The following is a 72,089-nucleotide window of genomic DNA, read 5'->3' as shown; positions in this document are numbered from 1 at the left end:
TACTATGGGCCGCGGAGCCGCCCCCGGCTTCGGTTGACCTCCCGGCACGCAGTGGGCCCTTCCACAGAGAAAAAGGTGGACAAGCCTTTCGGTTTAAGTTCGTCCGTGATTAAGCTCTCCACAAACAAGTCCATGGCTCTTGTGCCTTCCGACTCCGGCACTCCAATAATACGGATGTTGTTCCGTCTAGAACGCCCTTCCTGCTCATCAAGCTTCTCACGCAGCAGTTTATTGTCCTGCGCCATCTTCTCCATTGCCTGTTGAAGTTCGGAGACATCCTCCACTAGGGATTTTGTGACCACCTCCATGTCTTTGACCTTCTCCGACATTTTGTGAAGGTCGGCTCTAAGCAAAGTGACATCCGTGGAGATCGAGCCCCGCGTCGTCTGTAGCTGAGCCAATGCCTGCATCACATCTTCCAACGTTGCCTTCTTTCCTCCCGGGGTATCTGCAGTCTTGCCCCCCGTATCCTTCCCCATCACTGGGGAGGTAGCTGGTTTGTCGGACGTATATCGTTCAATGCGGGTCTGTGTGGCGCCGCCCTTAGGTCCTTTCCCTGCCATGCCTTTAGGTTTTGTGCTTTTCGGGCCTCTCCGCTCCAGTTTGTCCGGAGTGGCGCACCCACTTCGGCCACAGAATGTTAGTGGCCTCGTCCACGCGTGAGCCCGGCCAGGGCACCCAACAAGTGTCCGCCGATATCAACTAGCTGTCTCTCCCCGGGCCTCCGGGGGATCGTATTGGGCTCCTGAACCGGGTATATTCTTTTGCAGTGCTCAGGCCCATCAGTCGGGCACTTGTAGGGTGTTCCGCAGGGCGAAGTATGCCAACAGTCAATAAGTGCTCAGTGACTTCCTCGGCCTAGAAAATGGCGGCTGCCCTTCACCTTCCTAGGCTCCCCCTCGCTTGTGGCCGCCGGTCTGTCTTCGAGCAAGGCTGGGGGTACCGGTCACAGTGCAATATTGCAGTCACACTTCCTTGGACCATAGGCGGCGCCCAGTCTGGCTGCGTAACTTTCTGGTTTTCGGCCGTCTTATGCGGCTTGCGGGCACTTCCGGTCCTGGTCCCCCGGATCAACTGCACTTCCTGCCGGTCCACTCGATCAGGGAAGGTCCCGGTTCAAGCGATTGAAGTAGGCCAAGCCGCAGCCGCGATGTAACTCGGTCCCCAGGCGTCGGATTTGAGAGCTGCTTCTCGCTACTTGCTCCGCCCGGTCCTGGGCTCCGATACCCTCCTGTAGGGCTTGAAAATTGTGGCGGATAGTGAGTCGGATAGTTGAAGAGGCCGCTTCAGCTGCGGAGCTCGTCCCTTATGCTGCCGCCATGATTGGCTGCTAGCCACGCCCCTCTGCTATGCGTGATTTTAATTGTCACTCCATTTAAATTTTTTCCTTCCTTTTATCTTTGGAAGTCACATACTCGATCACACACATGATGAAATCATTATTCGTGACAGGTTAGACTTGAGCATTTGCCTGTTATAAGCTAGAGTACAACTATTGATTGCTTTGCGGCTACATACAATGATTAGGATATGGCTGTTTTTGTACATAATGAATACAGAGTGGGCTATTTTCTTGTGAAGATATAACATTGTCAACATTTGATTTGAGATATAATAAACTACCTTTTTTGTCCACTTTGGTCCCATATTGAATGGTATGATCAAGTAGTCAATGGAAGGGAATTTGCCTATAAGGTTAAAAAATGCTTTAAAAATTCTCAAATTATCAAACAAAATATTCTTTATTCTTATCCTTATCATATGTAATCCCATTATGCCAGAATTGATGTTTTTTGCTGCCATTATTGTTAGAAGAATGTGTTTTTACACACCTCAGATTGTCTGCACTGTTATATGTGGGTGATAAAATTCCACTGAATGGTATGGGTCTGGTCACTGCCAAACTCACATCATGGTAGAATGCAGTACAGTTGTAGGATGTGCAATGTGAGATCAAGAATAGATGGATGCAAGATTTTCATGGTGATATATTATTTGCTTGCTTCGAAAATTTGATGCTTGGAACTAGTTAAAAAATCCTACAGCAATTGCTGTGCAAATAATAAACTGAACATGCTGAAAACACGATAATTCAAATGAAGTATTCCTCTGCAACCTTCTCCTACACGTACACATGTTTAAAGTGGCAAAAACATGTTCCACGTATGAAGAACCAATTGTGGTTGAGAAAGGGTAATTAAACTGCTTCTGCTCTTCAAGTCTTGCTCAGCCTTGTTGATCATCACCACATACCAGGCTCCAGATACTTGTCGGTGATGGCCCCTGCTTGAGTTCTTCTTCTCAGCTTCATCCTTCTCTGGTGGCTCTCGCTTCCAGCTGTGTCCTCTCCGGCGTCCCTCTTCATCTGTTTCTCGCCGTCTCATCCACGATCCTGTAAAATGAAACAAAACAAAGAACAAAATGAATAAAACAGCAACATAATCAAAGTAAGGTAAAACAGAAAGCTTGGTCACATTCCGGTGAGTCTAAATAAGAGACAGTATTGAAAAGCAGGGGAAAACAAGACTAACATTGCGGTGAGGATTAACCTTAATTAGGGAGAAACTTCATCTACTGTGTAGAGACATTGGCACAATAATCGTCACGTAAAAGATACACTTATTGACCTTTTGTGCTCTGTGCAACTTTTCATTTTATGTAAGTTTCTTTAAGTATATTCTTTTGCAAATAAGCAGGTAAACTGGAAATCGGCTGCAAGATCAGCCAATAGTAAGTTGGAGTTATATATGTAATTATTAGAGGAAATATAAAACTGAGAATGTAGTCCGATTTATATGTTTTTATTCTTTGTATAGGATGGCCGCTCTTCATTTTTCTGCCAGAAAAAGTTCATTAAAAGTATCAATGCTTAGCAATATTAGGTATGATATATAGAGTGCATTTTAAATATTATATATAACACACTTAGAGTAATTCATTTTATCGCTCATATGTATGTTCTTTTCTTTTAATGCTTAGTACAATATGAAGAACATTTTCTCTGAACAAGAGTTAAATTCAATTTGAATTGCTGACCCCGAGATTCAAGATATCTCAGACATTCTGAGGGAGAACTTTCCAGTCCAACGAGATATTCCGGTATCTTTTGTTTGTCCCAATCTCCTTTCTCCATGGGGGATCCCTGATTGGTGGTGTGTATTTCTACCTATTGCCTTTCCATTAGTTCCCAGAGGACTGTAGGACTTGTCATCGCCAAAGCAGAACAATCTTGAGTGCAGGTGAGTGGCTTGTCATAACAGAAGACAAGCAACACACCACTTGTTCTATTAGGCCAAGATACAGCCATGGACGTTTCACATGATTCTACTCACTTAACAGCTCTAATTCAAGATTTACATGTAGAAATGCAGCGTTTGACACAAGAAAACCACAATCTTAGAGAAGAACTTTCAAAAAGTAGATCAGAGTTTACCCAATGGAGAGACCCAAACATGCCTGAATCATGTCCCATTCTGGCACCATCAAAACTTGTCTCTCCAACCTTTCTTCCCCAAGCCTCAGCCTCCCAACGTCCAGATCAGAACTTACAAGTCACTGTGGTAACCCTGAATCCAGTTCCCTTGGCCAATCAAGAATGCTTTACTGGGGATAGTTCTTGTTTTCCATCAATTATCAGTCAATGTCAATTACACTTTCCTACTGAGTCTGCTAAAGCAGCTTTCATGATGTCTTACTTAGGTGGTGTAGACGCAAATCGGTCAATACCTTTGATTGAAAACAATGACCCTCTGTTACAAAATTTCACGTCTTTCAAGGATATCATGAGACATTGTTTTGCACATCATGTTTTCATCCAATCTAGTGATAACAAGCTTTTAAACTTGCACCAAGGGATCTTCTTACCTCTATAACCACTTTTAATTGCTTATTATCTGTAATGAATTGGCCTTATATATGTCTTAGAGACAAATTTAAAGTTTCTTTGACTCACATAGTAGATTTATAGGTTAGGAGAAAGAAAATATGAAAGACCAAGGGGAGAACCTAGAATTATTGTAAAAAAAACAAATAAATCAGGAATAGAAGACAAGCAAAATGGTTCTGAACAAATGCAAATTCGTGGTATAAAAGATCCATTATCTCTAGAAGAGAAAGTACAATGTTACAAGGGAAATCTATGTTTGAATGGTGGCAAAGGAGCACACTTTGCTAGAGAATGTCCAGTAAAATCAAAAAAGAAAAAGGTAGTAGCTAATATTAACACAACCCAATTTGAGTCGTTTCTTGAAGGGTGATGAGATCTTCGATTTGAGAGTAACACAGGCACAGGTCTCACAATATTTCACCAATGTGATCAATGATATTCCGTGACACATGACTGTTAGAGTAACTTTCATTATTTCAGCTCAACAAAGACACAGTATTTCAGTTATTTTAGACTCAGGGGCAACAGGTAATTTCATTGATTTAAGCTTGGCAAAAGAATTAGGAATTTCACCGTTAGCAAAAACGGCACCTGAACCTGTAAGGGATGTTGATGGTTCAGCTCTTTCCTCAGAACTCATTCACTTTCACACTGCACCTTTAACCTGTGTGTGTGAAAATGGTCATACTGAACAGACTACTTTTGACCTCATTGACACCCCTACCTTTGGAGTGATACTTGGTGTGCCATGGTGGGAGAACATAATCCTAAAATTCACTGAGTAAAGTGGACAGTAACCTTGGATTCCTCTTGTCGTAGCATGCACTGTTACCAAGAAGCATAATATCCTGTCATTCCACTGCATTGTGCTAGTATTCATTTAACAACTCCACCACAGTTGCCTCTAGAATACCGGGACTTCACTGATGTTTTCATTCAAGCTACTAAACTACTACCTCATAGAGTGTATGATTTTTTTATTTTTTTTGTCCTCATTAGCCTTTTCACCACCCAACTTCAAAAACGACACGGTACCGCCCATGGGCTTTGTATCTCATTAGCCAACTTTACAGACCTAGGCATTGCGCGATACGACAGCGGACGATAATCCTCTCATTTCGTACTATCCGGGGACTACGAGGCCAAAACCCCCTGCCGGCCACTACCTTATCTGTACATCCCCTATTAAAAGAAGGAAAAACAATCGGTGAGATAGGCCAAGACCTTAATCATTGGACTATTATTTTTAACAGACCTAACTCCCAGCCCCATTATCCCCCCTTAACCAAAATACTATAAGAAAGATAACCAAAATCTGTGCTTTTTCCTTTTCTGATCCATAGAGTCTTTTTTAGCAAAATATCTCATAGCTTTCACCCAATCCAGTAGAGTCGGGGGTATGGCCGAAACCCATAGTTTACAGATCTCCCTTCGAGCAAGCAGGACACCATAAAACACCAATTTAGCTTTATCATTAATGATCTTACTCTGCAGGTCATATCTTCCAGTAATAATAAATTCAGCGCTTAACCTCAATCTTCAGGTCTACAGACAGGCAATTACTTACGGCCTCCCAGAACTCCCTGATGTTTGGGCACTCCACAAACATGTGCAAGTCGTCCACATTGGCAATTCTACATTTGGGACATTCCACCAAACCGCCGCCCTTGAATTTAAAGAGTCTACGGGGAGACCAATATGCTCTGTGGATAGTGAACAAAAGATTTTGCCTTAAATTTGCAGACTTGACTATTTTATATAGCATAGTCATCGTTACTTGCCATTCATTCTCCGTAGCGATGTCCGGCAAGCGTTCTCCCCACAGGACCAGTGGAAGTAGAAACGGACCATCCTCCATATCCAACATTGACCACATAGCCACTTCCTTTTTATAAACTTGATTTGAAAAAAGTTTATCTTCCAGATCATTCTGAAGTCCAATAACAATGTCCGTTTTGCTCGCCCAACTTTGTAACTGTAGATACTTAGATTTTGAAAACCCCCTCCCCCAAGTGGCTTCCCCTTGCCCCCAATCTATCAATTTTCAATCCGGAAATAGATCTCCCCAACATTCTAGATCCGCTGCTCTCAGCGGCGTAGCTAGCGCATCTTGGGACCAAAGAGGTGAACCTGGGGCATCCCATATTGAAGCCCTATATCCATAATAGGGAATTTTTATAACTCCCCTGATTTTGTACCAGAGTTCTGCTGCTTCACGCAAAATTTTTAGCCTTACTTTCTTGAAATACTTTGGATCCGAAAATTTGCACAAAAAACCGTCCTCGTTATAGTTACTCTTCTTAAGCATAGCCAAAAACATGCGCCCAATAACTGTGGCCATCGGAACGCCCAATAATACCCTAAAGTTCTTTAACTGAAAAGCCCATAAATACAACAAAAAGTCTGGGCCGCCAATCCACGTTTAGACCATCTTCTCCTAAGTTTCCTCCAGGACAAACAAGTGTCAGGGGCTTAGTTTTTTAAGTCCTCTCGAGTTCCTCAGGAGCAGTACCCAAAAGCCCACCTTCCAGCAGCTCCGACTCTGCACTTAGAAAGTTCCGCAGAGGACCGAAGTGGCTAGACGAGGGGAGGTAAGGGAGGGTACTGCGGGGACGGAGATCTGGAACGAGAAGAAAACACAGGAATGCTAGGACTTCTCTGCTTCCTTATCTAGAAACTAAAATGAACCATGTTCCTGAACCTAGGAAGAAAAGTTAGTTTTGACCATACATGGTGAGTCTCAATAATAGATATACCTTAGAACTAAATATATCACCTTACTATAGAAACAATAAAAGAATGGTTGACATTCCAATATGTAATGTTTGTAATCAGATAAGCAAGATGGCAAAAATACAAAATAATAACATGGGCTATAGCTCTAGACTCGCTAGGAGATCAAAGGTTTAAATATAAATAATCTTTGTTATTCAATTCACACGAAATGTCCTTGAAAGGCTAAGCACTGTTAATCTCACAGTAAAGCAAATATATAGTTCGAATCAAGATTGACTTAAAGATTCAATGCAATATAGTAGCCGTTCTGTTATTTTCACAGCACAGTCAAAAGAACCCCAAAAGAAGCCTTAGTCTGAATCAAGGTCCTTCGCCGTCTAAATACTGTTTATGGCGTTAAAATGAAACGGGGAGCGAGAGACAATCAGGCAAAGTCCGAATCAAGCAGCAGGGGTCAAACGATAACCTTCGGCAAGCAAATGTACTTAAAGCTGTCAAGAAATGCCACTCGCGTGTAGCCTGACGAGCGCCTTGAAGAAATCACCAGCCGGCAACTCTTGGACTCGACATGAAGAACAGAAAAGGATAAATCCTACCTGCGTTTTCAGCAAGCGGATATTCGTGGTAGATTACTACCATTCAACAGGAATCTGGAATCAGGAACAGCGGTGAAGTCCTCTGAGCACAGGAACGAAGACCGGACAGGAAACAGAAGACCTCCGAACTCGGGAACCGGCAAGGAATAATCCGCACGGCGTCCAGGGCGTGGCATCCTTTATAGTCCCGGTTGAAGATACAGGAGCTGCAAAGGGAAAAAAGACCTCGGCAGCAAACCCAAAACGAAACCTCTAGAAGCCTATGGGCCAACAAGCACTGGCAAGCGGTAACACGCAAAGACATTTACCAAGCGAACGAAACAAGCATTGGCAAGAGTCAGAGACTCAAATAAGCATTGACACTGCACAGAGTTATGAACTATGATCCTACAACTAACACACATTGCTACAGTCAGTGCTACAGTACAGGCAAGAATAATGCTACAGTAACTAACACACATTGCTACAGTCAGTGCTACAGTACAGGCAAGAATAATGCTACAGTAAGGATCCTGACAGCGCCCCCCGACAAAAATGGAGACACTCCCCTGAGGCTTAAAACCGGGCGACTGGGTGCTTGGCATGAAACAATCGTACCAAACGAGGAGCATGAACGTTCACTTCAGATACCCAAGAATCCTCCTCAGGTCCGTAGCCTTTCCAGGAAAGCAGATACCACAGTTTCCCCTTTACGCGTTAACAGTCTTTTATACAACGCACCTCAAACTCGTCCTGGCCTTTCACATGTAATGCTGGAGGACGAGTTCTCCTCTTGGCGGTTGATTTTTTCAACAGGGAAATGTGGAACACTGGGTAAATTCTCATGTTCTTTGGAAGAAGCAGTTTGTAAGTTACAGAATTTACACACTGAACAATTTTATATGGACCAATAAACTTTGGATGGAATTTATAACGTCTTCTGAACTGAAAGTTCTTTGTAGAAAGCCAAACCATGTCCCCTATATGAAGATCAGTACCCTTTTGTCGTTTCCTGTCTGCAAACTTTTTGTATGTGGCCTTGGCTTTCAAAACATTAGTTCGTAAGACATTAGTCATTCGTTCCATTTCTCGGAAATGTGAATCCAAGGATAGTATATTGGTTTTTTGATGAGCTAGCAGCAATGGTGAGAAATGGGGATGTCGGCCATAGACAGCAAAAAATGGTGACAGACCTGTAGAAGCATTCTGCAAATTATTGTAAGCGAACTCAGCTTCCCATAACAGAGCTAACCAGGAACCTTGCTTTTTGAACAGAAAACATCTCAAATATTGTTTCAGGACCTGGTTAACTCGTTCTGTCTGCCCATCCGACTCAGGATGGAAACTAGTGGAAGTGTTACTTTTAATGTGGAGAGCTTTACACCAGGCCTTCCAAAACTGTGAGATGAACTGTGAACCACGGTCCGAGGTAATGGACCTGGGAAGACCGTGCAGACGTACCACATGTTCCAACAGTAATTGGACTAGTTGAGGAGAGGTTGGAAGTCTAGTGCAAGCAATAAAGTGGGCCATCTTAGATAAACGATCCACTACTACAAGAATGGCAGTCATACCCTTCTCCTCTGGTAAATCAGTTATGAAATCCATCGCAATGTCCTCCCAGACTTGTGTTGGGGTGGGAAGTGGAAGCAGAAGACCTTTTTTTCGACCATGTTCCCCTTTAGCTTGAGCACAAACATCACAGGCTTGTATGAAAGAGACTACATCTTTATTCCAAGTTGGCCACCAGAAATTTCTTTGTAGTAGTTCTTTGGTTTTTGCGATTCCAGGATGACATGCTAATTGACTAACATGACACCACTGTAAAACCTGTGCTTGTAACTTCTTAGTTGGAACAAATAAGAGATTGGAGTAAAAGGGCAGATTTTGATGAATAGTTCTATCAGACCCTTCTCGAACCCAGGTTAAAAGTTTTAGTATTGGCATTGCTTGTCTTATTTGCTGGAAGAAAACATCGGACATTGTGGCACCTATAATTTGATTATCGGAAAGCATGCTTGTAGGTTTGGGAGTTTGAAGAACATCATCTGGTTTGTGATCGTATCGCGACAAGGAATCTGCTTTGTTATTTTTAGTGCCGGGTCTAAAAGTTATGATAAAATCAAACTCCGCAAAGAACAATGTCCAACGGAGTTGCCTGGGAGTCAAAGCCTTTGCACATCACAGGAATTGTAGGTTCCGATGGTCCGTGTATACAGTTACAGTATGTTTTGCCCCTAATAGGTAGTGATGCCATTCCTTGAAGGCATAACGAATGGCCAGGAGTTCTTTCTCTGCGATGGTATAGTTAGTTTCTGCAGGCAAATATTTTCTAGATAGGAAGGCAATGGGATGTAGTTCATTGGTCTTTTGATCCTTTTGTGATAAAATAGCCCCAATCGCGAAGTCAGAAGCATCAGCTTCCACGATAAAAGGCATGTCTGAGTCTGGATGTCGCAGAACAGGTGCTTGAGTAAAGGTTCTCTTAAGAGTTTGAAAAGAAGAGTCAGTGTCAGTGGTCCAAATGAATTTAACATTCTTCCTTAGTAACTGAGTTAAAGGTGTGGCCAAGGTTGAAAAATCCTTGATAAAACGTCGGTAAAAGTTAGCAAAGCCTAAAAAGCGTTGGATATCCTTTACCGAAGTTGGAGTTGGCCAATCAAGAATTGCTTGGATTTTCCTTGGAGCCATAGTGATGCCAGATGGAGAGAGAATAAACCCAAGGAATTCAACCTTTGTAGTATGGAACTCACATTTAGAGAGTTTACAGAACAAACCATGGGTTCTTAAGGTGTTTAATATAATCTTAACTTGTCGTATGTGTTCCTCTGTTGAAGATGAAAAAATTAAAAGGTCGTCAATGTAAGCTATGACGAACCTATCTAAGAAGTCTCGTAGGACATCATTAATGAAAAATTGAAAGGCAGCCGGAGCGAGTTTGGAAAGCTGTCTTCCACTCATCGCCAGGTCTAATGCGTACCAAATGGTAGGCGCCTCGCAAGTCGAGCTTCGTAAAAATTGTGGCTGAGCGCACTTGATCAAGAAGTACTGGGATCAAAGGTAGAGGATATCGGTTCTTGATAGTGATGTTATTGAGAGCTCTATAATCAATACAGGTGCGCAATTCTCCATTACTTTTAGGCACAAAAAAGAGCGGAGAGGCTGCCGGGGACTTGGAGGGCCGAATGAAACCATTTTTCAAAAATTTATCTAGGTATTCACGAAGATGAGTGTTCTCCAGTTCGGTCAAAGCGTAAATTCTACTACAGGGTATTTTGGCTCCTGGTACTAGTTCAATGGCACAATCATAGTCCCTGTGTAGTGGTAGAGTTTCGGCCTTTTGCTCACAGAAAACATCTGTGTACTCTTCATATATGGGCGGAAAGTCTATGACTTGTTCAGCAGCTGTGGAGATATAAAGGGCGGAAGCAGTATGCAGGAAGGAACTTGGAGAGTCTTTTAAGTCCTTTTCAGGGCCGCCACAACATTCTTGTTTACACCAAGAGGCAGTAAATTCGACCGAACGTTCTACCCAGTTGATAATTGGATTATGCAGAGTTAGCCAGGGGATGCCCAAGATAACTCCGAATTGGGGTACATCAATTACATCAAAAGATATGGTCTCTTGGTGCCTTCTGGAGCCTACATTACAAACCATAGTAATGGGAGTGGTACAATGAGTGATCGTTCCAGAAGTTAGTTGAGTTCTGTCGACTGCGTAGACGATTTCGGGTTTTTCTTTTGTGATTATAGGTATGTTTGTCTTTGCAATAAACTTGGAATCAATGAAATTTCCGGTGGCACCTGAGTCAATCATTACTGCTACCATAATTTGTTTCAGATTGGGTAAGCTAAAATAAACATTCAAAGTCAAATGAGGCACTGTTAACTGTAAGGTGTTTGCAATAGATTGTTCAGGAGGAGATTGCCAACTCGAAAAAGTCTCCTGGTCCAGATTCGAGTTCTCTAGTTTTCCGACTTATTTTCCTTTTTGTCTCGAGACCATGAGTTCTTAGGTTTAAGCGAACACTCTCTAACGAAATGCCCCTTTTTCCCACAGTAGAGACAAAGACCATTTTTTCGCCGAGTTTCTTTTTCCTCTGAAGTCAAGGGTTTTCTTAGACTTCCGATTTCCATGGGCTCAGTAGTTTCCTGAGTATTTGGATGTGATCTGCCCTTTGCTCTAGTAAAGATTCGGACGTCTGTTCTTTTTTTATCACCTTTGCGATCAGCTACTCGATGGTCCAAACGAAGACTAAGTGCTATAAGATCTGCACATGTTTGAGGTTGAGGATCAATTGGTGCTATAAGGTCTTTCAACTCATCTTTTAGCCCTTGATAATAAAGAGCAGCCCTCTTTGCCTCAGGCCAATCAGTCTCGGCTACAAGACGATTGAATTGAGTAAGATAGTGTACTAGCTCCTTGTTTCCCTGTCTTAATTCTAACAGTTCTCTATCTGCTGATCCAGTTATAGTACGTCTATCAAATATTCTTTCAAATTCACGTTTGAACTGCACCCAATTGTACAACAAAGGATCATCCGATTGATCCAAAGGAACCGCCCACATAGCTGCGTCACCACTCAAAAAGGAAATCAAAAAGGCGATTCGTGATTGAGCATTTGGAAATGAAGCTGGCTTTACCATAAAATGCAACTGAACCTGAGTTAAAAAGGTCTGAAATTTGTTTGGTTCCCCAGCAAACCTCTCAGGCTGGGCCAACGGAACAGTAGTAGGAACAGTAACAGACACAGATGGAGACGAACTAGATGTATTTGCTTGGAGTTGACCCAATGACGGCACTGAGTCCAAACGTGACTGTAAGTGAGTCACCTTATTGGCTAAAGCTGCTGTTTCATGTCTACTAGCTGTTAATTCCGTCTGTAAATTCCCTATCATAGCACACAGATCATTCATTGTGGCCATCATTTGGATACTGCTCGGGAGGAACTAAATTCGTGGGCGGATTATTCTGTCAGGGGCTTAGTTTTTTAAGTCCTCTCGAGTTCCTCAGGAGCAGTACCCAAAAGCCCACCTTCCAGCAGCTCCGACTCTGCACTTAGAAATTTCCGCAGAGGGTCGAAGTGGCTAGACGAGGGGAGGTAAGGGGGGGTACTGCGGGGAGGGAGATCTGGAACGAGAAGAAAACACAGGAACGCTAGGACTTCTCTGCTTCCTTATCTAGAAACTAAAATGGACCATGTTCCTGAACCTAGGAAGAAAAGTTAGTTTTGACCAAACATGGTGAGTCTCAATAATAGATATAACCTAGAACTAAATATATCACCTTACTATAGAAACAATAAAAGAATGGTTGACATTCCAATATGTAATGTTTGTAATCAGATAAACAAGATGGCAAAAATACAAAATAATAACATGGGCTATAGCTCTAGACTCGCTAGGAGATCAAAGGTTTAAATATAAATAATCTTTGTTATTCAATTCACACGAAATGTCCTTGAAAGGCTAAGCACTGTTAATCTCACAGTATAGCAAATATATAGTTCGAATCAAGATTGACTTAAAGATTCAATGCAATATAGTAGCCGTTCTGTTATTTTCACAGCACAGTCAAAAGAACCCCAAAAGAAGCCTTAGTCTGAATCAAGGTCCTTCACCGTCTAAATACTGTTTATGGCGTTAAAATGAAACGGGGAGCGAGAGACAATCAGGCAAAGTCGGAATCAAGCAGCAGGGGTCAAACGATAACCTTCGGCAAGCAAATGTACTTAAAGCTGTCAAGAAATGCCACTCGCGTGTAGCCTGATGAGCGCCTTGAAGAAATCACCAGCCGTCAACTCTTGGACTCGACATGAAGAACAGAAAAGGATAAATCCTACCTGCGTTTTCAGCAAGCGGATATTTGTGGTAGATTACAACCATTCAACAGGAATCTGGAATCAGGAACAGCGGTGAAGTCCTCTGAGCACAGGAACGAAGACCGGACAGGAAACAGAAGACCTCCGAACTCGAGGAACCGGCAAGGAATAATCCGCACGGCGTCCAGGGCGTGGCATCCTTTATAGACCCTGTTGAAGATACAGGAGCTGCAGAGGGAAAAAAGACCTCGGCAGCAAACCCAAAACGAAACCTCTAGAAGCCTAAGGGCCAACAAGCACTGGCAAAGCGGTAACACGCAAAGACATTTACCAAGCGAACGAAACAAGCATTGGCAAGAGTCAGAGACTCAAATAAGCATTGGCACAGCACAGAGTTATGAACTATGATCCTACAACTAACACACATTGCTACAGTCAGTGCTACAGTACAGGCAAGAATAATGCTACAGTAAGGATCCTTACAGTGCCCCTCAACAAAAATGGAGACACTCCCCTGAGGCTTAAAACCGGGCGACTGGGTGCTTGGCATGAAACAATCGTACCAAACGAGGAGCATGAACGTTCACTTCAGATACCCAAGAATCCTCCTCAGGTCCGTAGCCTTTCCAGGAAAGTAGATACCACAGTTTCCCCTTTACGCGTTTACAGTCTTTTATACAACGCACCTCAAACTCGTCCTGGCCTTTCCCATGTAATGCTGGAGGACGAGTTCTCCTCTTGGCGGTTGCTTTTTTCAACAGGGAAATGTGGAACACTGGGTAAATTCTCATGTTCTTTGGAAGAAGCAGTTTGTAAGTTACAGAATTTACACACTGAACAATTTTATATGGACCAATAAACTTTGGATGGAATTTATAACGTCTTCTGAACTGAAAGTTCTTTGTAGAAAACCAAACCATGTCCCCTATATGAAGATCAGTACCCTTTTGTCGTTTCCTGTCTGCAAACTTTTTGTATGTGGCCTTGGCTTTCAAAACATTAGTTCGTAAGACCTTAGTAATTCGTTCCATTTCTCGGAAATGTGAATCCAAGGATGGTATATTGGTTTTTTGATGAGCTAGCAGCAATGGTGAGAAATGGGGATGTCGGCCATAGACAGCAAAAAATGGTGACAGACCTGTAGAAGCATTCTGCAAATTATTGTAAGCGAACTCAGCTTCCCATAACAGAGCTAACCAGGAACCTTGCTTTTTGAACAGAAAACATCTCAAATATTGTTTCAGGACCTGGTTAACTCGTTCTGTCTGCCCATCCGACTCAGGATGGAAACTAGTGGAAGTGTTACTTTTAATGAGGAGAGCTTTACACCAGGCCTTCCAAAACTGTGAGATGAACTGTGAACCACGGTCCGAGGTAATGGACCTGGGAAGACCGTGCAGACGTACCACATGTTCCAACAGTAATTGGACTAGTTGAGGAGAGGTTGGAAGTCTAGTGCAAGCAATAAAGTGGGCCATCTTAGATAAACGATCCACTACTACAAGAATGGCAGTCATACCCTTCTCCTCTGGTAAATCAGTTATGAAATCCATCGCAATGTCCTCCCAGACTTGTGTTGGGGTGGGAAGTGGAAGCAGAACACCTTTTTTTCGACCATGTTCCCCTTTAGCTTGAGCACAAACATCACAGGCTTGTATGAAAGAGACTACATCTTTATTACAAGTTGGCCACCAGAAATTTCTTTGTAGTAGTTCTTTGGTTTTTGCGATTCCAGGATGAACTGCTAATTGACTAACATGACACCACTGTAAAACCTGTGCTTGTAACTTCTTAGTTGGAACAAATAAGAGATTGGAGTAAAAGGGCAGATTTTGATGAATAGTTCTATCAGACCCTTCTCGAACCCAGGATAAAAGTTTTGGTATTGGCATTGCTTGTCTTATTTGCTGGAAGAAAACATCGGACATTGTGGCACCTATAATTTGATTATCGGAAAGCATGCTTGTAGGTTTGGGAGTTTGAAGAACATCATCTGGTTTGTGATCGTATCGCGACAAGGAATCTGCTTTGTTATTTTTAGTGCCGGGTCTAAAAGTTATGATAAAATCAAACTCCGCAAAGAACAATGTCCAACGGAGTTTCCTGGGAGTCAAAGCCTTTGCACATCTCAGGAATTGTAGGTTCCGATGGTCCGTGTATACAGTTACAGTATGTTTTGCCCCTAATAGGTAGTGACACCATTCCTTGAAGGCATAACAAATGGCCAGGAGTTCTTTCTCTGCGATGGTATAGTTAGTTTCTGCAGGCAAATATTTTCTAGATAGGAAGGCAATGGGATGTAGTTCATTGGTCTTTTGATCCTTTTGTGATAAAATAGCCCCAATCGCGAAGTCAGAAGCATCAGCTTCCACGATAAAAGGCATGTCTGAGTCTGGATGTCGCAGAACAGGTGCTTGAGTAAAGGTTCTCTTAAGAGTTTGGAAAGAAGAGTCAGTGTCAGTGGTCCAAATGAATTTAACATTCTTCCTTAGTAACTGAGTTAAAGGTGTGGCCAAGGTTGAAAAATCCTTGATAAAACGTCGGTAAAAGTTAGCAAAGCCTAAAAAGCGTTGGATATCCTTTACCGAAGTTGGAGTTGGCCAATCAAGAATTGCTTGGATTTTCCTTGGAGCCATAGTGATGCCAGATGGAGAGAGAATAAACCCAAGGAATTCAACCTTTGTAGTATGGAACTCACATTTAGAGAGTTTACAGAACAAACCATGGGTTCTTAAGGTGTTTAATATAATCTTAACTTGTCGTATGTGTTCCTCTGTTGAAGATGAAAAAATTAAAAGGTCGTCAATGTAAGCTATGACGAACCTATCTAAGAAGTCTCGTAGGACATCATTAATGAAAAATTGAAAGGCAGCCGGAGCATTGCATAAGCCAAAAGGCATTACACAATACTCAAACAAGCCAAAGCGAGTTTGGAAAGCTGTCTTCCACTCATCGCCAGGTCTAATGCGTACCAAATGGTAGGCGCCTCGCAAGTCGAGCTTCGTAAAAATTGTGGCTGAGCACACTTGATCAAGAAGTACTGGGATCAAAGGTAGAGGATATCGGTTCTTGATAGTGATGTTATTGAGAGCTCTATAATCAATACAGGTGCGCAATTCTCCATTACTTTTAGGCACAAAAAAGAGCGGAGAGGCTGCCGGGGACTTGGAGGGCCGAATGAAACCATTTTTCAAACATTTATCTAGGTATTCACGAAGATGAGTGTTCTCCCGTTCGATCAAAGCGTAAATTCTACTACAGGGTATTTTGGCTCCTGGTACTTATGGCTGAGATACCCGCCACCCCCTCTCAACACAAACCCCAAAGGAGGGAAACCGGAAACAGTTCTTGAAGTTTTTGGAAGAGGGAGGGAGTGACCCTCCCCGGCCGTATTTATTAAAACAAAAATTAAACGTTAAACAGTTTCATATTAATGTACAATTTCATAACCACATTGCGATGTTTGGCTAACCTTAACAGATTCTCTAATACAGAGGTTCTCCTAGCCGAACTAACAACCTACAAAACATTTTCTTGAAATAATGAAATTGTACATCCTAACGTTTAAGGGCCAACGGCAAGGTCGTAACCGGTGTCAAGATCCCTAACCAGAAATACCCCCCCCACTTGGGAGGGGCGACAGCACTGAGGCGTACCCCAAGTGCAACTACCAATTTCCCTTGACTTGACGGGGGCCCCAATAAACTCGACGCCACTTAAAGGTCGTTCGAGGACTCGTGTGAGTATCTAGAAGGTAGCGTAGACCTCCCCCCAAACCCCACACAACTTACCACATCTGCCGTCGCAGACGTCACTGGCCCCGGGAAATTCCCCAGGAGGGGGCTGTAACCCCTCCTACACAGGAAGGGGCCTTGACCGCCTTTCCTTTCCTTCCGGCGGCCTCTCCTTAGACAGAACCGCCTCCCCGTTGAGGGGCCAAAGGCCACCTCTCCCGAGCGCTCCCATCCGTGTTGGGTGACGCCCACTCATAGGGATCTTCCAATTACTGCTCACCGATCATGACCTTACCGCCCGACCAAAATAAATACGACAATGCTAACTAAACCAACAATACATTGGCCACTATGACCAGAATAAGCATGCTTATAAACGGACACTAAAACCGAATATCTTTAATCACAAAACATACATAAAATCGACCAACTAACCAACAATACATTGGCCACTATGACCAGAATAAGCATGCTTATAAACGGACACTAAAAACCGAATATCTTTAATCACAAAACCTACATAAAATCGACCAACTTTATTACACACTCGATATCAACATGATAATACCACAACCTGTAAACGAAAATACAATTATCGATTTATTTTAAAACAACTGGCTGTCCTCAGGGGCTGGTGGGTGGGTCAAAATGGCTCTTCGTTCCGTCTCGAGCTCACGTGCAGCGAGGAGGTGCAGCTTCAGAGCACAGGAACAAGAGGATGTCTTCCGGTCTTGCGTCCCTTTTATCCGTCTTCAGGGCGGGCGTAAACCCGCCCCTGCCTGCCCCGAGGGCGTGGCCAGCCGCGTCAGTGTCTAGGCCAGCCCACTCTAGGACGGGAAAGAGCGCGCCCCGGCTACGCCGCTTCGGGCATACCAGCCGAGACGCGCCTCCCGCCCAAAATGGCTTCCCGGGGGGATCGTGGTACTCTGCCATACGTTCGGGGGGACCGAGTGGTCGCCCCTTTCCATATGGCTGAGATACCCGCCACCCCCTCTCAACACAAACCCCAAAGGAGGGAAACCGGAAACAGTTCTTGAAGTTTTTGGAAGAGGGAGGGAGTGACCCTCCCCGGCCGTATTTATTAAAACAAAAATTAAACGTTAAACAGTTTCATATTAATGTACAATTTCATAACCACATTGCGATGTTTGGCTAACCTTAACAGATTCTCTAATACAGAGGTTCTCCTAGCCGAACTAACAACCTACAAAACATTTTCTTGAAATAATGAAATTGTACATCCTAACGTTTAAGGGCCAACGGCAAGGTCGTAACCGGTGTCAAGATCCCTAACCAGAAATACCCCCCCCACTTGGGAGGGGCGACAGCACTGAGGCGTACCCCAAGTGCAACTACCAATTTCCCTTGACTTGACGGGGGCCCCAATAAACTCGACGCCACTTAAAGGTCGTTCGAGGACTCGTGTGAGTATCTAGAAGGTAGCGTAGACCTCCCCCCAAACCCCACACAACTTACCACATCTGCCGTCGCAGACGTCACTGGCCCCGGGAAATTCCCCAGGAGGGGGCTGTAACCCCTCCTACACAGGAAGGGGCCTTGACCGCCTTTCCTTTCCTTCCGGCGGCCTCTCCTTAGACAGAACCGCCTCCCCGTTGAGGGGCCAAAGGCCACCTCTCCCGAGCGCTCCCATCCGTGTTGGGTGACGCCCACTCATAGGGATCTTCCAATTACTGCTCACCGATCATGACCTTACCGCCACAGGCCGGATAGTTGACCGGCTATCCGGACCCCCCACAAAGCTCCTACCTAAAGGTCATGCTTTAACGTGTTTAACCATGCTAAGAAGTCTCCTATGAGTAACTCATTCCCCACCCGAGACAAATGCACACCATCCCCCGAATACATACTGTCATCATTAATACAGCCATGCGAAATAGAATGCAATGTCCCGGAACGGAACAACCTACTCACTTTGTTATTAAGCTTTCTAACAGACTGATTCAAAGCAGGAATAGAAATAGCCCCCCGCCACACCTTTCGTGGGATCATATGGGACCACGCAATTGTGCACCCCGAAACTCTCCTCGCCAACCAACTTACTGTGGAAAGCATTGCCTCGAGGAGAAGTCGTCTACCGGTGGTGACCAAATCATTGCCCCCTAAATGCACTATGACTATAGACGGCGGTGACCTCGTCCGCCCTAACAAATCCTCAAAATATGCTTGAAACTGGTCAATACAGAGACCGCCTCTTCCGTAGAAGGACACCCTGTACCCGTATTCCCCAGCTACGTGAATCATGTCACCTGCTTTGAATACGTCCGCGGCACGCCTCACGTATGAGTGGCCCACGACCCACACCTCCTTTTCCACAGCCGGTGATGCCTGACCGCTGGCCCGGTGTTGGGTCGACTGCATAGTCCGCCCCGCCTCGTAGGCTTGCGCAACTGAAAACCAAACAAAAACAAGAGGCGTGAGTACATCATTACAGCTTTACAACATGTGCAACCGCACATACCTCTTATAACAATTGGAGGACCAACGCCCCACACGTTTCACTTGTTCAACGTTAAGACCCCTGGCTGTAGCTTCCGTAGCAGCCCCTATCCGAAAGGAATGGGTCCCAAACTCGCCCGGGTTCAAGCCCGCAGCGGCAATTGACATCGCAAGCACCCGCTGAAACTGAAACCTCGTCAGTGGGGTGGCGTCCGCGTGTCTCAACAAGGTCCCCCCCCATAATGCCACCCTTCGTGCTAGGTAATCTTCTAAACACTTCACCGGGCATATGGAGGACCCGGGAATCCTGCGTATGATTATGCAGTCACCCATCCCGTCTTGATCGGTCTTGGACCTGACAAAAGAGACCGTCATTGCCTCTCCTCTGATCTGAACGTGTTCTTGGCACAAACCCCCTGCCACATCCTGTTTGTTCCTTGCCACCAGTTCGCTTACTCGCATCGCCCCGTGAAATGCCAGCGTAAAAGCGGCTCGGAACAACACCGCCTCAAACTGAGATGAACATGTGGCAGGGAGTGTGGCCAACAACTGGGCCAACCTATCCAAACCTATCGGGCGCCTCTCATCTACTCCGCGACCCTCAAGGCGTTGCCACCCACGCAGCGCTTTCTGTACAACGAAAGACGCTGTCGGGTCCTGGATACTATGAGCCCTGGCAACAAAGGAAATAGCAGCACGATGCCTCTGGGCCGTAGCCACAGATTTCCCAGCCCGACGTAAGGACATCAGAAAATTCACTACCCATTCCTCGTGGCCCCAAAGGCTCTCTCTATCAGTCCCCAAAAAGGCTAAATAGGACCTAAACGCCCCTTCATAGGCTTTCCTCGTCCGTGGTGCTAGACTCTCTCCCACGAGGTGACGAAGTTCGGGGCACCGAGAGTCCAGAGAGCTTCGGGAAAGGGTGCCGGCTCTGGGTCCGCTGAGGGAAGGAAACCCGAGAAAGCCTGCATATGAAAACGAGACAGTGCATCAGCCGCCTGATTCAGTACCCCTGGGACATGTTTTGCTCTGAACAGCACATTCAGTTGCATACACAGTAAAACAATTTCTTTGAGCAGTCTTAAAATCAGTTTACATCGTGCTGCCTGACTATTGATGCACTCGACCACGGTCATATTGTCAGACCAAAATATCACAGAGTGATCTTTGAACCCTTCTGGCCAGGTTCTAAGGGCCACCAAAATGGGAAAAAGTTCCAGGAAAGCAATATTACTTGTCAGACCATTGTCATGCCACCATGTCGGCCACCTTTGTGCCGACCATTTTGTGCCGAAGATGGCACCAAAACCTATGCTACCTGCAGAATCTGTCCATAGCCCCAGCTCTTCAGAGGATACGGCTGGTTTGTTCCAGATGACTCGACCATTAAAGTCCGCCAGAAATGCTAACCAAATACGCACGTCCTGGCGGACCTCAGCCGATAGTCTCGTGCGATGATGGCCCTCCTTTAGGCCGACCATAGCTTGGGCAATTGAACGAGAAAAGGGGCGGGCCATCGGTATAACTCTCAGGGCAAAATTCAACTGTCCCACCAACTGCTGTAACTGATGCAGCGTAACTTTAGATCCATTTAGACACACTTGCAGGGCTGCCCTGAACTTCCACACTTTGTCAGTTGGCAAACGAAAACAACCTTCTCTGGAGTCTAACTCGATCCCCAGAAACTCGAGGCAAGTCGCAGGACCCACCGTCTTACCTGGTGCCAATGGCACACCAAACTGCTTCATTAATACACAAAATTCGGCCAAGGCCCGGCCACATTCGAGATCCCCAGCTGCCCCAAGGAACAGAAAATCATCAAGGTAATGCATTACATGTTGGAAACCCGTCTTCTTTGTGAAGACCCATTGTAGAAAACTACTGAATTTCTCGAAATAAGCACAAGATATAGAGCACCCCATCGGCATGCACTTATCCATGTAATAATAACCCTGAAACATAAAACCTAGGAGACGCTGATCGTCCGGGTGTACCGGGAGCAACCGGAACGCTGACTCGATATCTGACTTCGCCATCAGCGCCCCGGGCCCCAGGCGATTCAAAATGGCTACGGCCTCATCGAAGGATGCGTACCGCACCGAACACACTTCTGGGTCTATTGCATCGTTTACAGAAAGACCACGTGGAGCTGACAAATTATGAATCAGTCGAAACTCACCCGGGTCCTTCTTGGGGACCACCCCTAAAGGAGAACAAACAAAATTCTGTACCGGGGGTACACAAAATGGGCCGGCGACCCGACCTCGAGTAACCTCTTTCCGGATCTTTTCCTGAACCACGGTCGTATGTTGCAGGACGGACAGTTGATTTTTACACTTCTCCACGCCCTGAAAGTCCCCTACCGGGATGCGGAAACCATTCGAAAATCCGTTCCGCAGCACCCCAGCAGAAGTACGATCCGGGTATTCACTGAGCCAGGGAATCATCGCCAAGGTATCAATCGGGGTAGGTAAAGGCGCCCCTCGGACTACGTTAGACCTGTTTGGCGCCACTTCTCCCCCCGTTATCACCTGTTTTGGCTCTGCACGTGGACTCAGGATGGGACGACCCGCACCCACTACATTCATGTTTAAATTTACACGATCCCTGGGGCCTGGTACATTTACCTTTGTTGAAATTGAAGCAGAACCCCCTTTTTCCTGTATTGCCGGCAGGTCTCGAGTAATCGTCGGTACTCGTACCTGACCGAAAGGGCGTCCCCCCATAATGGCGGGAGGATTCGCCAACATTACTTCCTACCAATGGCATTTTCAACATACCTGTCTCCTTCATTTTATCCCATGTCAAAGAATCATAACAATCCCAGGTTAAGCTTTTATTATGCTCTTTTGCCTTTCTAAAAAGATTATCGTAACAGAACCAATGGTTACCCTGGTGCGATGTCGAGTACCCCATGATTCTTGACTGATAGGTCGGTAACTCGGAAAGCAACTCGGGCCTACGTTCCCCCAAGATTGACGTAAAAATACCCCATGCATTGCCCCAATTGCCGATAGTCTCATTTACTTTAAAGGCGGCCATTTTTGCGCGCCAAACACTCGGATGCATAAGATCTTTCTGACCCTTAACATGCTCCACCTCATAATGATCAACAAGCAACGAGAAGATGTTCACGTACTCCCCCGCCCAAATCTTCTCCTTAACTGCCAAAGGCACATGTTGACCCAACCTTTCTCTACGAGAGGGTGCTGACTCATCCCTCGCGATCGGCAATGGCCGCTTACCTGCACCGGACGCTGCATCTGCGGTCGCAATCGTCCCTTGCGGTTTGTCAACAACTCTAACTGGCGCGGACGCCTTGGCTGCATCCCGTTTCTCGCGTAATTGCTTCATCAGCGCCTGGGCCTCGGCAGCCGTGGCGCCCTCACTACTGTCGCCCAACCACGCTGCAAGCTGTGCTGCCAGCTCAGGCGGCATATCCTCTTTGGACACCGGGGTGACTACCACAGGAATCGGATTCCCCTCCACCGGTACTGGGGTTGGCGCTTCGAGCGGGGTACAGGGAACCGGGGCGTCTCCCCCAGCTGGTCCTCTCCTTGGCCTCTTGGCTCTTCCTCCCGGAGCTGCTCCAGCCGAAAGGACGCTCCGGCCCCCCTTCCCCGTCTCTCTCGGCTACCCGCTTCTTCAGCTCAGTCATCTCCTTCATGAGGACCCGAACCATCTGTTCGGTCGTCATTCTCTTTCCGCCTTTCTTGGGCATTTCTCTGACAGAGTATCTGTAAGACAAAAAGAAAGATTACAACGCTCAAAATGGCTCTTCGTTCCGTCTCGAGCTCACGTGCAGCGAGGAGGTGCAGCTTCAGAGCACAGGAACAAGAGGATGTCTTCCGGTCTTGCGTCCCTTTTATCCGTCTTCAGGGCGGGCGTAAACCCACCCCTGCCTGCCCCGAGGGCGTGGCCAGCCGCGTCAGTGTCTAGGCCAGCCCACTCTAGGGCGGGAAAGAGCACGCCCCGGCTACGCCGCTTCGGGCATACCAGCCGAGACGCGCCTCCCGCCCAAAATGGCTTCCCGGGGGGATCGTGGTACTCTGCCATACGTTCGGGGGGACCGAGTGGTCGCCCCTTTCCAAGATCAATGGCACAATCATAGTCCCTGTGTGGTGGTAGAGTTTCGGCCTTTTGCTCACAGAAAACATCTGTGTACTCTTCATATATGGGCGGTAAGTCTATGACTTGTTCAGCAGCTGTGGAGATATAAACGGCGGAAGCAGTATGCAGGAAGGAACTTGGAGAGTCTTTTAAGTCCTTTTCAGGGCCGCCACAACATTCTTGTTTATACCAAGAGGCAGTAAATTCGACCGAACGTTCTACCCAGTTGATAATTGGATTATGCAGAGTTAGCCAGGGGATTCCCAAGATAACTCCGAATTGGGGTGCATCAATTACATCAAAATATATGGTCTCTTGGTGCCTTCTGGAGCCTACATTACAAACCATAGTAATGGGAGTGGTACAATGAGTGATCATTCCAGAAGTTAGTTGAGTTCCGTCGACTGCGTAGACGATTTCGGGTTTTTCTTTTGTGATTATAGGTATGTTTGTCTTTGCAATAAACTTGGAATCGATGAAATTTCCGGTGGCACCTGAGTCAATCATTACTGCTACCATAATTTGTTTCAGATTGGGTAAGCTAAAATAAACATTCAAAGTCAAATGAGGCACTGTTAACTGTAAGGTGTTTGCAATAGATTGTTCAGGAGGAGATTGCCAACTCGAAAAAGTCTCCTGGTCCAGATTCGAGTTCTCTAGTTTTCCGACTTATTTTCCTTTTTGTCTCGAGACCATGAGTTCTTAGGTTTAAGCGAACACTCTCTAACGAAATGCCCCTTTTTCCCACAGTAGAGACAAAGACCATTTTTTCGCCGAGTTTCTTTTTCCTCTGAAGTCAAGGGTTTTCTTAGACTTCCGATTTCCATGGGCTCAGTAGTTTCCTGAGTATTTGGATGTGATCTGTCCTTTGCTCTAGTAAAGATTCGGACGTCTGTTCTTTTTTTATCACCTTTGCGATCAGCTACTCGATGGTCCAAACGAAGACTAAGTGCTATAAGATCTGCACATGTTCGAGGTTGAGGATCAATTGGTGCTATAAGGTCTTTCAACTCATCTTTTAGCCCTTGATAATAAAGAGCAGCCCTCTTTGCCTCAGGCCAATCAGTCTCGGCTACAAGACGATTGAATTGAGTAAGATAGTGTACTAGCTCCTTGTTTCCCTGTCTTAATTCTAACAGTTCTCTATCTGCTGATCCAGTTATAGTACGTCTTTCAAATATTCTTTCAAATTCACGTTTGAACTGCACCCAATTGTACAACAAAGGATCATCCGATTGAACCAAAGGAACCGCCCACATAGCTGCGTCACCACTCAAAAAGGAAATCAAAAAGGCGATTTGTGATTGAGCATTTGGAAATGAAGCTGGCTTTACCATAAAATGCAACTGAACCTGAGTTAAAAAGGTCTGAAATTTGTTTGGTTCCCCAGCAAACCTCTCAGGCTGGGCCAACGGAACAGTAGTAGGAACAGTAACAGACACAGATGGAGACGAACTAGATGCATTTGCTTGGAGTTGACCCAATGACGGCACTGAGTCCAAACGTGACTGTAAGTGAGTCACCTTATTGGCTAAAGCTGCTGTTTCATTTCTACTAGCTGTTAATTCCGTCTGTAAATTCCCTATCATAGCACACAGATCATTCATGGTGGCCATCATTTGGATACTGCTCGGGAGGAACTAAATTCGTGGGCGGATTATTCTGTCAGGGGCTTAGTTTTTTAAGTCCTCTCGAGTTCCTCAGGAGCAGTACCCGAAAGCCCACCTTCCAGCAGCTCCGACTCTGCACTTAGATATTTCCACAGAGGATCGAAGTGGCTAGACGAGGGGAGGTAAGGGAGGGTACTGCGGGGAGGGAGATCTGGAACGACAAGAAAACACAGGAAAGCTAGGACTTCTCTGCTTCCTTATCTAGAAACTAAAATGGACCATGTTCCTGAACCTAGGAAGAAAAGTTAGTTTTGACCAAACATGGTTAGTCTCAATAATAGATATAACTTAGATCTAAATATATCACCTTACCATAGAAACAATAAAAGAATGGTTGACATTCCAATATGTAATGTTTGTAATCAGATAAGCAAGATGGCAAAAATACAAAATAATAACATGGGCTATAGCTCTAGACTCGCTAGGAGATCAAAGGTTTAAATATAAATAATCTTTGTTATTCAATTCACACGAAATGTCCTTGAAAGGCTAAGCACTGTTAATCTCACAGTATAGCAAATATATAGTTCGAATCAAGATTGACTTAAAGATTCAATGCAATATAGTAGCCGTTCTGTTATTTTCACAGCACAGTCAAAAGAACCCCAAAAGAAGCCTTAGTCTGAATCAAGGTCCTTCGCCGTCTAAATACTGTTTATGTCGTTAAAATGAAACGGGGAGCGAGAGACAATCAGGCAAAGTCGGAACCAAGCAGCAGGGGTCAAACGATAACCTTCGGCAAGCAAATGTACTTAAAGCTGTCAAGAAATGCCACTCGCGTGTAGCCTGACGAGCGCCTTGAAGAAATCACCAGCTGGCAACTCTTGGACTCGACATGAAGAACAGAAAAGGATAAATCCTACCTGCGTTTTCAGCAAGCGGATATTCGTGGTAGATTACTACCATTCAACAGGAATCTGGAATCAGGAACAGCGGTGAAGTCCTCTGAGCACAGGAACGAAGACCGGACAGGAAACAGAAGACCTCCGAACTCGGGAACCGGCAAGGAATAATCCGCACGGCGTCCAGGGCGTGGCAGCCTTTATAGTCCCGGTTGAAGATACAGGAGCTGCAGAGGGAAAAAAGACCTCGGCAGCAAGCCCAAAACGAAACCTCTAGAAGCCTATGGGCCAACAAGCACTGGCAAAGCGGTGACACGCAAAGACATTTACCAAGCGAACTAAACAAGCATTGGCAAGAGTCAGAGACTCAAACAAGCATTGGCACAGCACAGAGTTATGAACTATGATCCTACAACTAACACACATTGCTACAGTCAGTGCTACAGTACAGGCAAGAATAATGCTACAGTAACTAACACACATTGCTACAGTCAGTGCTACAGTACAGGCAAGAATAATGCTACAGTAAGGATCCTGAAAAACGGGACCCTTTCGAGGCCCATATAAAAGAACTAATCTCGCTCTGTAACTTCTTAAGCCAGTCGTTGTTAAATGCCAGAGGAATTGTTTCTAACAGAAAGGTCATTTTTGGCAGGATCACCATCTTAACCAGATTTGTGCGGCCATACAGAGTGAGTGGTAGATGCCCCCAGCCTCGCAGTATAGAACCTATTTCTTTTTTAATCTTCTAAAAGTTGATTTTAGTTAGTTCACTGATGTTGTGCGTGATCCTTATCCCCAAGTATCTCATCTCCAAATTCCACGACATGATTTTGGTCTTGTCCTCATTAATTTCATAGCCAGAAACCCGGCCAAACTCTTTGGTGAGCTCCAACAAACTACGCATTGATTGATGCAAATTGGGGGTGTAGATGATAATATCATCTGCGTAAAGACATTTTAACCCATCCTTCTACGACAAAAGGTGATATATTTTCTGCATTCCTGATCCTGCAGGCAAGTGATTCTATATACAAATTAAATAATAATGGTTACAGGGGGCATCCCTGCCTTGTGCCGCACATCACCTTTATGGATTGTGTTAGCATACCATTAATCAGTACCTTTAGAGGTGGGAGAGCAATATAAAGATAACAGTGTATTGGTGAAACACGTCCCTAACTCGAGATGACCTATTAGGGACTTTAAAAAGGACCAGATAACTCGATCAAAAGCCTTGGCGGCATCAAGTGCAATTACTGCCAATGGGAGTTTATAAGCTGTGGCCAAATCTATAGCACCTATCAGTGAGAAAGTGAGCTCCTTTAAAAATCTACCCCTAATGAATCCTTTTTGGTCCTCCTGTACTAATTTTTAAACAACCAAGCTTAATCTGTCAGCCATGATCTTTGCAAAAAGTTTATAGTCACAATTTAGAGTGTATGATTGTACAATGTATTTGATTCCAGGTGCTGTATTACTGTTTAGAAGGATTTACGCACTCACTGAACCTGAGATGCAATACCTAAAAAAGTACTTGGCTGAACTGCTAGAACTTGGTTTCATTAGACATCTCCTGTCTTTTCTCCTCTTTTTTTTGTAGCCAAGAAATCAGGCGGTCTCAGGGCTTGCATAGACTATTGTGCAGTGAATACGGCCACGATTCAGAATCGTTATCCATTACCACTGATCCCTGTCTTAAGAGATCAGGTAAGGGGTCCACTACTAACACTAAATTGGATCTTTGTGGTGCTTATCACCTAATTTTCTTTAGGGAAGGTGATGAGTAGAAAACTGCCTACCACACCAAATTTGGTCTTTTCGAGTATACGGTGATGCCATTCGGATTGTGCAATGCTCTGGCAACATTTTAGTACTTCATAAATTAAGTACTTCATGACTTCTTAGATGTCTGCATGATAGTATATATCAATGACATCTTGATCTTCTCAAAACAGAATAGGAGTACATTCATCATGTACAATCCATCTTGCAGAGACTCAGAGAACATTCCCTATATGCTAAATAATAAAAATGTGTTTTTCATGTAAGGTCAGTAGAGTTTCTTGGATAATTTTTATCCCCTGAAGGTATCAGAATGGATCCAAAAAAGGTTGAAGGGATCCTTAATTGCCCCTCTCCAAAGTTATAAAAGAATTTCAGTGAGTTCTAGGATTCGCTAATTTCTACAGAAATTTAATTGCGAATTTCTCTGAAATAGTGACACCCATTACGCAGGTATTGAGAAAAGGTCAAACCTTTCATGGGACAAAAAAAGCAGAAAAGGCTTTCCAAACTCTAAAAACAGTTTCACCACAGCACTTATTCTCTCTTATCCTGACCCACCCAAAACTACGTTTATTTTATTTTTGTTTTGCATGTACAGCTATATTATATCAGTGTTACCTTTAATATGCCAGCAGCTATAGCAATTATGGGTGTTAGTATTCTCCCTAAGAAGCTGTTATTTGGGGCCCCATTAGGATGGCAGGCTGACTTTAGTCCGCCTGGTAGCGGTGCTGGAACCAGATGCCAGGGGTGAGGTGGTCCCACATCGCCAATTAGAATGTGACCACCACCCTGGCGGTCACATCCCGCTTCTTTGACATTGCAGCGGGCTGGGCTGTGAGCAGCACCCATTGCAATCCCAAAGAGGCATGTTGCCATGCACAACGGTGCTTGCCACCTTGTGCACGGCAATGAAGAGGGGAGTGTAGCCCCCCTTCCCCTAGCCCCCGTCGGCCCGCAACGGGCCCCATAGTAATTTCCTGCTTGCCTTTTTCATGGCGGAACACACAAGATGATGGACGGAAACATTGGAACAGCCTTCCTTTAGACCTCAGATTTGCCCCATCTGAAGCACTGTTTCGTAGCCGCTTGAAAACATGGCTATTTTCTTCTATTTAGAAAGGTCCTCCTTTACTTCTGCTGACATTTTTAGCGCCGGGACACCCCCGACGGGGGTAGCTGTGCGCTCTACAAGATTCATAAATAAATAAATAAATAAAATGTTGCACAATGGCAAAACATTCACCCCAAGTCACAGATCCGGGTTTAATCCATCGTTATTTTGCTCACCAAGCCACCCCAGTTTAGACATGGCCATATGCAAATCATTATTGACCCTGTGCCTCATGGGAACAGTCCAGCCTGAACTGCCAAGCCATTTTCCCTGGACTGGAATCAAGCATCCTAGGACCGGTTTCTGGCTATCAGCTGTCTTCAGCCAGGATAGCTTGACTCCAGTGGCGTAGTGAGCACAGGACCCACGTCTGGGCATACCCTTCCCACCAAGGGTGAACAGCAAAACACACAAGATGATGGACGGAATGTTGCACAATGGCAAAACATTCACCCCTAGTCCTAGATCTGGGTTTAATCCATCGTTATTTTGCTCACCATGCCACCCCAGTTCATACATGGCCATATGCAAATCAGTTTTGATCCTGTGCCTCATGGGAACAGTCCAGCCTGAACTGCCAAGCCATGTCTTCCCTGGACTGGAATCAAGCATCCTAGGACCGGTTTCTGGCTATCAGCCGTCTTCAGCCAGAATAGCTTGACTCCAGTGGCGTAGTGAGCATGGGACCCACGTCTGGGCATAACCTTCCCACATAGGGTGAACAGAAAAACACACAAGATGATGGACGGAATGTTGCACAATGGCAAAACATTCACCCCCAGTCACAGATCTGGGTTTAATCCATCGTTATTTTGCTCACCAAGCCACCCCAGTTCAGACATGGCCATATGCAAATCAGTCTTGACCCTGTGCCTCATGGGAACAGTCCAGCTTGAACTGCCAAGCCATGTCTTCCCTGGACCGGAATCAAGTATACTAGGACCGGTTTCTGGCTATCAGCCGTCTTCAGCCAGTATAGCTTGACTCCAGTGGCGTAGTGAACACGGGACCCACGTCTGGGCATACCATTCCCACATAGGGTGAACAGCAAAACACACAAGATGATGGACGGAATGTTGCACAATGGCAAAACATTCACCCCCAGTCACAGATCTTTGTTTAATCCATCGTTATTTTGCACGGCGGAGGCTCTGTCATGGAAAGGCAAATCCATCCCAGCCATCATAATATGGATGGCGGTGCCTGCAAGGCACCACGACCATATTGTGGGCTTTTTCTGTGACGATTGCTGTCTGGCGGAAAAGCGGCGGACAGACTTTCCGTCTGCCGCGGTATCCCCCGCCATGGTAATGTGGCAGGGTTAATGTAGTTGTGATGGTGTGCGGATTGCCACCGCCGGCCGGTGGCGATTGGCCCACCATTTTAATAGGCCCCTTCATGTAAAAAACAGATTACCTACAAAGGAAAAAAACATATCACGTTTCTCCCATGCACCATCACCATCAACCTTCAGTTCAGTTATATCATTTTACAAATGTGTACTGTTAATGATATATTCCTTGAAGTCTTTACTTTTGTCAGGGATATAAGTGGAACATTGTTGAATCTTCAGCATTCTACACACACCTCCCTCTTTTGCCAATACTAAATCTTGCTGTTTATGTGGGTCAGTATTATACTTCTGTAATGTCAACTATGCATTTTGTGACCACACTGAATCTTTGAAACCATCCACTTAACCCCAATCCTCACAAAAACCACTTACCTACCCCACTTCATTCCCTTTTTTCTTCGGGCACATTGTATATACTCAGTGTGTAATTGTTTTCACTCTGAATAAGTAAAAATAATTATTTGTGTTCTTTAAGAAATGTATATACTGGGACCACTTTCCCTGTAACATTGAATACCCAGGTCCCAGTACTTTTGGGTTTACCCTTCTATGTAATATTAATATTAAATCTAGGGTAAGTCTATTTGGTAAAACTATAGATGTCATGGCCACCATCTATGTATCAATCATTAACAACCCATCAGCAGTATCAGTTGATAAACGATCAACCACTGTAGACAATTTTCTAGTTTTATGTGAGTTCATTATTACTCCGACTGATGGTATCAATGCACCAAAAATATCACCCACTATTTCTGCAGCACTGATTCCTCTTGTACTCCATGTTTGTTTTTCGTCTTTGGTTCCATGATTTACATTCATATGATATATTTTGGGAAAAAATATACCCATATGCCAACAACCATACCAAAGTTGTAGCAACCTATAATAAGCATTTTACCACACACATAATAAACTCCAGGATAAACTGGATCAGTACAACCATCCTACTCCCTAACCCCCTGTAATTAGGAAGGTATGTTCACATTCACTAGAACAAATTAAATAATTGCTATATTCCGTCTTTTGTCTTAGTAAGCAAAGCTTCTCTTTGTGATGCCAGTTTAGAGTCATTGCAGCATGTCTCACCTTTCTTGTAATTACCCTCCCTGCGAGACCATGGAGGTATATTAGTCTTTTGTTCTGAAGCTTTTCTTTTAAAATCTTGTTGCATATCTTCTACAGTATTTATAAATGCTATTTCTATACTATGTAAGCTGCAGGTTAGAATATTTCGATGAGCATAAACAGTATCTATTGATTTGGTAGTGTGAAAAAATTCTCCCACATACTCTACACTCCTCACATTACTCACTATATTCATGTTCTTCTTAATTGGGACTTCTGAAAACACTAAATCATAGAGCAAAAATACTGAAATTGCTCTTTGCCATGGAATAAAGTTGTTAGTATACTACAAGAAATTCCACATGTTAATGGAAGTGGTGATAAGTTACCCCTTCTGACACAGATGAAGGTAATTGCATGCAGACATAAAAATCTCTTGCATCCATAGTGTCTACGTATTCTCACAACAATTTTGTAAAAACATTTAACGAAAAATCATTCATAGAATTATCTTGATGTAAGTCATTCCCTATTAGTTTATTATTTTTAGTTTGTGGGTCTTCTTTTAGATCTTTCCTTACGTTAATTACTATACTTACATAATTCTTAGTAGAATTTACTTTAACAGGAGTCATAAAAGTAGGTATTATTTAAATTAGTATAAACCATATAAACAGTATTATAAGAACACATATAAAGCAAGCATGAGACACCTTTGCTTAGATAGACCTTGATTTTGATTATCAGTCTCAGTCTCAGAACCCATTGGTGTATTGGTATGGAAAAGGCCTCACTGGCCACTGATCACCAAGTTGGCTCTAAATTATTTGTCTTGTCCACTCACTAGCGTGTCTTCTGAACGTGTTTTCAGTGCTGCTGGTGCCATTGTAACTTCAAAAAGGACCCGCCCCTCGCCCAAAAATGTGGAGAGGTTAACAATGATCAAGATGAATCAGCACGTCATACCACTAGATTACAAAATACGTGATTCCACGCAGGAAGAAGAGGACACCGACTTAGGCGACGGAAGCTCTTCTCTGTTCGCTGACCTACTCCTGTTTCAATTCACAGAGTTTGAGCACGAGCTCTACTTCCCTGACACCTAGGCCTGAAATACTGACTTTTTTCCCCGTCCATATTCACTTTTATTCCTGTGTGTCTTTCTTTCTTTTGCAACTTTTAGCACAACAAAACTCTAATCACAACTAATCCATCAGCAGCACTGTCTTGGTCTTAATTCCTTATTGGAGGTGCAGCTGTCTGCATCTGAAGTTCACAAGTTCACAACTCAGTCATGCTCCTCTATCCTCCTCCTCCAGACTCCCCTTATCCATTTCCCTCAAGGCAGATGGCTGGATTACGCAGAATCTAGAAACTGTCGCTTCGTAGACGAGTCCCTTCAAAAGAAGTGGGACTGGAATTACTGACTATATGCTGCTGACTGTTACTTCTAAAATTGACACGAGAGGCTGCCCTATGGGCCTTCACTTGAAGAATAAGATGCTGACAAAAAGTGGAACAGGTAATGAATAATGAGATGGCATGCAGTAGACAACACTGGCTGTCTGGCTCTGATAAAAGCAATTGCTGTTTGTTTGTTGTGCATGAAATGAATCCTGTGTTCTGTTAATATTTAATCTTTTGAAAACTAAATGTAACTCAAGTCTACTATGTTTTTACCTTGTTTAATTCAAATTGTACTTCTACTGCAGGGGCCACTACGTTGCATTTTTTAATATGGAAAATATCCTTGGACTCACTATGTGTAGACTATGTCTGCATGAACAACATTGAGTTTGCCACTACCATGATGATGATGAGTCTTGATGATCAAAGTTAATATCTCTCTTAACAGTCACTCACTGGGATAGATGGATCATCATCGTCGGTTAACGGAAGAACTATGGCCATTTCGTGAGTGGCAAACAGGTAAACAAGTCAACAAAAACCACAGCAGAACTACATGTCTGTCTAGTCGTGGTATAGTGGTCGAGCCAGTCTAGTGTTGTTATGCCAGAGTCCAGACAGAAGTTCATGTAAAATTGCGGCTATGTGGCTTGCTGCATAAAATTAGATCTGCTTTGTCTGTCTGTGTCAAAGAGGTATGCTACATTGAGGTTGGTTCACTCAGTGGTGCCTGCCTTGACCGCAGGATGGCCCTGGCCTGCTGTGTGCTAATTACTATCCTTGAAAAGGAGACTCAGAATACGGACTTTAGAAATGATGCTTGTATGTAATACTGTCGCCTCTGAAAGTGAAAGTGTTATTTTTGCACTACACACCATACCTTATATTTTTCTCTGTGGTGTTTTATTATCCCTTCCTGTTTTTCCATTGACAATTACAGGCCTGCTTTCCTTTTACCCTGTGCAATGGGAAAAACATTAACTCAGGCTTACCATAGCAATCCTCAATTCCGCATCCTCCAGGCAGGCAGTGGACAGGGTGTCTAGTCACCAAGATTGATCAACAGAGCATCAGATAGAATGGAGGAGTACCGCGAACAAGAGGAGGAATGGCTGGAAGCATTCAACTTCCCAAATTGAACAGGACAACTACAACATATAGTTACAGTATCCTCTTCACTTCTCCTTATCTTTTAAATAATGTTATTGTTGTGAGCTTCTATGAGTGTGACTCTATGCATTTGTTCTCTGCTTCAAATTCATCCCTACAGCTATTTGATAAGTACTTTCTTTGATATTTTTAAAACAAATTTTTTAATGTACTAATACGTGTTTATTCTCTCTGAGGGCAGATAGGCAAGTGAAATTGCGTAATAACTGCAGCACTGTACTGCGAAATTGTTTATTCATAGTTAGTAAGTTGTAGTAACTACTACTTTTCAGTGACGTAACCATCCATTTAGCAAACAACTTCATGCATGCAGTGCACTTCCTTTATGTCCCTTAAAAGATTTATGGATATCTTGTATCCAAAGATTTGTTTTTCTTCATTTGTTGTTTGTCCATGCTGTGTTTTTCTGTGACATTTCATCTGTCCAGGATTACATAGCCAACCTTAATCGCCATTTGCCATGCAGCCAGCCCTGTGCCTAGCCCTATTCTCAAACACGAATCACAGGTAAGATAAGCGTTTTGGGGGAGATAGAATAATGGAGTAGGAGGAGAGGAGAGACTGACGGTAGTACTAGTAAAGTAGTAGGACAATTGAATTGAATAACTCTGTCAGTGGCACTTTTGTTCAAATTTGGGCGATTAGACAATTTGAATCAACCAGCCAGTTAAGTTTCAGGAAAACAAATGTACAGTTAACCCCCCCTGCATCCCCCACAAAACAGTAAAAACGCGTATGCTATGTTTAAGTTGAAATGTTATGTTATGTTAATTTCGATTTATATAGCGCCAAATCACCGACAGGTCTCTTAGCACTTGCTTTGGGAACCCCGTCCTGGCTTTCCCTGCGAGATAACCCCATCTGGGCATCCTCAAGGTGAAGACCAGGCATCCCATCACGGTAGGGCCGTAGTGGAGATTAAGCAAGCAATTGCCCAGAGTTGCAGAGTGTGAACCCATGATTCGAGTAGGCACGGAGGCGAGAATTATTGAGTCCGTGGGCATTTTGAGCTCAAGACCCTGCCGCGTCAGGAATTGAACCCTGGTCCCGGGTCTGACCTCTGCATCAGGGTCTGCCTCCTCTAACCAGTGAGCCACACTTCTCCAAATAAATAATTATTTGAGCCATAACACAAATAAACTATCCCACAAGAAGACCTGCCCCACTCCCCTAACTAACCCCAACCCCTGACTATGAAATCAGTCCCCAAAAGTCCAAAAACCCTAACACCCAATTCCCACCTCCCAAAAGTCTTTAAAAAAGGGGCATGGGATAGTCTCTCCTCTACTTCCTGCCGGTGGTGTCCTTTGGCCAGGTGGCCACGCTGCTCTCTCCGGAGGTCCTTGAGCTGGGCTTTCAGCCTCGCCACCTTCTGCTCAAGGTTGGACACTCTGAGGGTCAAGGTGTGCATATAAGCATTGCACTTGCAGGTACTGTGGGGGGCAGCTGATGTTTTTGCTGCTTGGCGGCGGCGGGTAAGCATGGGCGAATTTTGCGAATCTCGCGTTCGCGAATTTTGCGGATTTGCGAACTCGCAATCCGCAAAATCCGCGAATTCCCGCGAATTTGCGTTTTTTTTTTTTGTGTTCGCGCGTGTTTCTGCCAGTTCGCGAGGGTTTTTACAATTTCGCAATTTGCGAACTTACCTGTCGGGTCGCAAGTTTTGCGAACTTGTTGTTTCTACGTGTCCAGCCTGTTTGGGACACTCTTCTTCATCACTGCCACTCTCTGTCACCACTGCCACTCTCTGACTACTCATGCCACCCTCTGGCCCACCCATGCCACCCTCTGTTTCATCACCACACCCTCTGGTTGTCCAGTGTACATTATTTTCGGCAAAGCAAAGCACACCTTCCCTGCCTCAAGTGACCTGAATTAATTTGTGGCTGATTAATGTGTCACAGAATATTTTTTTAGCTGGCACCTGCTTCCTTAGTGCTTCCTGATTAGTGATCTTTTGCACTTGCTAAGTGCTTTCATTGTTGCAAAATTAGTTACAACACCTGCCCTGCCCCAACTGACAATAATGAATTAGGGGCTGATTAATGGATTTTAACTTCCAGCCTGGCTCCTGCTTGTCTCCCTTAGCTGTAATTCAGGACCTTTGTGGCATATGTGTAACTATTCTGAGGTTCAGAGCAGGGTCACATAATAGTTGCAACTGGCAACTGAACTCTGGAGGGGCCCCTCAGGAAGCACTACAGGAAATGGCTACTAATGATGAGCCTGAACTTTTGAACCTGGTAAGTAGTTTCAGTTTTGCTAAGATCGTATTTCTGCAATTTAGCACTTACTCGCGGGGTGCGAAGTTGTACTGGCAAGCCGCGAACTCACGCGAACAGTGCGAGCAAGCCATAAAATCCGCTGCTCGCGGATTTGCGGATTTTGCGGGAGATTCGCGGATCTCGCGGATTGCGAATTTACCGAAAATCTGCAAAATCCGCGAGCGAAACGGATTTTCCGCCCATGCTTAGCGGCGGGTGGCTGCCAGACCACGGCTCCGTACCGCTGAAGGCTTGCGCTGACTGTATGACCCAGGGTCAGCGGAGGAGGATGCAGCTCTCGTGGATATTGTCTACTGCGACTGCATGCCCTCCTCCTCCTGGGCCACCAGCCGCCGATATTCGGTGACAATTGCCTCCAGCTTCTGTTGCCGGGCCCGTCTAGCCAACTCCTTCCTTGTTAGTTTGGAAGGAGCATCTACATGAAGAAAGAAAAACATACTGTAACCCATGCTCTTTAAGATTAACACAAAATAATTCAGCAGAAAGTTGTGTTACAGTAGCATTAGCAACTTGCAAGCACAGTACATAACATTTGTGGCATGTATCTATCTAACCTCTCACTTCGTCGGCCTCTGCTCTAACATTAGTGGGAGTTTCAGGAATTCTACTAGCACTATATGGACTCACTACATAAGACTCAGACAGTACACCAGTCTTCTTCTTCTCTCTTGTTTAGCGAAATTGCTTGGTACGTAAACTTGTGGAAGCCGGCATAATGCCAGCGGAGTCAACTTGCACCCAAGAAAAACGGACGCAAGCCTGATGACACAGACTTGCGTTACTGTACCAGTCCAGTACATGCAGGTGGTGAAGCTCTTACTTTTCTATTACGGGTGGCACTGGCCCCACTCTGTTACAAGGGCTACTGCTTAATTAATTTAACTTTCACCATGCCCTGCCCCTAACTACTACAAAAGGAAAATGAAGAAGATAAATAATATGATCATCTATCCCTTCACAGGATATTTGCTTACATATGGGATGACTTTAGGTGCTTTGTTTTTGATTGAGTGAACACCAATAGGCCACACATGAATTACAGAGTTGTAAAAAAATTATTAACAGAGGTAGTGAGTGATCCCCGTAATCACCGGATATATGCTGTGCTTGCAAACTACTGTTACTAGTCATGGTAGTATTCTAAGATATTGCAACCTCTTTGGTCAGCTTTACTACTCTGGCACGAATGTACGGTGTTACATGCTCTTCAAAGTAACACTCTTCATCCAGTGACCGTCTACTCTGTCTACTACATACACCTATGCTATGAGGAAGATACCATCCAGGCATCCATCCATTCAAAGTAAATGTCAATCATTCTTCTTGATGCCTCAACTGGACAAACCTTACTTTTTCTCACCGAAAAACACACTTTTTATTTTATTTTGTAAACCGTTAGCCACGCATCTGTGCTTGACTTGCATTTGAATTGAACCAAAGGATATATTGCGCACACATACAGTTTCTGTTTCACCCGCCCAGGCAGTCCTCTTTTCTTTCTCCTTCCACCCATTGTTGTTTCAGCCTTCAACCGGCCATGCATCAGATTTCCAGCCACCTGTGCCTGCATTCAAAAACATGTATCATTCTTTGCAAGTCATTAATTTAAGTCGCTCGTCCTTCCTTGCACCCGTCTTTCCCTTTTCATTCATCCCATCCATCAAGTTCATTTCTGATCTGACTTGGCTTCTTGATAAAACTTTGACAGCTGAGTTGAAGTCAAATTTAGAGGAGGCCATTGGTTACTCGTCAACTCCCGCCGCTAATGCTATTGCTAATGCGAAGTCAAGAGTGACTGTCTTTTACATGTTTGTCAAAAACTTAGTTCTAAATTTGTAAGTCTTCTTAACAGTAAAGTGTACTTGCACTGTACAACATGTACCCCCCTGCAGCGAGCCTACTCTGCAATCTCAATAATTAAGGAATATAATAACTTACCAATGCCCGCCACTACCGTGGCATCCCCCACAGCAGTTCCTTCTGGTTGTGGCACCGCATCTGCCCCTGGAGCGCCCACCTCCGCGCTGGCCCCGGCACTGGTGGTTGGCTGTGCCGATGGTGTTACACCTAGAAAATACATTTAATATTTTTATATGCCTTATATACCACTCCCTATTTTGTCTAGGGATGAAAAAATGTTACTAGTACTACATAAACAAATGTAATAATTTGTGACTCTCTAGTCTAAACTACAAATGTCCCTTTCTTCAGGGAAGGGTGTTTCTTATTCATGCTTAGCCATAACATGTGATGCTAAATTTTTTGGCACAACTGATGAATGCTTGCTTTTTCACACGCACCATTTTTCTCATAACAGACAGAAGCTTCCCTTCTACGAACAAGAGCAAGATCATATAAATGTTAGTCGGAGTCGTCAACAATTCATCCCCACCAAACAGGTGAAGGCTCTCCCACAATTAATGTGTGAAATCAGCCACTTTACAGCCGTTCACCACTTATCTTATACGTAGTTGATTTAATAAATGTTTTATATAATGCACAATTTAAATTTTTACAGAGTACACACAGAGCTAGTTGTTTTACTTTTAATAATGCTCTAAAACTTACATAGACTCTGTGGTTTTTGGTCATGAGTGAGTGAGCGAAAGGGTTTGCAATTTACAGGCATGAGTCCGTGACTCTGAGAGGTTGGGACTCTGACTCCGTAGTCTTATGTTCTGGGCTGTATAATCATTGGGGATCAACACTGCATTCGGGAGCTAAATAATGACTCTGACACACTAGCTAGTCAGTAAGGAAATTGGGGGTTCAACTACTGTTATGACTGAGGTATGTGGAAAGTCTAACTGCGCTTTTTTTAATTTATAACCAATGCCCTATTTCTTGTCCATAGTTCTGTATGTGCAGAATAGTCACTGCAACAGTAGTAATATGTCCTCCTATCCAATCAAAAAGTAAACTAGTATCCTATTCTTGGTGGCCATTGACATTTTATTATTGGGAATTGTCAAAGCATAAACATTTAGAAGATTTCAATAGACATTATGGACAACCCAGAGGACTGCACTCAGTGCCGAGAGCTCTTGCTGAAAAGAATAGGAGCTTTGTTTAACACCTTTTGCCAAGTGTGCAAGCTTAGCTAGCTACACAGAAAGACTAATAATAATCTAGTAGTACCACAGAGAGTCATAGTAGAGGCAGGATAAGAATTTAGAAACAGTCTACAAGAAGATCATAGACGATTTAGGAAAAAAGTTGAATTATGAGGAACGTTTGGAATAAACAGATGCTGTAAAAGATAGGGAAGTATAATTATTAATATTAACAGGAAACTTACTGGGGCCAGCAGAGGAGCCCTCGGCGGACCTATCCTGGCCTTCCTGTTGTTCCTGCACCGGCGGCGCCGCTACCCCCACCTCTGTCCTCTTGCCCCTGGGGGGATCTGATGTACAAGAATGAAAGACACAAACATGGATGAATGTTGTCAACCAAATCAAACATTTAAAAAAACAATACCAAATTATTTTGGGGAAATAGACAACAATTCCTCTAAATGTATTGACCTATCTGCTGTGGTCTACTAGGATATTAGTATTGCTGGATTCACGGTCCATCTGCTTGTAAAGTTATTGAACTCTCCCTAAACCATCTACAAAAAGGTTCTACTAGGACTGGCAGGCAGCACTCCGCAGCACGCGAAGTAACAGACACAGTCCGCCATGATTGCAGACCACTATAAAGTTTCCTACTAATTAACTAGTCATAATATACTCAAACTATCAATCCACCACCACTATCTCTTCTTAGTGGCAGGAGTACAAGGAAGAACTGGACTTGAGTCTCTAGTGTCTAGCATTACACAGTTCTGTAAAGTACACTCATACATAATCACTCAGGCCAAATGAGCACAAAATTGAAAACAAGTAAACATAGTAGCACCGCCAGTGAGCAGGCAAGCACCTGCAATCACAGAACCTTTTGAAACATAATTTACCTGCAATGTAATCTCTAGTGTCTAGCCTTGCGCAGTTCTGTAAAGTACACTCATACATAATCAGACACCCAGGCCAAATGAGCACAAAATTGAAAACAAGTAAGCATAGTAGCACTCCAGTGAGTAGGCGAGCACCTGCAATCTTTGAAAAAAATACTAATATTTGCAATATCATAACACAGAGCAGGAGAAAACAAAGTAGTGATCAAATAGCTACTAGTACTCACAAAGCCCAGGGATCTCCACACCAAGCAGGTCGAGCAGGTCGTGTTCCCGGTCCAGGATGTCTGACCACCAGTGCGTCGCCTGGTTGTAGGTGCGCTGGACCCCAGACTCCCGATACATGGCCCGGCACACCTTCCCCCATAGCTGGCAACGGTCCCAGGGCCCGTACCCGGTACCAGGCCTGCCGCCTGCTGCCTGCCGCGACGGTCTTGGAGAGGAGGCGCTGGACAAAGAAAACAAGTACAGCCACCTCCACCGCGCTGAAGATCTCCCGGGCAGTTACTTCCTCCCGCCTTAAGCGCCCGCAAGGGAGCCGGGTACGGGGTGCGGGACCCTTCCCCTTCAGGTTCTTCCCGGCTCCCTTTGCCATGGTCCTGGACAGGAAAGGAAAATAAAATAGGAAAGAATAGGGAAAAATAAATAAAAGAAAAGAGTTTAAAAAAGTAGTTTTAAAGTAACCAAAAGTAGAAAAAAACACAAAATGTAGATGTAGAAAAATAAAGAGATAGATAATGAGTAAAAAAAATAAAAAAAGTTCAAAGAAACAAAGGATTGCAAAGATTAAGGGAGGATTGAAAAAGCCTGCCCAAAACCATAGCAATGAATGAAAAACAAGATGCCGCGCCCATTCTGACCGCGTGGGTACGTTGGCACGATATTTCCCCTGCGAGCACGAAAAAACAGACGCGAACGCGTAATTGTGGCCCGCACGTAGGAAATACACAACGCGAGCAGGCAACTGGTGCCCGGAAACGGAAATACTCAATGCGAACACTGAAAACAAGATGGCCACGCCCATGTATGACCGCATAGGTAACTTCGCGGTCGCCGCGCTGAAAAAAAAACCCGCAAACACGCAAAGCGCCCCGCGAACATGCAAAAATAAAAAAATGCGCAAATTCGCACAAATTAGCTGATTTTGCAGACCGCAAATTCACTTTTGCACGAATTTGCGTACCGTGAATTCGCAAATTTCACCCATACTTACCATCGACCAGAGGAAAGAAGTTGATATGCTGGCTCACTTATGTATTTAAAGTGTTAGATATGAGCCTGTATAAAGAACAACTGATTTCAAGTGTTCATTTAGTCTTGAAACTCACCCATTCATTTCAGCTGATATTTGGGTAAATGTGTATGGGCCTGTGTTATTGTGATATTGTTGATTATCGATCCCTGATTGGTGCTGGAGCCATTGTTGGTAGAAGAGGATGGTTAATTATTGGTTAGTTTGGTAATAATTATTGATTATTGATTATTTGTTTTCTAACATGAAAAGTTAGTGTTTTGTTCCATGTTGTCTGGAAATGCGGGTACGGAGTTACCTGAGATCTTGGGATGATAATGTATTAGCCTTAAGTAGGCAGATGAAGATTGTGGATATATATCTCACTGGAGAAGTACTTTGTCTGTTGTCATAATACTGAACGGCGAAAGGCTGTAGGTGTTATATTAAGGACTATTCTTATGCAAGTAGATTTTTGTGTGTTATAGGGAAGGGTCCACTTACAAAACTCTGGCCTTACATCCGCAAAGGAGTACCAAGACCTCTTTACACGAGAAAGACCTCTTCTGAAACTTTGAATAGTATCCCCAGAGGAGTACCAAGTCCTCCTGTAGCTTGTTTGGGTGTAGTATATACAGCTGGTAGTTTTTTACTCGAAGTGAAAGAATTTATTTTTGAAGTGAAAACTATCTCTTTATTTAGTGGAATAATAAGGTAGCATTGTTTTATGTTGTTATCAACATCATTTTGGTTAAGAAAAACCTAGAAAATACATTGCAGTATTATTTTGTAAAGGGAGGCTCAGTAGAAGGAGTGACACTGTTGTCACAAAAGGACGCGCTGGCATTGGTCAGATAGCAGGTGCTTAGAGAGCTGTGATTTGTTGATTCTTTTGAGCTGCATTTGTATTGGTTAAGATACTGCTTATGTAGAAGTGTTCTGATTGGTTGATTGGTTTGAGTCGCGCTGGTATTGGACGATCGTTAACAAATAGTAATTGCAGAAGTACCAAGAGTTTGTTGTTGGTTTATTGAATTATATTTTAGTGTAAAGAGTCAGAAAAATGAAACTGATTAATAAGATAAAAGGTTTCTTTAAAAAGGATAAACCAATAATAACTAGAAAGGGATTTCCTATTTCACCTCTAAGAACACCTGCTTCTTTTATGATGTTGGAACGTGGTTATCATACGTGTACATGGTTAGAGAATTGGGTAGGATATACAGAATTACCAGAGCACGGTAGATTTAACATAAGGATTCTCCAGAATTTTAGATGACAAATGAATTCTCTTGAACCAAGACCTAGATCTATTCAGTATGAAGCACTTGAGGAATGGGAACATGAGGCATACGAACAAGAGAATTTTAGGGGTAGCAGAAGATACAGAAGTATAATGTCTAGATATCCTTTTGAAAAACAGGATAATAAAATGAAAAGATGGAGGAGAGCTGTACTAATGGATGTTTTGTACCCAGTTTTAGTTGCTGAGGAATCGACTGGAGGCAAATGTAAAGTGAAAAAGAAAAATGTAGAGACATCAGGATAAAATTTTGACCTGAGTGAATCTGATGACATCCTGACCAAAAGACCTCCACCGTATCAGGAGAATTCGAGTGATGTTGTTCCATATGCACCATTAATGGGAAACCGACTAATTCCGCAGGTTCCCCAAGTTCCGTTAGTAACTAGAGTAGTACATGAGAATAAAATGGACATGTTAAATAAAGCAAGAGAGGAGTTGACTCTTAATCAATTGAGGTTGAATGTGGAAGCTTTGACAGTACCGGTAACAATTGGTACCATAGACCCATTGTATGGAGATAAACAGAATGCATTGAGAGTACATGCAGTGACAGTTCCAACGAATAGTGTTAGGAATGAGGTAGTAAAAGTAGCTGATCAGGCTGAACAAACTGAAACAAATACTTCATTGATTGATCTTCCAGTTTGCTGTTTGTTGATAACTGAAACCCCAAAAAGAGGTGCGCAAATGAATCTGAGGAGAATAGTGCAGAATGTCACTCCAGAGTCAGGGATTTCAATGGGTGCTTCGCCATCTGAGTTAGATGACTGGATAAGGGGAATGGAAAAGCAAAAGTCTCAACTACAGAGTATAGATGTGAGTAAACTAAGAGTGGATTTGGAAGAAATGATTATCGGTACAATAAATCCAGCCAGATTGAGTACTTATTGAGATGAAGAATTGTTATTCTTGTGCAAAAATATGACTTGGAGAGGATGAAATCTTCATGAGAAATTGACAGAGTCTGCTTGTGAATAGGGAATAGACATAGGGAAGTCAAGGGTGTCGCAGAAAACGTACAGCATGTATTTTGCTGATAAGGATTTGGAGAGTTTGAATGCGTCTGGTAAATGATTGCAAATAAAAGAGTTGATGAACATCTTTAAGAAATAGGGAGATGTAGAACGGTGGAATGGTAGATGGGCAAAAAAGAAAGAAGAAATTAATACTGACAAAAATGCGTTTTTGTTTCCGTTGAGGGAGACAGGACAAGCTGAAAGGGTGCGTCCAATGAGAGAATTTCCATGTGGTGGCAATGTTCATGTTCCTTGGACAAGACAGGATATATTATCCGTTACTAATGACATTCCTAGACTGAGGGAATAAACAGTTTAGTGGTACAAACAAGGAGAGAGGTTTGTGAAAGTCTCAAAGGTGTTCTTGAAGGATCTAGATGGTTTGTTTAAGATTGTTGTTCCAGCTGATTTATGGACTAGGTGTAAGATTACTGTTGATTGGCCTAAAGAAGAATAGCCAAGAGATCTGAAAACACATCCACCTTCAGATGAGGTGATAAAAAAGTATAATCAGGTAATACCTCACCTGAAGAGTGACATTTTTCCAAAAGAAACAAATTGAGTAAAAATAGACAGGACAACACAAGAACCAAAAGAGTCATTATATGCATACTGTACAGGTGTACAAACAGTACAGTGGATTTGAGAATATAGGAGATAAAGATATGGGACATTTTGTGTATCGTTTTGTGTTTAGTTTGAAACCAGAAACTAGTAATATGATTCAGCAACATTTGAAGCATTGGCAGAGTAAAACAGTTGATGAGATTCTGAGTTATGCGAAATATTGTAATGATGATTTTGAATCGAGACACAAAAAGTTGAAAGAGAAAATGATGTAGGCAAAAGTGAAGATAGCAGAACAGCAAGAAATAAACAGTGGTTTTCAAACAGATTATCAGATCAAAGGTCAAAATCAGAATAGTCAGGTATCTGGTGGTGGTAGAGGTAGAGGTCCAATGAATAAGGATGAGATGAAAAGAAATATCCTTGTCATGGGTGTGGAAAGTTTGGTCATTAGAAGAATGAGTGTAGATCTGTTCTGAAGAATAATGGGGTGAATCAAAATGTGAACCCATAGATGCAGAATGAGCTGGTTGTGAATCGACAACAGAAACAGCAGCAGCAGCAGGTAGTTACTCCACAGTTGCAGGTGCCACAAGCTCATATAAAACACTCAAGATGATGGATGGAATGTTGCACAATGGCAAAACATTCACCCCCAGTCACAGATCTGTGTTTAATATATTGTTATTTTTCTCACCAAGCCACCCCAGTTCAGACATGGCCATATGCAAATCAGTCTTGACCCTGTGTCTCATGGGAACAGTCCAGACCGAACTGCCTAGCCATGTCTTCCCTGGACCAGAATCAAGCATCCTAAGACCGGTTTCGGGCTATCAGCCTTCATCAGCCAGGATAGTTTGACTCCAGTGGCTTAGTGAGCAAGGGACCCACGTCTGGGCATACCCTTCCCACATAGGGTGAACAGCAAAACACACAATCTCCTATGCCAAACAATGTCAGTGCTCAATAAAGATGTACAGAGCGACCACTGTATTTCACACAGGTGAACAAGTTGGTAAGAATCAAAATGTGCAAATGATCTTGCAATACTTGTTGCAATGCAACAAGAGCGATTCAGACTCATCTCAATGATAGTGCCTGAGGGGAGAGAAAGAGAGAATGCTTGGCGCATCTCTAGAGGTGTGGAAAGTTTGGTCATTCAGTCAGGTCCATTTGATCAGTCAGGTCCATTTGTTGATGGAAAAATGGAAGGTAATGATATTACATTCCTAGTGGATACTGGTGCTACCCATTCTACTGTAAGCGTTGCAAAGAAGGGGTCCCAGTAGGAAGGACGTATGAATAGAGAGAATTTAAGACAAAGTAAATAGAAATAAATGCATCTATAATGTTTACATTATAGGGAAAAGTTGTCAAAACCAAATGTACAATACAAAATTGTATTAGTGCCCCTGGGGGTAAGGGGGACGTGCAGTCGTGAGGGTAGTGTAGGGGGGAAATAGTGACAGTAAAAACACGTATTATTCAGACATTATCATAGGTTCAATGTCAAATAGACAGCATATAGATATTGAATCAGCTTGAAAGTTCAGAGTACACATGCCCCAAAGTCCATACTGTACAAAGTTTGGGGTAGGAGGAGGCTGTGTAGGAGCTGAGAAAGTCGACGTTTCGACCCAAGGGAGGCAGGAAACATTAGAATCCTTGCAGGTGGGTCTTCATCAGGACGGGAAGAGGGTAGCGGGGCAGGCAACCTAAATTTGGGTAAATATTGAGGATCAGTAAATTATTTACAGAACTGGGTACTTGTTACGTTACATAAGGGTATACACGTTTAGCCAGACTAACCTGTTTTAATCAGTGTTGCTGGGTTAAATTAATTTGCTGAGGTCGATATAAGCATTCAGTCCTAAGTAAGGAAATTTAAAAATGCCCATTAACATTAGAAAAAAAGGGCGTGCTTATGTCAAGAGCTAGAGGGGAGAGAATATCTCAGAACTTACTTGGAAAGGTAAAATACATATCCCACAAGGGTAATGAGGAACGAAACGATCCGGGTGCTGGGCTGGGGACCACTCCAAATATCTGAATAAAGGAGGACATACTTCAGATTGGAAAGGGGGGCCGTTATAAGAATCACTCAAAGTCAAATATACACGATGGTAGTGATCGGTAATACTTACCGATATGAGGGAAAGTCACTCTCGTGTCCCCGTTGACGGAAAGGATTAGTCCGAGTCTGTGACCTAATACACAGGAAACACGGGGAGAGCGTCAATTTGGAACTCTTGACGAGGCAGGCAAACATAGATCAGGAATAATATCCGGAGCTGTGTGGGAGGAAAGACTTACCGGTCTATGGCGGTTTAATCAAAGCGCAGCGTCTACCTCGGCTGTCTCGAGGAGAACGCCGAACTTCTTGGTGTCTCCGTTGTCATGGCACCAGGGGGGTCACGTGATAATAGATAGCATAGAAAGATTACTGAGTCGGTGGTAGTCATAGTAACCCGTTGAGGGGTGAAGTTGCATCGGTTTTATAAAACCGTTATCGATTTGACATGAGCAGTAAAATATACTCAGATTACAGGTTTAGTGTTATGGGCATATAAGACGACATTGTCATGAAGACTTAGTCCAAGAAATCTAACCGTGTTGGAATGGTCATGCCCTCATCACTTGAGGATAGATTCAATTGTCAATTAGAGTAGGTGTACATTACGCGTGGTCACACTACTGTAACACGAGATATTCAAAATAGTGCTAGAATAATCAGGGGAATTTACAATGTGGCGTATTTCAGAAATCGAAATATGGTAGCACATAGGTATTAGTGCGCTAAGCTGTCGTCATGAGCAATAGTACTGCGAACCTATCACACGATGGTTAAGGCAGTATAGACAGTACAGAAAATAGTCAGACTGTAGGAGTGATTACCAAACAACGATTATGGTTCATTTACAGTTACAATACAGTGTAGCCAACCAAAAGGGCAGTATTAGGTCTCCATAGCGGTATATAAAGCAAGTCTACATAAACCATATGCATCACGATACAAAGCCATATATATTTGCAAAGCTGCGTACCTATCACATGATGGTAAAGCAGTATCAGTTTGCAAATAGTTGTGCATTACCAGAAGAACCCTAGACAGGTCGAGTTAGAGGTTTGAAGATTAGGGTAAGGTAGCAAGCTGAGAGGAAGAGCTGTCATGTTCATTTAGACCACATTGGATAGAGTTGAAAAAGAACATCCATTTAAGTTCTCTGATGTTTAGTATAGTTGTGATGTCACCTCCCCTAGGGCCCAAAGAGGCTTTCTCAATCACAATCCATCTCAAGCTCTCCGGAGGGTGTGAAGCTGATCTAAAATGGTCAACAAGGGGAGCCCCTACCACTTCACACCTTATTCTGCTCATGTGTTGTAAGATGCGCTGTTTTATTTTCTGTTGGGTTTGACCGATGTAAATGAGGTCACACGGACAAGTAATGGCATATATCACTGTTGATGTGTTGCAATTGGTTAGAGATTTCAGTTGGATCTTGTTCTGGTTATGATGGAACTCCTTGGTTTGTAACGTACTGCTGCAGGCTTTGCACTGCCCGCACTTGAAGTGACCTACTACAGGTTGGAGGTTCCAAAGTGTTCTTATAGTAGGTTCCTCCTTGGACTGTGTATTAGGTCACGGACTCGGACTAATCCTTTCCGTCAACGGGGACACGAGAGTGACTTTCCCTCATATCGGTAAGCATTACCGATCACTACCATCGTGTATATTTGACTTTGAGTGATTCTTATAACGGCCCCCCTTTCCAATCTGAAGTATGTCCTCCTTTATTCAGATATTTGGAGTGGTCCCCAGCCCAGCACCCGGATCGTTTCGTTCCTCATTACCCTTGTGGGATATGTATTTTACCTTTCCAAGTAAGTTCTGAGATATTCTCTCCCCTCTAGCTCTTGACATGAGCACGCCCTTTTTTTCTAATGTTAATGGGCATTTTTAAATTTCCTTACTTAGGATTGAATGCTTATATCGACCTCAGCAAATTAATTTAACCCAGCAACACTGATTAAAACAGGTTAGTCTGGCTAAACGTGTATACCCTTATGTAACGTAACAAGTACCCAGTTCTGTAAATAATTTACTGATCCTCAATATTTACCCAAATTTAGGTTGCCTGCCCCGCTACCCTCTTCCCGTCCTGATGAAGACCCACCTGCAAGGATTCTAATGTTTCCTGCCTCCCTTGGGTCGAAACGTCGACTTTCTCAGCTCCTACACAGCCTCCTCCTACCCCAAACTTTGTACAGTATGGACTTTGGGGCATGTGTACTCTGAACTTTCAAGCTGATTCAATATCTATATGCTGTCTATTTGACATTGAACCTATGATAATGTCTGAATAATACGTGTTTTTACTGTCACTATTTCCCCCCCTACACTACCCTCATGACTGCACGTCCCCTTTACCCCCAGGGGCACTAATACAATTTTGTATTGTACATTTGGTTTTGACAACTTTTCCCTATAATGTGAATAAAACATTATAGATGCATTTATTTCTATTTACTTTGTCTTAAATTCTCTCTATTCATACGTCCTTCCTACTGGGACCCCTTCTTTTCAACGCTTAATACCCAGGTCCCAGTGACTCCTTTGGGTTAACCCTTTTTCTAATACTATACTTCGTGCAGACGGTGTCTGCGAGGTTTTTTCTCATAGAATTGATTTCTATACTTAAGGGTACTTACACATCATGGTCGAACGTGAACTACTATCCTATTCTGAGGATTATATTGACAAGCTCCTCGAGGACCCTGTTAATAATTTTCTAACAAGTGACCCACCCACCATAGACTTCAGTCTGAAGGACAAAATTCAGCGCCTTGAACGGCTGGAAAAGAAACTGATCCGCACCCGCTGGCACGGACATCTACTCACAAAATATCTGAAAGAGAACATAATTCCCATAGGCCTATAGATAAAGATCGAACCAGCTATCTTTGTGGAGGTCCCCAAATTCAGGGAAGGTTTCAGCCACATATCTAACAACTGCTCTCGCCATTGGATGGTGCTTGGGATAGAAACGGCTGCACAACAAATTCAACTGTTGACCAGTGAAATTAAGTCACTTAGATCGGAGATTGCTGCAGATGCCAACCTAGCAGGTGCTAAAGAAACCCTGAACAACTTGGAAGCTACTCTGAAGGACTTTGATCTCACTACTCAAAACCGAAAGTTAGAGAAACTTGCCAGAGATATTAGATTGTATGATAAGAAGAAGACCTATCCATACCTTCAAGAAGACTACTACAAACAAGATCAACAAGGCAGATTCACCAACAGGGGCAGGGGAGGCTTTCGTGGCAGAAGAAACTACACTACCTTCTCCGATTCCTCTTATAGCTCCGAAGGCGAACAGGAATTCGCCGGCCCAAGCCGCCAATATAACTATTCGGATTACGGCTACCAATCACCGCAATACGCACCTTTTTTAGGATCAAGACCCGCACCATGGCGCCCCCCAAGAGGCAGAGGGAATTATTCGAACAGAGGCCAGTCTCGGGGACAGAACCAGAACAACACCAACTGGGACAACGGCCGCGGCCAAGCCCCGAAACAGGTCCACTTTCAACAAGAACAACACGGAGAGCGAACAACACGGAACAAGACCTACCGTTGGTAACAGATACACCTGCCAATAATCCTGTCGTCAATATCTCACAGTACACACTGAATGAGTATGAATTACGTGCTTTGAGCAAAGGGCTATCCTGTGTCCCTACCAGCAGACCCGACCCCTTTACAGTTCGCACAGAATTATTCAAATTCTTCAGAAAACTGAGACTCAAATACTTCTTCAGAAACGCTGGCCCATATAGAAACCCTTCACATACCGGCTTAAGGATTCCATCCACCTTTGTGCCTCCATCTTGTACTATGACCAATAAAATTTTAGCATATGAGGCCGTTGTATGGAGAGACGTGAACTCTACTCTTCTCAATCAAACATACACCAAGTACAACACCAGCAAAATTGAGAAAACCGCCCTCCAATCATTGGCCAACAACAGAGATGTTGTGATCAAACCCGCTGATAAGGGTGGAGCAATTGTAATTCAAGACGTCCAAAAATACGAGTCTGAAATTCTACGACAATTAACGGATGGAACAAGTTATCAAAAACTACGGTCGGACCCGTCACAGGCTATAGCACGTGAGATCTTGGAGATTACCCAACTAGGCTTAGACCTAGGTTTTCTTTCCAAAACTGAGTTTGAATTCCTCAATCAACGACACCCTTGCCTGGCAACAATCTATACATTGCCTAAGATACATAAGGACATGACCAACCCACCAGGACGCCCGATTGTCTCGGGATGTGGCTCTATACTAGAACCACTTGGACGATATATTGACTTTTTCCTAAAACCTCTGGCAGAATCCACACAAACATATTTGAGGGACACTCTACAAACCATCAATCTGGTTGAGAACCTACCATTTGATCCATTGACACAACTGCTGGCAACCTGTGACGTGGTATCCCTTTATACCTGCATTCCGCAGGAAGAGGCATTAGCAGTCACCACTAGGTACCTAGACACAAGACCGACACCCATGCGGGTCCCAACAGAATTTATTATAGCTCTTCTCCGCATTGCTATGACAAAAAATTTCTTCACATTCAAGAACGAATTCTTCTTACAAACTAAAGGTGTGGCAATGGGGGCTCCTTTTGCCCCGGATGTAGCCATTTTGTATATGGCAGCCTTTGAGGACAATAATGTATTGAATACTCGGAATCCTTTCCAACATCATCTAAATATATGGGTTCGGTATATAGATGATATCCTTATAATCTGGAATGGCGATGAGACCACGTTCACTGAATTTCATAATTGGCTCAACCGGCAATCTCCACATCTACAATTTACTATTCAATCTGATCACAACAACATTGACTTCCTTGATATTACCATCTACCACCACGAAGGTCACTTACTAACTACCCTCTATAGGAAACCCTCCGAAAGGAACTCCTTACTTCAATATAGTAGCCACCACCCGCGGGCACTGAGAGACAACTTGCCCTTTGGGCAGTTCTTGCGAATTCGCAGGAATTGCTCCACGAAGGAGCACTACTTTGAACAATCAGAAGATCTATCAGACCGCCTGAAAACGCGGGGGTATCCCAAAAGACTGATCACTAAGGCCCGAAAAAGAGCCTGGTTTTACCCTCGTGAAGAACTCCTGAGAGTAAAGGATTCCACCATCGATTCATTGGACCGCATTGTATGCGTCACCACCTTCTCCACGAAGAGTAATCAAATCAAGAAAATTGTGAACAACCATTGGCAACTGATTGCAGATGACATTGAACATCCTGAAAAACCTCTCCATGCTTTCAAGAAATCGAGAAGTGTCAGAGACTATGTTGTACGTTCACTCCTTCCTTCCAAGGAGGAACCTACTATAAGAACACTTTGGAACCTCCAACCTGTAGTAGGTCACTTCAAGTGCGGGCAGTGCAAAGCCTGCAGCAGTACCTTACAAACCAAGGAGTTCCATCATAACCAGAACAAGATCCAACTGAAATCTCTAACCAATTGCAACACATCAACAGTGATATATGCCATTACTTGTCCGTGTGACCTCATTTACATCGGTCAAACCCAACAGAAAATAAAACAGCGCATCTTACAACACATGAGCAGAATAAGGTGTGAAGTGGTAGGGGCTCCCCTTGTTGACCATTTTAGATCAGCTTCACACCCTCCGGAGAGCTTGAGATGGATTGTGATTGAGAAAGCCTCTTTGGGCCCTAGGGGAGGTGACATCACAACTATACTAAACATCAGAGAACTTAAATTGATGTTCTTTTTCAACTCTATCCAATGTGGTCTAAATGAACATGACAGCTCTTTCTCTCAGCTTGCTACCTTACCCTAATCTTCAAACCTCTAACTCGACCTGTCTAGGGTTCTTCTGGTAATGCACAACTATTTGCAAACTGATACTGCTTTACCATCATGTGATAGGTACGCAGCTTTGCAAATATATATGGCTTTGTATCGTGATGCATATGGTTTATGTAGACTTGCTTTATATACCGCTATGGAGACCTAATACTGCCCTTTTGGTTGGCTACACTGTATTGTAACTGTAAATGAACCATAATCGTTGTTTGGTAATCACTCCTACAGTCTGACTATTTTCTGTACTGTCTATACTGCCTTAACCATCGTGTGATAGGTTCGCAGTACTATTGCTCATGACCACAGCTTAGCGCACTAATACCTATGTGCTACCATATTTCGATTTCTGAAATACGCCACATTGTAAATTCCCCTGATTATTCTAGCACTATTTTGAATATCTCGTGTTACAGTAGTGTGACCACGCGTAATGTACACCTACTCTAATTGACAATTGAATCTATCCTCAAGTGATGAGGGCATGACCATTCCAACACGGTTAGATTTCTTGGACGAAGTCTTCATGACAATGTCGTCTTATATGCCCATAACACTAAACCTGTAATCTGAGTATATTTTACTGCTCATGTCAAATCGATTACGGTTTTATAAAACCGATGCAACTTCACCCCTCAACGGGTTACTATGACTACCACCGACTCCTTAGTCTTTCTATGCTATCTATTATCACGTGACCCCCCTGGTGCCATGACAACGGAGACACCAGGAAGTTCGGCGTTCTCCTCGAGACAGCCGAGGTAGACGCTGCGCTTTGATTAAACCGCCATAGACCGGTAAGTCTTTCCTCCCACACAGCTCCGGATATTATTCCTGATCTATGTTTGCCTGCCTCGTCAAGAGTTCCAAATTGACGCTCTCCCCGTGTTTCTTGTGTATTAGGTCACGGACTCGGACTAATCCTTTCCGTCAACGGGGACACGAGAGTGACTTTCCCTCATATCGGTAAGCATTACCGATCACTACCATCGTGTATATTTGACTTTGAGTGATTCTTATAATGGCCCCCCTTTCCAATCTGAAGTATGTCCTCCTTTATTCAGATATTTGGAGTGGTCCCCAGCCCAGCACCCGGATCGTTTCGTTCCTCATTACCCTTGTGGGATATGTATTTTACCTTTCCAAGTAAGTTCTGAGATATTCTCTCCCCTCTAGCTCTTGACATGAGCACGCCCTTTTTTTCTAATGTTAATGGGCATTTTTAAATTTCCTTACTTAGGATTGAATGCTTATATCGACCTCAGCAAATTAATTTAACCCAGCAACACTGATTAAAACAGGTTAGTCTGGCTAAACGTGTATACCCTTATGTAACGTAACAAGTACCCAGTTCTGTAAATAATTTACTGATCCTCAATATTTACCCAAATTTAGGTTGCCTGCCCCGCTACCCTCTTCCCGTCCTGATGAAGACCCACCTGCAAGGATTCTAATGTTTCCTGCCTCCCTTGGGTCGAAACGTCAACTTTCTCAGCTCCTACACAGCCTCCTCCTACCCCAAACTTTGTACAGTATGGACTTTGGGGCATGTGTACTCTGAACTTTCAAGCTGATTCAATATCTATATGCTGTCTATTTGATATTGAACCTATGATAATGTCTGAATAATACGTGTTTTTACTGTCACTATTTCCCCCCCTCTACTACCCTCACGACTGCACGTCCCCCTTACCCCCAGGGGCACTAATACCATTTTGTATTGTACATTTGGTTTTGACAACTTTTCCCTATAATGTGAATAAAACATTATAGATGCATTTATTTCTATTTACTTTGTCTTAAATTCTCTCTATTCATACGTCCTTCCTACTGGGACCCCTTCTTTTCAACGCTTAATACCCAGGTCCCAGTGACTCCTTTGGGTTAACCCTTTTTCTAATACCATTTTACTGTAAGAGCAGCAGAAATTCCTAACCTACCCCTCGCGGGAGAAACTATCCAAGTTGTAGGAGTCTCTAATAAGCATATTAAAACTCAAATCACAAAGTCAATAGAAGTTTCTATTGGAAGATTCAGACACATGCATCGATTTGTGGTATGTGATACGAGTCCATTGAATATTTTATGGAGAGATTTGCTTTGCAAAATGTGCAGCACCATATATTGTACTCCAGATAGTGTTGCTTTTCAAACACCAGATGAGGATGTTGCGTATGAAATGATGCTAGCGAAGCAAGGGACAGAAGTGGATGAGATGTTTTCACTTCTCACTGAAAAAGATTTGCCTGAAGAGTTGAGAAATTCAGTAAGGTCTGATGTGTGAGACTTTACAGGAAAAGAAAATGGTCTGTTGAAAGTTGTGGATCCTATTCAGGTTACAGGGAAACCTGGTGCAACATATCCAAACACACCTCAGTACTAGATGAGTCCAGAAATAATAGCAGGAGTTTCTCCTGTGATTGACCAAATGATTGAGCAGGGTATTTTAAGAGAAATACTAAGAAGTCAATGTAATTCGCCTAAAGTGAGAATTAAAAAGCCAAGCAGAAAATATAGGATAGTGCAGGATTTACAAAACGTTTATAAGATTTTGGTACTTTGTTGTCCTATAGTGCCAAATCCAGCAGTGATTCTTTATCAAATTAACTGTAATGCATAATGGTACATAGTGATTGATCTGTTTCAAGTATTTTTCTTGATCCCTTTACATGCGGATAGCCAGTATTTATTTGCTTTCCAGTTCAGAGACTGTGTTCTGGCATGGTGCTGAGTACCTCAAGGGTACACAGAGAGTCCTTCAATTTTTAATCAGATTTAGAAACAGTGTTTGGAGACTTTGGTCATGCCAGGAAAATCAGTTTTGGTTCAGAATATTGATTACCTACAGGTGGCATTAAAAACATGAGAGGCATGAGTAACAGACACAATTGCCTTACCGAACCATTTGGCAGAAGGAGAACATAAAATATCAACAGCAAAATTACAATTTTGTAAACAGGATGTCCAATATTTGGGACACGAAGAAAGAGAAGGGAGCCAGGAAAGTGAGACCGGAAAGGATCAGTGTGATTCAGCAAATGAGTCCCCTTAAGAGTTTGCAAATGTATTTTGTCTCTGAAACTATTATCTCTTTGTCTATCCACTCCTTCATGTGCATTTATTCATTATGCCACTGTTTGCATTGATAAATGTTCTCTCTCTGTGTCATTAGTACATTGTTTGACTTGTGAATCTGTACGTGTTGAGCTCTTATATTCTACAATGTTTGGTGCTAAACATTATTTACCTTACACTGAGTTTATGGTTATTTAGAAATATAGATAGATTGTTCTTATTATTACCATCCTTCTCAACTTTAGGTCCATCGACCATAGAAAAGAAGTTAACATGCAGGCTCAGGTATGTATTTAGAGCGTTAGATACAAGCCTGTACAATGAACAACTGATTTCAAGTATTCATTTAGTCTTCAAACTCACCTAGCGTCATTTCAGCAGATAATTGGGCAAATGTGTATGAGCCTGTGTTATGGTGTTATTGTTGATTATCGATCCCTGATTGGTGCTGGATCACGTTCACTGCAGAACAATGCAAAATCGTTTTTGAAATCTGGCATTCCTAATGCGGGTGCTCAACATAAACTATTTCACTGTTCAACAAATGCTTTCATGCATTCATCACCAAGATGCACAGTATCTGACACATCTTTGTGCATCAGTCTTTTTTAATGGATTGGCTATCAGTGAAAAACTATCCACTCTCTGCAATATCCAACCATTTCTAAAAACATTCTAACTTCTTTCTGAGTTTTTGGTGGATTCATTAAAAAAATTGCATTAATACGATCTTGAGACACTTTCCTGATTGATTTCTCAATTTTGTGATCCAAAAAAAGTACTTCTTCTTGACAGAATTGCAATTTTGCTGGTGACAATTTATGCCCACCTACTGCCAAATGGTTTTAGTGGAGAATCTGTCACACAAGCTTCTTTTGTCTCCGCCACAATCAATAGGTCATCAATATATTAAACTAAAACCAAATTAGTAGGCATTAATAGTGATTCCAAACAGTTCTTTAATATCTAATTGAAGATTAAGGGGGGTCTCTGTATACCCTTGAGGAACTCGGCTCCATGCCAAGACACGGTTTCTGAACCGGAACGCAAATAAATATTGTATGTCCCCATGCAAAGGTATCAAGAAAAAAGCTTGACATAGATCATTCACTAAAAACCATTCCGGTGCACAGGGAATTGATAAAGAATCACAACTGGTTGTTTGCACTAGTGGGCAACAAGGTATTACTATCTGATTTACTTTCACAAGTCCTGAGCTATCCTATATTTCCCGTTAGGTTTGCTACTTCCCATTATGGGTAAATTAGATGGACTCCCTAGAATTTCTTTTAGGATACCTTGCTCAATCAACATTTCAATCACCGGAGTTACTCCTGCAATTGTTTCAGGACTCATTTTGTTAGCTGGTGTTCTTGGAAATTCTGCATTTGGTTTGACTGTAATCTGAATTGGGGCTACCCCTTTCATCAATCTAATGTCTTTCCCTGAAATATCCCACACATCAATCAACACTGTATCTCTCAATTCAACTGGCAAATCATTTGCTATAAACAAAGGATATAAATCCTTGACTTCTTTTCCCTGTCTTGCCATATTAAAAACAACATCCTCATCTTTTGTATGAAATTCTACTCCATTCAGTGTACAATAAATGGAACAATTTCAACTTGCAAAGGAAGTCCCCATCCAATTAACTGGACTTGTATCACACACCTCAAATCGGTGTAAATCGTGGAATCCTCCAATTTGCACTTTCAATGGTTTGGTCACAGGGGTCTTTTGTTTGAAACTCCTACTACTTGGCTACTTTCTCCTGAGAGGGGTAGGTTTGAAATTTTCACAGTTCTCACGGTGGAACGGGTAGCATAAGTATCTACAAATAACATAATTGAATTTCTGTCAACCTTGCCATCCACATGTTTTCTGCATAGGAGCTTGAGGTATCTGCTGACCCGGTCCTCTACCAACTGACTTTTGCTGAGTCTGATTCTATTGATTGATCTGCATCTGATTCATTTCATTCACTCCTGTAATAACTGTGCTTACTTGTAGACTTCTACGCTCGTGTTTCCAATGCCCCAACTTGCCGCACGCATGGCAAGGAAACTTCTTTTTCAATTTATCTCTATTACATCTACCTTGTTGAATAGGTATCATTTGTGTCACAGTATTTCCATTAGATACTACACCTCTCATAACAGTAGCAGTTTGACCATTTCCTTGGTAACCTTCTATAACTTCTGGAGTCACAAATCCTCCTTTCTTTGCTGCTTTTATTTTAGCCAACATTAGTATTTCTTTTAACTTTTTGTGTCTTGTGTCAATGTCATTACCTCAATTGTTCACATAACAAAGGATTTAATCAATTGTCTTACTCTGCCAAAAAAATCAAAAGCTGCTGAATTATAGCACTCATTCCTGGTCTCAACCCATACACAAACCTATACACAAAATGTCCCATATCCCAGAAGTCTCCAGCCAATTGTGGGTCATACAGACCTACTTCTCTTTTAAACACAGATTATAAGGTTTTCACAAGAATTTTGGCCGATAGGCTGGGTGCGGTGGCGGGTGGTTTGCTTCAAACTGACCAAAAAGGTTTTCTGAGAGGTAGCAATCTGTTTGATCTCACTCATGATTTTATTGGTGCTATTGACTTGGCCTTGATGTTCTCTTTACCTTTAGCAGCAATGACATTGAATGCCACCTAGGCATTTGACAGGTCAACTGGAACTATTTAACAGCTGTGTTAGAGAAGTTTAAATTTGGGACAACATTTTGTCAAGCCATAAAGCTCATATATAGTGACTTTTCGGTCAGGCTTCTGGTAAACGGGATTTAGACCAAATCACTTAGGAATAAAAGAGGAACCATACAGGATTGCCCTGTCTCCCTGCTCCTATTCAACATGTACATAGAGGGGTATTATGCCATTTAAGTTTGTAATATGGGAGAGGAAGGTAGCCCTGTACGTGGATGACATTTTAATTCTTACATCTGATTTAGGGTCGGCTTTTCCGCACGTCGTCCGGCTAGCACAGGACTCGGGTTATGAGATCAATGCAGGAAAAACTGAGATCATGTTATGGAATATGCCATGGAATATGCCAGAGTGTCGATACCAAACCAAGAGTGAGATGAGATATCTGGGGGTCAAAATTGTCAAAATATAGATAAGATTCTGCGGGCAAATCTTGCAAATGTCTCAAAGGAGTGTCAGAAACTCATGAAATCTTGGGCCCATCTTTCCCTCACTATTTTGGGTAAAATCAATTTAATTAATATGATAATTCTGCCAAAAGTTACATATCTTTTCCATACATCCCCCTATGTTTTGAGAAGCAGGCAATTGACAAGTTTCAGCAAGCTATTAATTCATTTTTGCTGGCATATAAAGCTACGAGGATATAAAGGGGGCCTCGCACGACCAGACCTCCAATATTATGCATGGTCTTTTCAGCTGACACACTCTAGTTTGCTGCTCGAATCCCCAGATTAATCAGAGAGAGGGATAATGTTTTTCACCATGTTAGATGGAGTGGGTTTGTCTCATGACGGTTTTCTTTTTAAGTACGGACACCAATCGGAAAGTTCTATTGTGTATTGCTCGTATATGGGCCAGAATTAAACAATGCACTGGCTTAGATTGCTTTTCAAGTATGGTGCCACTGTGGGATTCCCCGGGGTTCCCAGACTGTTTGAAGGACAAACTTGCAGTCCCCCTAAAAACAGAGGGGTTCATGGTGTAGGGGGATCTGACCGATGAGAGTTCCCTCCTGCCTTGGTCATTTCTAGATGACAAACTTGAGGGGGGTTTGTCTAGATTCAAATATTTACAACTGAAGAGTTGGTCCCAGAGTCTTAAAAAACCTATATGCAAAGGGAATAAGCTGGACGAACTGTTAGCACAGAGGCCAACAGGGAAGAAAGAAGTTTCCTTCTTTTATTGGTCTATTTAGAAAGTTATTGATGGGGATTTCAGACTGGCCGAAAAATTGTGGGGAGCTCTCAATTCAGATATAGACTGGGTAGACCTGTGGCAAACCTCTTGTAACACCTTGTTCACAGTTATAAAGCCAGCTTGGTTTAGGAGAAACCATTACTTTACCACACACAGTGCTTACCTATCTCCAGCTGGACTTTCTAAAATAGCTAAAGGTCTTTCTAAATTCCATAGCTGACATTCACATTTCACATTTCTCTTAGTCTCATTATCTTTGGCATAACAAGCGGAGTAACAGGCTTGAGTAGGGTTTTTTTATCTTGCTGGCCAGACAAGAGATATGTAGACGATGGGTTGAGGCTATATCTCCCACCCACTCAGATTGGTTATCCTTCTTGTATAAAACCTCTAAGACTGACTTAGCCAGATTGAAGGGTAATAGAAAGAAATTAATTTAGGATTGCTTGATAAATTGGTCTCCTGGTTAAATTATTAAATCATTAACCTTTTTCTCTTTGATGAGTTTAGACATTATTGTTTTGGAAAATATTTTCTGATCCTATTATTATGCTGCAGGGAAGGCTATCTGTCTGCAATGTGACTCGCCTTTCTTTGGTCTCCAATTCCGATTTCCAATGAGCCGTAACCAACAGTCCCTGGTTATGAATAATCAGATGAGAGTGGGACCACCCTGTCCTTGACAACGAGAGGTCAGAAACATGAAGTGGGTTTGTTTGCTAACGGTAGGAGGGCAATATTTGCTGGGTTCCCACATTTATGGCCTATGTCTCTAGAAATAGAGTAATGGTAGCAACATCTCATCTTTGTAGTTGGCAGGAGTCGGAGGTGAATGAGAAGAAAAAAAAGAAAAAAGAAAGAAATGTCCCATATCTTTCTCTGTGATATTTTCAATACCAATATACTGTGTAAACACCTGTAGACACCTTTCATAATAAGCATGTACTGACTCTTTCAATTCTTGAGTAGTTCTGTTTATTCTCACCCAATATGTTTCCTTGGGTGAAATCTACCCTTTTAGGTATGTAATAACCTGATTATATTTTTTCATAACCTCTTCAGATGGTGCTCCTTTTTTAGGAACACTTGGATATTCTTCTTTTGGTCAAGCTATAGCAATGTTACTTTAACCCACAAATCAGCTGGAAATACAATAGCAAACAATCCATCTATATCCCTCCACAAAATGTTTGCAACCTTTACAAGCCTTTCTACTAGTTTGTACCACTCCACTGGTTTTTCTCTCAACCTCGGGAAATCATTTGTGAATGATAATATATCCTGTCTTGACCATGGAACATGAACATACCCACCTCCTGGTACTTCTCTCATAGGATATATTGTTGCAACATCTGCTTCTGCTCCTGTTTCCCTCAAAGGAAACAATGGTAAAGCCACTGCGTCACTGTTGTATCTTTGTTCTTGTTAGCTCATCTTCCTTTCCACTGAACTAATTCTCCCCATCGTTTTAATGTGCTAATCAACTCTTTAATTTGTAAACACTTTCCAGAAACATTCAAGCTCTCTAAATGTTTGTCATAAATATCTAGTTTGTATGTCTTTGCAGGGCTTTTAACTTCTCTATGTCAATTCCATATGTTTGTTATGTTTAATATTTTTACCCATAAAAAGCAATTCTTCATCTCAATATTTACCTAATCTATCTAGGCTAATTGTACCAAGGATCATTTCTTCCAAATCTGCTTCTAAATTACTCAAATCTATACCTGACTCATTATCCTGTGCACCGTAATCAAGTGCTATTTCTTTTATCCATTCATCAAATTCTCCCGGTGTTTAACCTAATGATTTCTGAGTATTTTCACTTGTTTCACTTCTTGACCCTCCTGATATAAGTGTCATTTTTTCTCAATTTGCAATTATCTTTTTTGGATCTAAATATATACCTTGGTTTGGTGTTTTACCTGATCTTTCTGAAATGTTAATTAATGATTCTGATTTCCCTGAAACTACACTCACATTTGCTCCACTATTTTCTTTTAATCCTTGCTATGTTTAATTTATTCTTCTGTAATCTGTATGTAATTCATTTGTATTTCTATCTGGTATGGGCAATGCATACACTTGAGAAATTTCTTGTCCATCATTCTATAATGGAACAATGGAACAATTTGACTAATAGTCACTGGAACTGACAAAACATCTGGGTTCATTTGTGTTATTAACTTTGGCAACTCTTCTCTAACTGAATTTTGATTTTGACTCACACCTACAGCAGTTTTCTTTTGAGGGACTTCTATATGAATTGATGGAGCACTCGGTAAATCATTTTCCCTACTCCATTCTGTTCTTCTTGAAAAGGTAGAGGTTAATTCATTATTATTTTGTTTAAAAATGAATCATCTATGTCATTAAAGTCCTCAACAAATTCAGTATTTGTGGATTTTTGTTCATAGAAATTCTTCTTTTTTTCTTACATTTTTCTCCTCAGCTGCCATAATTGAAACATCCTTGCTCCTTCTGCTGCATCTTATCAACATTTTATTTTGAGCATCCCATTTTGCTTCTGAATATCTTCTCACGGTATTCTTTTATTTAGTCTGATACCTATCTCTTTCTCCTTTAATTGCCTCATGTTCCCATTTGTCAAGAGATTCATACTGTATAGGTCTAGGAATAGTTCTTAAATCATTCATTTGTCTCCTTAAATTCTCTAAAATTCTAGTTTTAAAAGTACTATTCTCTGGAAATGCTAAAGTACCATCTTGTTCAGTGTATTTCATCCAATTTTCTAACCAAGTACACGTATGATAACCTCTTTCTAATGACATATATGAAGCGGGAGTTCCTTCAGGAGGTACAGGAATCCCTTCTCTAATGGATATCGGCTCATCTTAACTAGATAACGTTTTCAATAACTTCATTATTATTCTACACTAATACAAAACTATATAAGAATATCTTCAACTGTTCTTCTTCTTTGTCATGATTCTCTGCGATCAACCAGAATTACTCACACTGTGCAATCCCAGCATGACTCACATCATCCAACCAGTACCGGCATGGCACTTTTGTGATAAGTTCTCAGCATCTGACCAATACCAGTGCAGCACTTTCATGTTGTCGGTATAACTCCTGTGACTGACCCTCTCTTTACAAAATGATCATCCTCATATATTACTTTATTTCAATCACAAAGATCTTAAAAGTACACAACACAAGAAGGATAAAATGCAAATTAGTATAAAATACAATTTCATAATTTGTTTTAGAAAACACAAAATGCCATAAAATAATTTAAAAATACATGAAAAGTAAAAAGAGGTAAAAGTGCTGTGCTTTATACAATACATTTTGAGAGCTTAAACCACAGTGCTTACCAAAATCTAGAACGGCCATCAACCATTACTCCACAGTGCACAAAATTCTCAGCACCTCTAGGTAACGGCCAGGTCCAACCAATCTGCATAATGGAATTATCCATTTTTTCCTCAAAGATGTATTGATTGGGCAGAAAAAAGTATGTGCACAATGGATTCAGGGCTGGCTTTGCACGAGGGACAAAGGCCATTGTTAGAAACATTACTGTGCCTTATTAATAAAAAACATTTTGTAGGTCAAGTCTTGTAGCATAACTGTAAGAATAATTTACGTGCCAAAGGAGGAATGATTTCATCATTAATATCCTCAAAACGAGAGACAAATTGAAAACTGAGAAATTCTTCAGTCAAACATCCCTCAGATTTTGCCAGGTCCTTTTCTGTTGTAACTTCCCAGAACATTGCTTTAAGACTAGCTCTCAGTATGATGGCTAGACTTTCTGGATTTGACCAGAATGCCTCCATGTCAAGCTTTCGCAATAGATTCCTCAGAGAGCTAAATCAAGGGATCGAAGTTACCTGGCGGAATTTCAAAAGGTCAGACAGAGCCTCTTGATAGGGTGCGAGCTCTTCCACAGACCAGAGCCTATGCCAAAACATAAGTAATTTAAAATTCAGCTTATGGACCAGCTGTCTAAGGGCATGGTCCAAAAAGATGGGGGATATAGGGATACTAGAGGGGAGGTCTACCAAGGTCTGAGGAAACGATTTTCTATGCTAGACAGGCAGTTAGTATTGCCCATGCCCGAGAGTTCTGCTCTATTAAGAGTCCCTCCTAGAACCTTGATGTTATAGATTTCCAGAGTGGGAGGCACTTGCCTAGACAGCATTTTCTTGTGAATTTTGCTAATGTGAGCGGTCTGTTGAATTAGTTGCAATACACTTTTTCAATATGGGCAGCCTTGTGCATTGGGGGGGTCAGGCGAATACCTAAGAAATCAAAGACATCGACTTGCTCCAGTTTGTTACTGCCAATAAACACAAGTCTTTTGTAAAGTTTGCCGTACTTCTAGTGAAAATCATATATTTAGTTATGGCCTCATTTCACACCAGACCCCGCTCTTTACAGAACTTAGTAGAATCATTCTAAAGATGTTGCAAACCCTGCCAGGATGTTTTTAAATAAAGAGGGTATCATCAGGAAAAAGGAGGGCAAGAGCGCTTCTGATGAAAATCTATGGAGCATCTCACCCATCTCTATCTACAAAATTAACCACCCCGTTCATAAAAAGAGTAAAAAAATCAGTGTCAGCATCTTTTCAAAGTCTTTAACAAAGGAACTACATAAAAACCATAGCTTGTCTACCCCACTAAAAGAAAATATTTGACCAGCGCGATTTTACCATCACTCAAATGGAAACTCTTGGGACTTCCCCAGATGCTCTTTCTGAAGTGACCCAACTAAATCTCCACTATTCCCACTTCAAATTTCCCTGTGCGTACAGACAAGACAACCATTGCCTAACACAGCATCAAAAGCAGACAATGCACATTTACTTAGTGTATGCTACACTAAGACAGCCCTTGGGCTTATCCCGGGATCTTAGGCCAACGACAGACCTGTTATTCCGATTAAGGTCAACAACGGACCATAACATAAAACATAAAGGTACTTAGTCAATAAACGGCTGACCCTGTAAATTCCCTCTTCTTCATTAACCAGTATATTTAGTCTACACTAACCATCCGATGACACTACCAAAAACTGATCCAGCAGAAGTGTTGTCAATTTTATAATTGTTCACAATAACCTTGATTGCCAATGACAGGATCGTTCTTATAGCAAAGCATTTAAGCCCATCTAAATTCAACAAACTACTAATATTTCCAGGTCCTCCGATGAACTCTTGGTAGAGCTAATAGGGAATCAATAATGAGAGAAGGATGCAATTTCCTTCATGAGGACATATAATAAGGGAAATGCCTAACTAGCAACATAGTCCCAATATTTAATATGTCAATAACTCATCAATAAAGACAAACTCTGAATACTTATCAAGATACTGTTATCTAATATTTCAGAATTTGAATGATCATCATCATCAACAAAACTTTATCCAGCCACATTATGGCCATAAAAGTACATTTACACAAAGAGTAGACCATTAAAACTCTACAGATACATATTAAATAATGCATATAAAAAAGGGCAAAGCTACCATTTCATGTACAATAGTTGTGTCACACTTTCTTTGCCCTTATATATGTTTAGTTTGTCATGACATAACTAGAATACCACCAAGTCCTAGATAAAATGCATATTATACAATGTCAACACAAAGTTAAAACAGTACTTCCTACAAGATTTAATTACTGGACCTGGTTCAGGGCCCATTTGAAATTTTCCTTCAGCATAAGGCCCATTCTTAGGAACTCACCACTCCCTAACATATTGAGGATGAGGGCAGCAATCGCTAGTATATCACAACAGGTCACAGTTGTGCAAAATGGCAAAAAAAATTATAAAAGTAACAGCCTAAGCCTGAATAAAAGGCATTTGGTACAGTACTCATATGAAATTAACACAGAAAAATGTAAAATGCAACAAATCTTGGTCTGAAAAATCATAACAAGAGCTAGGCTTTAGGGTCCCTGTCTTAGAGAAACTCTTGGGGACCAAAAGACACCAATGAATATAATTAATATAATTAAACCTAAATCTAATTAAAAGAAAAAACAATGATTCAAGTTTTTAAAATCCCAGGGCTTAATATCATGTATTGTCTAATCATGGCTTTGCTAAGTTCACTGTTTTCTCTTTCCATCCTCCTCTTAGTTAAAAATGAACTTTTAATATCTTTCACCTCTACAAGGTGCAACTGTCTAGGGTGCTTAAAAAGCTCAGGGCGCCCTGGTTCCGCTAGTTGTTGTGAGATGTAACCTAACCCGGGAGAGGAGTTGGTCTAACCGCTAGGGCGGTTGACCTCGAATCTGAGGAACTGGGTTCAAGTCTCGGCAATGATTCTAAACATCCTGTGATTCTGGGGAAATCACTTAATCTCCTTGTGCCAAACAAAAATGAATGTGTCCTCATGTAATGCAACTGGTGCCACGTAAAGCGCTATGATACCTGATTCGGGTCAAGTTTGCGCTATATAAAACTCTGTAAAAAAATATATATCTGCGGCCCTATCTAGCCTCATACAATCTTCTAAAATAACTTGATTTAAGCATTGTGTGGGCCTAGACCATATTTTTAGCCACCATATTATAGGGGCCACTTCTATACAATCTGAAATATTACCCTGCACTAGTTATTCATGGACCTCAGAGGTACATATTATGGGCCTGATTCACAGAACTAACTTAAGACAAAATCCTAAAGTTACTACCATTTTGGTATTCACAGAAGGCACTCACTCATTTTGGTATTCACAGAAGGTACTTACTCATCAATGAGTAAGTGCCTTCTGTGAATACCAAAATGAGTAACTGCCTTCTGTGAATACCAAAATGAGTAAATGGTAGTAATTTGGTAGTAATTTTAGGATTTTGTCTTAAGTTAGTTCTGTGAACAGGGCCCAATATTTTCCGTAGATATTTATTTTTAGCCCTTTGCAATTCCTTGACCTCCTTATGGCCCCAAACCTCCCTACCATACATAGCCATTGGTATACATTTCTCATTGAAACCTTCAGTAGTGGTCGTAGAGGTTTGTTCTAAAATCTCCTAGCAAAATCCATTGTCGCTCCTGCTGCTCTAGATAAGGTATTTTTCTTGAGTGTACGCCAGATATAGAAATGTTGCAACATTGGTCAATTCCCCACCTTTACATGTAAGCATTCGCTTATCATGCTTTATATTACCAGAAAACATTACATGAGATTTTTAAAAATGTATTGAAAGATCGCATGCAACCATAAAATCAATGAAAGTATTTACAAGCCGTTTCAGCCCTAATGGAGTCCTAGCTAATACAACTGCATCATCGACACATAAAAGGGCAGGAATGAGTTTAGAGCCTACTCTAGGGGTATCCTTGCTGGACGTAGATAGTACAGCCCCCAGATTGTTGATGTATAGTGTAAATATGACCACTGCCAATATACATCCCAGCATCACCCCCTCTTGACCTTGGATGATTTTGTAAGGGAGCCATTTCCGTCATATTTGGCAGAGGCAGTTAAATTTAGGTGAGGCCAATGCAAGGAAACCACCAGGTCAGCATCCATGACTATTTCTAGCAGTAGAGGCCATTGTTTGGACCTTTTCACTCTATCAAATGCGGATGTTAGATCCATGAATGCCATAAACATACGTCCCTTTTTTGCAACTGTATATTTGCTAGTCATCATAAGTAGGCTCAGGGGGTGTGGCTTGGAGGCCGATGGAGCTGGCTGTGCGAGCGCCAAGCTCCGCGCCGGTCCCCACAGAATCCTGGAATAAAGAAGCCCTAGCTGCCCACCAGCGGCACCAGGACTTGTTGATTAAGGAGTTCCCGGCCCGGGGAGCTGCCCGGTGATCAGGAGGGCATGCCTTGGGGGCTCCTGGGCCCCCCTGCAGTTAAACAGAGGCCAGCAGCAGCGGAGAACGACGAGCAGGGTGCACCCTCCACCTACCTGCATGCCCAGGTGAGGGGGTGCGGCCTGTCTTGCTGCCATGGGCTGAGGAGGTGGTCAGGGGACGGTGGTATCACGAGAACTGGGTCTGAAGCGGATGAGGGCGCGGGCTGAGAGCAGGAGCCCGGCTGAGCGCAGCTGAAGACTGATTGCCTGGGGGCCAATGTAGGAAGGGATCCAGAGGCCACAAGGGCACCAGTTGGAAGGGGGGCCCCAGTGATCCAGGACACGCTGGACGACGGCAAACGGCGCATCGTGGAGGGGAGCTGGTGCTACTACCCTGTGTGTATCACCTGGCGAGCATGGCAACAGTAAATCGAGCAAATGCTGCTGCTGTGCTGGAAGGGAGAGGATACCCTGGCCGGCGCCTACTGGCAGGAAGTACATAGACTGGTGGGAAGTGGATTACATTGGTTATCGGGAGAGAAGCACGTGCTGAGTGGGGCTGCGGATTGCACGGCAGGGCAGCCCTGAGGCCCAGGAAGAACAGAGCCGTGGCTGTGCCACCCTGTTGCTGCGGATGCCGGGAGAGGGGGCTTGCAGTGCTGGATTGAGGAGGAGGGAGCCTGGATTTGTGAGTAGCTGAATGCCCTCAAGAGGTGGATAGGAGCGGGCGATCTTCACGTTGTACCACTGGGTGACTGGGAGTGGCCCTCTTTTGCGGGCAATGCATGCGGGCACCGATGGGGCCACGGTAGGAAGAGGTGCAAAACTGGGAGCCTGAGCGGCAGAAGCAAACGTACTCCTCCATTGTCTCACGTCAAGGACCATGGGGAAGCCAAGAGGGAAGCAGGGCGGAATGCCCAACAGCCAGAGGGCGAGCAGCAGGCCCAGGGTGAATTGGAGGGAGCGGGGGAGGCCCAGGACCCACAATTGCAACTACAGTTTGATCATATCCTAACAGCGATAGTGGAATCTCGAACAGCCCTGCAACAGGACATTGCGCAAGTAGCGACGGGGCTAGGGCTATTGACAGCGGACCATTCCTAGCTGGTGGACAGGGTGAAGCAAGTGGAAGTGACATTGCGGGAGGTAGCCGGCCTAAAAGGTATTGGAGAGCAAGATGGTGGACGCACTGGACTGAATTCAAGCGCTGGAGAAGCGGGCAGAGGACGCCGAAAACCGCAGTAGGTGAAACAACATTTGCGTGGTGGGGCTGCTGGAGAAAATGGAGGGGTCAGATATGGTGCAGTATCTGGAGCAGTGGTTGCGGACAGTGGTGACAACCGAGGGCTTGTCTTCCTTTTTCACAGAGGAACAAGCACATAGGGTGCCTGCAGAGCCCCCGCAGCCGGGACGTCACCCCAGCCCGGTGGTGGCTAGACTCTTACGTTACAAGGACAGGGACTTGCTGAGGGCGCGCACTGACGGGCCGTATAAGGTTGATAATAGTAGAGTGACTATATTTCCGGATTATACTCTGGAGATCCAGCGCCATCGTACTTCATTCCTATGAGTGAAAAGGGAGCTGCGATCGGAAGGCATTAAGTACTCACTTTTGTTTCCGCGCGAAATTGAAAATCATGCTTGATGGTATGATTTGGATGAGGACTAACAGTTTTGTTTTCGGACCTGTTCTTGGTAGGGTGGGGGGGTCGGGGAGTTTGGGATGGGGTTCGATTCTGGGGGTCACTGGTGTGATAGACGATGTCGATGGAAGGAGGAAGAAATTGCAATGTGATAATGGGGGGAATACCTGATTTAAAATGTATTACTTGGAATGTGCGGGGACTACACACGATGACAACGTGACACAAGGTTCATGCATATTTGGTTAGGAGGGGGGTGCACATGGCACTGCTCCAAGAAACGCACCTCACGAAGGCAGAGGTCTTAGCACTGCAGCGTAGATGGAGGGGCCAGGTTTTTAACACAACTTATTCGGCGTTTGCCAGGGGGGTGTTGATTTGGATCAGGGCGGGGGTCCCCTTCCAGGTGCTTAAGCATACAATAGATGGAGAGGGCAGGTTTGTTGCGGAGAGTGGCGCCTGTATGGCAGAGAGGTAACCTTGTGTAGTATCTATGCTCCTAATGTGGACCAGGCGCGATTTCTGGACCGGATATCAGGCACCCTTGCGCAGTTTCTGGCGGACCCAATGATAATGGGAGGGGATTTCAACTCGATTGCAGATGCACTCATGAATAGGTCTCATCCCCGTTTGGCAGACTCCCCAGTTCACAGGCTGTCCAAGTACAGGGTTGATTGGCAGGCTTGGTGGCATTTGGTAGATGTGTGGAGGTTGCACCACCCGCAGGATAGGGATTATTCCTATTTCTCAGCGTTGCACAAGCTTTGTGTTCGGCTAGACGCCATTCTGTGCTCTCCATCGGTGGTGTCTTCGGTGACCCAATCTGAATATCTCACCAGGACTCTGTCTGATCATAACCCGTTGTTTGTTAAGTTACATTGGACGAGGGACAAAGCTAAAATTCCCACATGGCGGCTGTGCCCTGAGACGCTAGATGATCCGGTGTTTCGTAGTGATGTGGAAGAAGGGATAGCACACTACTTCTCCGAGAATGCAGGAACTGCTACTACTACGGCGGTGGAGTGGGACGCCTTTAGAATGTTGGTGCGGGGGTTGTGCATAAGTAAATATGCTGTAGTAAGGAAAATCCTGCTACAGGATGTGGAGACAGCAGATGGACTGTTGAGGTTGGCGGAACAGGCGAGGCCGGAGCATCCGGAACTCCAGATTGAAGTAACAGAGGCCAAGGAGAAACTGGCCCAGGGGGTAGAAAGGCTCCGCTGCTTCGATTATAGGAAGTATGTGGAGAAGGCTCATGCAGAAAGCAATAAGGCGTGAACACTGCTGGCCTGGTTGGCAAACCTATACCGAGGGGCACCCAGATCTTGGCCCTGGAAACGGGTGAGGGCTCCATGGTCTATACCCTAAGGGAGATTATGCAGGAGTTCCGGAAGTATTACGAGCAGCTGTACAAGAGTACATTAACGGCAGATGGGGAAACTGAAATTGAGTTTTCTTGGGAGAAGCGGCATTTTCACAAATAGATGAGGACCAGGTGAAGCATTTGGGTCAGGACATTGCCCTTGGGGAGATAAGAAGCGCCATCAAACAGATGGCACAGAAATAGACCGTAGATGGGCTACCAGTTGAATTCTAGTTGCAATTTATAGATGTACTGGCGCCAAGGCTCTTAGAGGTCTATAGAGAGGCGCAGGACATAGGACAGTTACCGGAGCCGATGCGGGAGGCCCCTATTGTCCCATTATTGAAGCCGGGGAGGGATAGCACAGACACGGCGGCGTATCCCCCTCTATCAATGACGTCCACGGACTATAAGATACTTAGTAGGATCCTGGTGATAAGATACTTAGTAGGATCCTGGAGTCGTGCCTGATGCAGCATATGATGAGCCTGGTGCATGATGACCAGGCTGGGTTCATCCCTACCAGGAATACTGCTACTAACATGCACAGACTGCTGAGAGTCTTGGGGGAAGCTTGTGAGGGCTCGCTCGGGGCAGCAATCCTTTCTGTAGACATAGAGAAGGCCTTTGATAGCCTCGAATGGCCATATTTGTATAAAATGTTGGGCTGTTTTGGGCTGGGTGAGGCGTTTGTGAGATGGACGGCGGTGTTACATTCCACAGCAGTGGCACGAGTTAAGGTAGGGCAAATGATTTACCCCAGATATGCAGTAGCTCGCGGGACACGACAGGGTTGCCCACTTTCCCAGTTACTATTTGCTTTGTCAATAGAGCCGCCGGAGGCGCGGGTTCGGTTAGGACGGTGATATGAGGGCCTAACCTTTAGAGGGGATCAGCAACACATCTCCCTTTATGCAGATGATTTGTTATTATTTTTGGCAAATACGTCCGGGGCACTGGCAGGAGCAGCGCGACTGTTATCAGACTTTGGGGCGGTGTCTGGATTGAAAGTTAACTGGACTAAGACATGTCTATTCCCAGTGCAGCCAGGAAGGGGGATTCCCGAGATGTCATGGGATGTGAGATGGGAACCGTCTTGTTTAGCGTACCTTGGAGTTCATATTTATGATGGCGCTAGTGATATACTGGAGGGGAATGTAGGGAAATGCATACAGGCCCTAAAGGGGAGAATGGGGTTTTGGGTTTCTAAAATAGTTACAAGCTTGGAGCTTGAACTTTTGCCCCCCGGATCCGTTCCGCTCGCGGATTCACGGATTTTCGGCAACTTCGTTGGAATTCGCAGATCGCGAAACGGATTTTGCGCCCATGCTTAATAATTTTAACACTGAATCTAGTAGAGGATCATCCCTGTGGCCCTTTTTATATAATTGTAAAATCTTCGCTGTAGACCATGATGAAGGTGGGCCAACCATTGTTGCAGCAATAAAAACCTTCACTAGGATCTATGCCCATTCCCTGGGTCCCACTTATAACGGTCCACATGGACCCCATCAGGCCCCGGGACTTTTCGGGTTGACGTGGCCATAATTACATTGTGTAGTTTGTACACCCCAAAACATAATAGGAGAGACTCAGCACTGGGTTCCCATGGTGTAACAGTTTTTTCTAAATCCACATCTGTGTTAATCTGCTCAAAATGGCTGACCCATCTATCGGCTGGAATAACACATTCTATTCTCTGGGAGTTATTCTCTATAAAAAATTATTTCCTTAAGTTTAGAGATAATGTATACGCTTCTCTACATGCTTTAATCATTTCAGAATCCCTGGGTTTATTTTTTAATGCAACTATAAGAGCTTTATGGGTTTTAGAACAACTTGCATCAAACCATTTTCCCCTTTAGAATCTCCTAGTCTTCCTCGTCCTGTAAGATTTTTTGTGATCCGCTTTGCCAGCTTGCCAAAAGCTTCTATTACCATATCGGGCTCAGTGCAATTATTGAGACACTGCTTAATGTCTCTGTTGCCTTCCATATACAACTTGTTTAAAAAAGCCTCTGGCATGATCTTCCCCCACCTAATTTTACATGCCTCATCTATTGGGTAAATATCCCTATTTGAAAGGCTCTTTGATTCGTCTCCACAAAAGACCAGCACCCCCATAGTTTCTGCAATTGTTGGATTATGGTCACGATAACTAATCCAGGATGCCCTTACGTTCAGTATATTTAAGAGCAAAGGAGCAGATACTACAATATAATATATAGTTGAGCAACATCCCCTCCCAATAAAGGAAGGAACCAGCTCAGTC

This window comes from Lissotriton vulgaris, chromosome 3_1, assembly GCF_964263255.1.
Source record: "Lissotriton vulgaris chromosome 3_1, aLisVul1.2, whole genome shotgun sequence".
NCBI lineage: Eukaryota > Metazoa > Chordata > Amphibia > Caudata > Salamandridae > Lissotriton > Lissotriton vulgaris.
The sequence above is the reverse complement of the archived record's forward strand: the minus strand, read 5'-3'. Positions refer to the sequence as shown.